Here is a 72,089-nt window from a genome sequence, read left to right on the forward strand (position 1 = left end):
CCCAGTGGCATAATACACTTATCCCCTATTCTCACCATATTAATACATGTTCATTTCAGCACCAACCAAATCTTTAAAATGAGTGATCCAACATCTGCCTCCTATTGGTACCACATAAGAATGCTAATTTCACCTCCCAGTATAATTTGTTTTGTATGTAAATCAACAGCAGAGGAGAGGAACCAAAAAAGTAGTTAATAATAATTTCAACTCATTAGGCCTCTCGATATGCTGAAACAAATTGAGAAGGAACATGCTTACTTGGATTATATTTCAGTAAATCCAGGAAGTGATTGCCCTGGGCATCTGACCCACCCTAGAACATTGACCAACATGGGGAGGAGGGAGGGTAAGGTAGGGAGAGGAGTTCAGGTTGATGAATATGCCTGTGAACTGTTTTTAAACCAGCCTAATTGATGTGTTTATCACTTTAGCATCTGCCTTGTATTAAGTGATTATTCATTAATAATTGCCATCCTTGCCTTGCTTTATACAACCACCTCTCCAATTTTTCAGAGGCTAATGGTAGTTTGTAACTTAACCCTGCCCACTGTGTTTTAAAGTCTATGCAATACCTTTCAGCCACGTCACAGCCCGTAGCACCTGCACCCAGAGGTGGCTGGCAAATGGAGACAGAACCTATGGCCACTAAACCTCATGGCTGGAAGGGAACTTCAAGGTCATGGACTACATGCCACCCTCTGTCTCCTCTTCCACCTCTCCCTGCCTCCTCTTCCCACCCTCTCAGCCTCCCTCCCTCACTCTTTCCCTCTATGCCTCAAAGCTTTTCAGTTTGTTTGGCTGGTCAAATAATATTTAGGACTAAAGAAATAAAACAAACGGCTATGTGAGGCATTGCATTAAAAGTGAATCTTGTTAACTGGTACTCACTAAGAAAGATGACTCTGCACTAATTAGTTGTTTCCAAATTTTTCTGATCATGCACTCTATGGGTAAAAAAATTTAGGGGTGCCTGGCTGGCCCAGTTGGTAGAACATATGATTCTTGAGCTCGAGGTTCTGAGTTTGAGACCAAGTTGGGTGTAGAGATTCCTTAAAATTCAAATCTTAAAAAAAAAAAAAATTAAAGCACAGACCATATGTATAAATTACTTCTATACATAAAGGACCGTTGATACACTGTATGTTTAAACTGATACCAAAGGGACATAAAAATAGGAATTGATATTGCTATTTTTTTCTTTTCACATGCACTCAGCTTGAAGACCTCAGACTCGAACCACTCCCTTTCCTGAGCATGTCCCAGACCCTGAATGGTTCACTTTGCTACTGCGGGTGTTGCTTTATGAACAGACCCTTGGATGCACTCCTTTCGGTCAGAATTCTGCAGACACAGCATAGATTTTGCTTAAGCCCTTGTTTGCCTGAGGTTTGCATTCCAAAGCAATGTTCTGTTTTCAGTAAGTTTGGGAGGAAACTTACTTGGAAAACAGGAGTCAAACCTTCCGAAACTATATACACACTAAAAATGAATGTTTTCTCAATCACCTCTCTATTTGAGACTAACAGGTGGCCCTGGGACAAGGCCAGGGCCAACTTGAGGCTTCAGTCAAAAGCCAACAAAAAGCAGGTGAAGCTTCTCAAAGGGGTGGTCTCTGGGGCTGCTGTCTGCACAACTCTCAGAGAAAAAAAAATGCCGAAGGAAACACTGAACTGACAAAGTCAGTGATTTATAATCTCTCATTCCCATAAAATGACTCTCGTTATTCTTGGGGGTTTAGACTCTGAAGCGAGCTGTAATGGGCCACTGGGCTAAAAATGAAGTGCAGATTTATTTCTATAATCAACACCAGCCAAACCCTTCCCTGGGAAATAACTAGCTTGGCTTTTAAAGTGCTAGGATACCTTTAGAATGCTTGAGATTTATCTTTGGGATTGAGTGCTTGTGTTGCTCTGGGAAATTCTAACTATCTGAGCTGTAGATGCCCCCATCAGTGTGCTGGGGAGTATTGGAAAGACAGCAGAGAAGCGAGATCTGTTTCCCTTTCACGCTCAGTTCTGAGAAAATTCTTGTGTCTTGGAGATGGGGGTAAGTAAACAGCAATTACAAGCACATCAAATACTGAACCAAGAGACTCCCTGATACAGCTGCTCTCCAGGAGACCAAATAAGTTTAGCCTCAATGTAAATTTAAATTTTGAAATTGAATTTGACTCATGGTAGCCGCAACACTCATGGATCTTGGTTGGAGGTGGAGTGCTTTCCTTGCTAGTCAACGAATCGTTGAATTTAGAAAATATTCAGATAAAATTATATAGCCATGAATCTCAAGAGTTAAGGTAAAGGATACATACAAAATAGTAAAACAAATAACTAAATAAATAAAAACCACAGGATTCTTAGCATAATTCTAGTTGCTAGTGTATTATATAATACTGCCCTTAATCTGGCACACAGGTGATCAAGCAGCCACCGCTGTTCTCATTAATGCTTCTTGGCAGATGTCTTAACTCATAACAAATTCATTTATTGCCTACATGCATGCAAGTGTCCTTTTCCTGACTTCCTTCTCCTTCATCTTTAATGCATCTTCCCAACTCTTGACTTTGTACAATGCAAAGGGTACTTCAGGCAGTCTCTGGAACTGAAAACTATAAATCTCCGTTCGTGGTATTACCATTATGCTCAGAGCATAACCCAAAAATTGGAGAATTTTAGAACTGGAAAGATTCTGGGGGAACATTTACACACCCCTTTTATGAACAAAAATGTTGAAATCCAATGGAAATAAGTGAGTTACCCAAGGTCACCCAAGCAGTCAGGAGCAATGTTGAGAGTAAAAGCCAGTTCTTCTAGTTCTGCCATGATGCCTCCTTAAAATACTTCAAAGGATTAAAGACCCTGAGGAATGACAGAAGAAGAAAGATACTTCTTTGCTTTGAACGGGTCAAAGGTCTGAGCAGGTCAGAAGCTATTTCCAGCACCTAGAGTTTCACCCCTTAACAAAATAGACTGCCAGTATTTGCTGGGAAATGGCCTTTCTCTCACTAGCCAATTCATTTTTTTAATGATTTATGATGATTCTCAAACAGAATGCTTTTCCTGCAAGAGGAATTAATATGCTGAACTTAAAATATTTGCACTAATTAAAACAAAGTGGGATTGCTCAGAGACATTAATCAGAGGTCCTAAGGGAATGGAAATATATTGGACAAATAATGGGAAAATCTAATCAAAATATTGGGGAAGGTGCACTTTGTTGCTTATGCGATTGCAAACTGGAGGAAGGACATTCCCCCTTAAATCTAGACTAGGGGTCAATGACGACTGGCAAATAATAACCATAATATCGAAACCCCTCACTGGCTCTGAAGGCCCTTCAGAGAAACTCCAAAGTCAGTTATTAATATGGTGGATAAGACTTTTCCCTATCTGATCCTACCTTTCTCATTTCTTCCCACCATTGTTCTCTTCTATCCATCCACTCTGGCCTTCTTTCAGTCCCTCAAACCTGCCATGCCTCTAGAACTACACACTGGCTGTTTCTCCTGCCCAGAACAACTCCTTTCTTTGTGCCTTTCTTTGGCCAATAGATTGAGGCAGAGGTAACATGTGCCAGTTCTGCTCATAGGCCTTAAGAGGTCTTGTGTATTTCCACTTGCCTTCATCACTGTTGCCATATGCTGATCCCAGGGTGAGGATAAGAGATACACAGAGCAGAGCTACCCAGAGAATCTTCATCAACCAAGCCCAGACTAGATCATCTGTTCCCCAGGTGACCCATGGACATGTTAGCAAGTCCAGAAAAGACCTGAAGAGCTGCTCAGCCTAGGCCAGCCAATCTGCAGATACTGAGAAAGGACAAATGATTACCGTTCTAAGCCACTGATTTTGGGGGTGGTTTGTTATACAGCATAAACATAGCAGTTATCAAGTCTTATTACAATCCTTGAATTAATTTTCTCTGTCTTGAGGATTGTATATTCCAATACAATTGAAATTATACTTATCTTCTTATATTATTTCAAGCTTTAATACAGGCTATTAGCTCACAGTACATACCCATTAAATAAATGGTTGTTGAATGAATTCTTTATCACTGCAAAACATTTTCCACTGCCATTCTCCAGTCTCTCTCTAGCCCTGACAGCAAACTGCCCATCTACACTTTTCAAAGCCCTCCCACAGCAAGTGCAGCACTTTAACCTGACAACCATTCTGCAAAGCAAATTATGCTTATTTGATCACATGCTAGACAGAATGATTGTGAACACAAGGCCCTATTTTGCTCATCTATTATTGTTTATCTCATTGTGGTTTTACAGTCAGTACTAAACAGATGGATGAACATTTACAAATAAAGCATATTCTTACATTTGGCATCTCATTCTCTGTTCCTCCAAATCTCTCCAACCTGTATAAATTAGATTCAGAGTCAGACTGAATACATGAAAACCTGTTAGGAATTAAGATCCTGTTCTTCTGTAAATGGCTATTGGAAACCTGAATACAGTAGTGAAAACTGCACTTAAATAGTCATCAAAGAGACCATCTCATGCACCTGTTTCCACATGGTGCTTTGGAAAAGAGGGAGATGCAGAGAATTTAACAGTCCTTTGTTAATCCCTTGTGCCTTTATATCACATCCCAACTCTTCACTTGCATTGAATGTTCATAATTGTAACAGTTTGAATTGTCAAGGGCTCAGCTACCATGAACTAAAAAAACTGGAGATTTGATTCATTTAGCCCATTTTTTTTTACTTTTTCTATTATTGTGGTAACAATACGAATGTACTTAATAACACTGAACTGTATACTCATTTAGCCCATCTTTGCTGTTGTATGATCCCAAAGTCCATAACCTCTACGTCCTTTAAAATAAGAGAACTGATTATGTTTGAGAGAAGAGACTACAGTCTCCACCACTGGAGAGCTGTACTTTCCTCTTATCAATAGTCTCTCCTTCATGATCTTCCTCCCATTAAGAGGGGAGAGACAGACAAGTACCCTCCGTGCTTGAACATTCCAATCAACCATGAAGACTAAAACCCTCTTGATATAACCACCAGCTCCTGATGTGAGCTAAAGAGAAAAATCATCTGATTTTTCAACATCACTGAATGAGCCAGTTCTCTTATGAAAAGAGCAATGTATCCTTAGCATCTGTTGAAACATATCTTCAGTTTCTGGAAATTATTGTTGCAATGCCAGGAATCATATCCAAAAAATTTCTAAAAATACATAATATCTTCTTTGGAATATATATGTAAGACTAAAGGGGATAGGGAAACTCCATCTCCTAGGGAAATACCAGCCCCTCTAGAACTCTCTGAGCCGGTTCTTTTAGTAAATGGCCAATGAGATCACAAAGAAGTTCACTAGGAAACAGATTTTCCCACATGCTCAGTGCTCACCACCTAGGGGCATAGTTCAGTGTTTGGTGTGCTCCCAAATCACCGGCAGAGCACAGAAGAGTGATTCTGATTCTGTTATTCTCAGTCCAGCATCTGCATTTTAAACAAGCCCCTAGTCCATCAAGTTTTGTTGGTCTGTGGACAATGCCTAAGAAATGTCTCCATCCCTTTCCTGGAACCAGAGCAGAATCAATGCAAAAGGAATCTTTTCCTTCCCCGGGACCCCGTGAGTCCTGTGTGGAACCTGGAAATAGTAATGGCATCTATGTCAAAGTGTGGCCGTGAGGATTGGACTAGATAATGCATGTAAAGACTCAAAACTTTGCCTGGCCTCTCGAAGGCTCTTAACAAGTGTTATCTATTATTATTATGCAGCCTTTTATACATATTGATTCCTGAGGTACCAACAAGCCACTAACATCTTCCAACCCTACAATGCAAGAAGGTAAGAAAACTCTGACTTAAATTAAGATCTGTTTCTCCGTCCCTCATTTGCCTCATCAACTCCTGCTTTTTAAAGATTCTTTTTAAATAATGCCTCTTGTGAAGGGTCACCTCACCTTGCCCAGAGTTAGGCCCTCCCTTCTCTGAGGTTACCTGAGCACTCACACTTTCCTCCATCACAGCGTTTGTTATACGGCACTGGAACGCTTTGCTGACTTGTCTGTCTCCCCACTGGATTGTGATTGGCTCCAGAAAAGGGTCCATCATTCCTCTAAATAAATATTTCTGGGTATTGATCTGCAGCTCCCAACTGCACAGTACAGTGCCTGGAACACATAGATGGGCAGTACCTGTTCGAGGAAAAGTGAAGAAACAGACACAGATACTTAGACTAGAAATTGTAGATGTGATGATGGGTCTAACATATCAAAGGAAGGAAACAAGTTGAAAAGTCCACGTAGGGGAACTAAAGTCTCTATTCAGAACTTAAAGAAGGGAATAGACCCATGTAGGGTCTGGGCACATAGGTAGGGGAACATAGTGGGTAAGGGTACTGGTTCTGGAGCCAGCCTACCTGAGCTTTGATCCAGGCTCCCTGCCTTACCAGCTGTGTGACTTTGGACAAGTTAGTCACAGATGAGCCTCATTTCCTCATTTGTAAGACAGAAATAATAAAAACACTGATACTCTCACAGGATTCATGTGAAGATTAAGCAAATTAAATCATAATAAGAACTATGTGCCTGGCACATAAAGTCCAAAAAGTGTTAAACTGTTATTGTTGTTACTAATGGTCAAAACTACAGGTTCTTGGGGCGCCTGGGTGGCGCAGTCGGTTAAGCGTCCGACTTCAGCTCAGGTCACGATCTCGCGGTCCGTGAGTTCGAGCCCCGCGTCGGGCTCTGGGCTGATGGCTCAGAGCCTGGAGCCTGCTTCCGATTCTGTGTCTCCCTCTCTCTCTGCCCCTCCCCCGTTCATGCTCTGTCTCTCTCTGTCTCAAAAATAAATAAACGTTAAAAAAAAAAATTAAAAAAAAAAACACTACAGGTTCTGGATCAGACAGACTTGAGTTTAAATCCATGTTGTAGGGGCACCTGGCTGGCTCAGTTGGTACAGCATGTGACTCTTGATCTTGGGGTCATGAGTTTAAGATCTCTGTTAGGTGTAGAGCTTACATTAAAAAATAATAATAATAAATTAATTAATCCATGTCCCAGCAACTACCAGTTGTGTGATCTTGAGCGATTTGGTTAAATTTTGTCAATTTCCATTTCCTCCTCTATAATATGGCAATAACACCTGTATCAGGAAAATAATATATTTGAAAGTGGCTAGCACCATGATGTCTGGCACTTTTAAGTTCTCCAGAAAGGATCATTATCATTAAGGCAGCAGGTACCACACAAAGTTCAAACTGGGGAAGGGACAGAGAATGAAATCCAGATAGAACTAGGAGCAGTGTCATGGGGACAGGCCAAAGAAACGGTGTCATCAGTCTACTGAAAGAGGCTCGGTTGCCTTATATCTGGCTTAATGCATGTGGACAAGGATGTAGGTGACTGCCACATTCCAAAGTGATACAAGACTCTGGGGGCCTGACATCCTCCTCCACACCCCAGGTTGGGCATCCTTTGCACTCCCATAGCTTACTCTGATTCTTCTACTTTGTTCTTAAAGGTATCTATGTGGGTATCGGCATCATGTCTCACCTCCCTTGGCACCCCTACTGCCTGGCATATTTAAGGAATCCAATAACGTCCATTGAGTTAGCACTGGAAGCTAAAGAGCACTGGGAGAAGGCTGGTAGCTCTGAAAGGGTCTTGATTCCAACAGTTAGAGTCTATAAGCCTCGATTTAAATCTTATATTTATACTTGCTTGCATTATTTCTTTTACTTTAAAATTTTTGAAATTATCTTGCCCCAACTACAAAGTAAACCAGTTTAAACACAACCTCAGACTTTACATAAAATTTCTGAGGTCCACAAACCTAAGAGAAAAGTGAAACTGCCTCTGTCCCCTTCCCACTCCACCTCCTGCTCCCCCAACAAAAGTTTCTACAAAATCTCACTGATAGTACATCAAGCATTAAAAACGGCTATTTTTTAACATAGTTTTCTAATCCACTGTTTTACAGAATAGGGGAAGAAAGCAGTGTTTCCTAATCGTATATACATACACCACAAGAAAACTTAGTTCCTCTTAGTGAAGTCGATCTCTGTGTTTGCAAAAACTCAATTTGCAGCCTGGGAAAGTGATATTTATTTGAAGGAGCTTATTGCCGAAAGTGAATCATAAATCTGCTGGCTGTTGAGACTTCAAGGCAGGAAGAACAAAGGCAATTATTAGTCTGAATGTTCCACTGACGATATGAAATCTTTGTCTTTCAAAGCATTTGTTTAAGTAAGAAAAAGTTTGTGCAGCCTGGAGAACGTTCTATTGTGGGATATGAAACTTCTGAAGCCTCCAAAGCTTATTTATATATTTGCCAGGCTTCTCTCTGCCAACTTTCTCCTCTCCCAGAGCGTCCGTTAATGCTAAGAAAAGCCTCCAAAAAGCACACATTATAAGCAAAGAAAAATCTTAATGAATGTAATATATTTGGCAAATCTGTTTTATCTACCAAGGAGATTTCCTTCCTCTCTTCATCACACATTTCTTTTCTTTGTTTTTTTTTTTTAATGTTCTTCTTCTTGATTCATCCTTGGGAGTTTATTCTTCTCTCCTCTCAAAAATAAAAAGTAAAAATAGAAACCCAAGCAGTCTTTTGACTTTCATTCTCTTCCTGTCATTTTCCATTTCTTCCTACCTATTTAATTTTTTTTTTCTTTTGGGAAACCAGGGAGAGCAAGGAGAACGTAAGAGCCCTGTGTTAATTTCCCTTCTCTCGCTCAACCAGAGAAGAATCCATTGCAAAACCCAGCTCCCAACTATGCACATGTGGGCAGTGCATGTTACGGACGGTCCTTGGCCAATGTGCCTGCCAAGCTCGCCTCCCCTGCCGCCCAGCATACTCCTTCCCTCAGCTGGTGTCTGCTGAGGAATTGCTAGGCCATCTTAATATAGACCTGAACAGCCCCACATCAGCTGTCAGCTATAGAAAGAGAATTTTTCATCAGACGAAGCATTTCAAATACAAAAGATTTAGGAGTTACCTGGACAATTTCCTCCAAATGTTAGTGAGGTTAAGTGTGACTTCACTGTATTTGCATATCTTTGTACAGAATTTGATTCTATTGAAGCTGTGCTACCTGAAGCACACCTGTGACCTGAAATTCTCTTCACACCTTGGGCACGGTGTCTGGGCCAGCAGCATCGGCATCATCCAGGAGTTTTGTAGAAATGTAGCGTGTTGGGTCCTATCCCTCAATCTACTGAATCAGAAATTTCACTTTAACAAGATCGCCAGGTGGTTCACGTGCACATCAGGGTTTAAGAAGCTCAGTTAACACCAAGTGCTTACCAGGCCCCTGGGATTTGGGTTGGCGAAGTGATGGGGGCTGCACCTGCTAAGCCTGCTGCTTCTGTTGCACGCTCCCTCTGCGGGGTGGTTTGTATCTCTGGGGTGTCACCAGGCCCCCCCATCCATTCCGCGTCCCTAACTGTCTTTGCCTCTCCATCTGTTGGCTACACTGGACTGCTGGGGCATTGGTCTCTACAAACGCAGGTGACACTGGTGCACGGGCTGGCCATGCTCTTCCCTCCCTGCCAGTCTGCACTGTACCTGTGTGAGTTGTTGTCACGGAGACTGACGACTTGACATTTACAGTTCCTTTCCCAGAGAGGAGCACAGACATTTCACAAAAGCTGCATGTAATCCTCCTCAATCCCCTGCAGAAGGGGAGGGAGAATGCATTTTAAAATAATCCCATTTGATTCATCCCATCTATCTGATATTCTCCTCCCTTTTGGAATGGATGGAAAACAAATAACTAAAGATGCACTGCCCCTGAGGGAAGTGTGTGTGTGCATGTGTGTGCGCATGTGTGCGTGTGCATGCCATATATTTTAATTTAGACAAGGCATCTAGGTTTAAGCAACTTCTGAGACAACTTCAGATTCTTCATAGAATTTCTTCCAAGTCTGTGATGAGAGGCATTTGTCTGGCCATTCCATGGCCCACACTGTAAACCCGGGCGACGTCCCCGAAGCCATTAACCCCAAGCACACATATTCCCACAGGTGCATGGGCGGGAGACCACGTGTAGTGAATGGGTCCCTTGAGCCTTGGGCCAGCTTCACACTGAAGATACAAACGCAGACCACATCGCTCGTCTGGCAGCAGGGACTCTCCACGCCGAGGCTGTATAACCACTTCTCCAAATACATACCTGTGCATCTTAGTGCCTCTTTTTATCTGCATTTCTCATACTCCCAAGCAGCTTCCAACACCAGGCCATTAGTTTGGAATCCTGAGTTCCTCCTTTCTTTTCTTTCAGGCCGACAAGAACGTGGTGGGACAGCCCCTGGCTGGCACAGGCAGTGAACTTCTTCCAGACATCAAGGGTTCCGGTCAGTTTGTTGTGGTTTTGTTCCTCTGAATGACCTGACAGGGTCCTGAATAACCTCAGGCTCATCTGCTCGACACTCAACACCTGAGCCCAATGAGGAGCACAGTGTCTGGAAGCTTCCAGAGGGATCACATCTCCTGTCGGGTCATTGTTGGGCATCATGCCTCCTCCCTGCAGCACTTGTGAGAGATGTCAGAGTGTGTGTTTCCTGACAGGTGGCATCGGGCCCAGGATTTTAAAAATACCTGCAAGAACAAAAAAGAAATGCACTATCCTTCTACCTTAACGTGGCCCACAGACAGTTTCTCATTAGCCTTCTAGAAGTGCCAAGTAAGAAAGATGGAAACAGGCAGCTAAGGAATAGGACTGGATCTCTCACAGGCCCCTGTCTGAGGTTGTTAAATGAAGCACCGGGCCCTCTGAAAGTCTCGGGAGTAGCCTCTGTAAGAACAGAGTCGCCCCTGCCCCGAATGCAGCACTGAGCTGTATAGGACATTTGCAAACTCTAGGAATCCTAGTTTCTCTCAAGAAGCTCCCACCTATCACCAGATTGAAATAACAGCCTTCTCTCCTAGCCACAGAATGCAATGTGGACTCTCAAAAATGAAATATTTTATTCCATTTAGTTTAAATCCAGTTAATCCAGCAGAAAGAGAGAGCATAGGCATGTATTCCCAACAAGGAGGAAGGCCACTGTTGTACTGAGTTCCAGCAGGGAGGCGGAACTGAGACTCTGGCCCAGTATGTGACTTTTCTGTGAGTTTCAGGGGGTTGAAAAAAAATCCAATTTGAATATTTTAAGATCCTCAGGAGGATCTGGCTGGTAACAGGGAGTGACTTGCTACCCACAGATTAACTCAAATGGAAAATAAGGTCAGTCTAAATGACCCTCATGCATATTTCTGGAATAGTCCCAAAATGGAATGTCCTTCTCTCACACTGTATTTTCTAACACTGTTCTTTAAATCTACTAAAGAACAAGATCTAAGAACATACCGCATTTTAGGCCTTGTCCTAATTCTGCCCATATTTAGCTACCAGATTGGACAGCATGCAATCTTAGATTAATCACTGCAATTTCAGTTCCGTGCAACAAATATTTGCTGTCCCTACTGAGTGCCTGGGAGCTCTGTGGAGGATACCAGAGTGTAAAACCCAGTTTCCTACATGAGGGTGTACGCCATGTAAAGCCAGGCTGGCCTTCCTTACCTAGAAGTCAGCCTTAGTCTGGAGTCTCATTCAAAGAAATGCAGCCGGGAGCATCTGGTTGGCGCCGTCGGTAGAGCATGTGACTCTTGATCTCAGGGTTGTGAGTTTGAGCCCCATGTTGGGTGTGGAGAGTGCTTAAAAATAAAATCTTTAAAAAAGAAAAGAAAAGAAATACAGCCAGAACTAACCAAGAAGCAATTTTTATCTTTACTGAAATCTATTAAAATTGTCCAGAGATCACACTGGTAACACAACACACACCAAAACTGACTGAAACCAGCTTTTCCTTCCAGTTTTATCCACAGAAGAATCATATTTGTGTGTGCATTCATATGCCTTGCACCTGCCTCCAAAGACCCCCTTTTCCCTCTCCAAGATCCCCAAACCTCTCAAACTCAACTCCCACAAAATGTCTTCTCTGTCTCCCCTCCCACTGTCTGTATCCACTACTTTTCTCTTGTCAGGAGTTCTTTGATATTTCCAGTGTAAACCTGGCTGGCTTCTCCCAACTTGTCTGGTCTCCCCCATCATCCACAAGCAATAAGTGCTGGTCCAGGAGCCTGCCTGGCAAAACACAGTTGTCCTCAGGGAAGTAGCACCACAAGCTGAGGGCAGAAGGAATGCTATGAGTATTTAAATGATGATAGTTTTTCCCTATTAGAAGGGAACTATTTAATAAATATTAATTGGATACTTATTTTAGGGGCCGAACCACTACCCAATATGAACTTTATTGATAAAAAAGACATGGTCCCTGCCCTCAAGGAGCTTACTCTCTACAGGGTAAGGCAATTCCCAGTAATTGAATAATTACTCGTGTGATGAATCCTGCAGCCACCAGCATATAAGACCCTAATGCAGATGTCCCAAATGATGTAAATTAAAGAGGTCACATCCTATTCCATACCCATTGTTAAGTGCAGAGACCTCTTCAAAATGTCTGCAAAATTCCCAGGAAGAGGAAAATGGAAGAAGGAGATATATGTTTCTGCGTCTGCTGATTTCGCTCCCATTTCCTGCCTCGGCTGAATCCCTGTTCTCTGCTCTATGCATTGAGGTCAACCCTTTATCTCCCTGATTCCCCACTGAAGCAACAAGGGAACAATGCCTGTGGATGTGTAGCAAAACTTTTGCTAAGGTTTTCTAGGTCACCGTCAAAGAGTTATATCCTTGCATGACACAGCGAGTAACTTAAAACTACATACTGGTCATCTCATCCTAAAAGTCCTTTTGGCCACCATGGCACAGGGAGTTTGTGACCTCTCTATTTCAGTTAGCACTTAGACACTGACCATCTTGGTGTTTCTCATGTGTGTGTGTCGATTGCATGCAAATGTAGATGCACACGTGCACACACACACACATACACACACACAGTCTAATTCTAAATTCCTCTTACTCTATTATGCACAGAAATTCAGCTCTCTTCTCTCTTTATACCCAGACTCAGTCCCAGCCAAACCCTAGATAACAAAAACCTTCAGGTAGTCAGATAAGCAAAACAGCTAGCTATATGTTCAAAAGCAAAAAGAACCACAAATGTGTATAGTCTTTCCTCTAATAGGATCTACCCTCTTTTGTTAAGTAACAAAAAAAAAAAATTTACACCAACACTGAATGATATAAAAGTTGTCCCTTTCTACGTAATAAGATTAGACCAAATACTCTCTAAGACCCACTAGAATATAATCTCCAAAAGTGCAGAGACAGTGTCTCTTATTCTCTGCTATACCCAGGATCTACAATTCTATATCAACAAGTGTTTTTTAAATAATTTGTTAAAATCTCTTTTGGTTCTGACATTGTGTTATTCTTTAATATTTGCAATTCTTCATTTTTATTTTTCACTTCATACCTTTCTCACATATGGAGAAAGAATAGAAGAAAAGTTTTAGTCCAAAGAGTTAAAGCATTAAATTTGTTTTATTAGTGTATCAGGATTATTTCAGCTATGAGTAACTGAAAAACCAGCTAAAAAAGGCTTAAGTGATAAGGAAATTTATGATTTCACTAAATGCAGAGTTTAAAGATGATATTGTCCCAGGATTAATCAAGGCAGCAGCTTGGCAGCATTATCAATATTCAGGTTCTTTTCATCTTTCTACTCTGCCATCCTCAGTGAGGTCCTTAAGAACATCTCATTGCTGCAAAATGGCTGCAGCTGCACCAAACATCATATTCACACATAAAGCCCTTTTCTGGGTCCATTGTGAGGAACAAAGATAAACTTCCCAAAAGCCAGTCTGTAGACTTACCTCATATTTTACTGGCCAAAATCACATTCCATGCTCAGTCCTAAGCCAATCAATGGCAAGGGAGATAAAAGAACAATAGATGCCTAAGACCAATCAGGATTCAGTTCTGGAGTTGGGACACCAGAGTCCTGGAAGATCCCAAAGTCCCTGAAGAGCATGGCCACTTTCTACCCGAACATAATTAGGGTGGTAGCAAGAATAAAGGAAGGCATGTTGCTGGAGAGTCAACCAACAGTATATGTCATAATTACTATAATAAAAAAGCCATTGAGAATGTGGTGAGAATTATGGGGGGGGGGTTCATCACTGATGAACCCAAAATTGTCAATATTGATACATTAATCTCTTTTTCTACAAACATTTAATCAGATTTTATGTCCAAAGTAATGGGGAGTATTAGAGAAAAAATTGTTAATGTCTCCCTCACTTTCATTATATTATCCTGTTTTAACTGAAAACTTTCTGAGGAATGTATCCCCATCCCCTATGCCATGGCACTTAAACAAACAAAAACCATATGCAATGGATTGCACCAAACTCTAGTAGGCTGTTATTTATTTCAAACACCATATAACCCCCCTCTCAAAAATATTATCTTGTGAAGTTTCTCTCCTGGATTCCAAAATAGAACACATAAGAGCTGGTCATTAATTCTAGTGACCACAGCAAACAGTGACAGACAGTGAGGCTGTAAGTACAAAGTGTCAGGCCATGTAGTGGAGATGCAGAGAGAAAGACAACATACCCTTCTCCATCTCCACTGTCCTTGATAAGTCAAAGACTCTCCTGGATGCAAGTGACAAAAATATGACCTGAATCATCTTAAATGCAAGACTTGCAACAATTTATCAAGACATTCTCTGTGATTCTCCATAAAAAGGAAACTTCTTCCTAATTCAAATGTTTGTATCATCTTCTTTTAGGATTTTTTCTGAAAGAGCAAAAAGTTTAAAAGCTTCCTACTTGCCAAATAGCACAGCATGATAAATATTATAGCACCCAAATTACCATCAGCAGAGTCCCAGTCGCTTGCATCTGCTTGTGGGGTTCCCTTTACAATCAATCAGGTGTATTGAAAAGGTCTTTGTGATGCAGACGGGAACAAAAGTCACCTGTGTTTTTCAGTTTACTCTAATTTGTACACAAGATATAATTTGCTACACCACAGGTCTCTTGCTCAAAGAGATTCAAAACAACAAAAGCAAAAATAATCACTACTATTCTGAGAGTGAGATAAGTGATAAAGAACCTAGCTGTGATCAGCTGGGAATTACATTAAATCTAAACCATACAAAGGAGCAAAGATTTTTAGTAGAGGAAAATGCCTAAAGGTTTATCCACTGTAACCCCTCATTTCATAGATGGTGAGGCCAGTGCCTTGTAGTTAACATGGCCAATTGAATACATAAGTTGATTTTCATTCCCTTTTCATACCCAATTAGACTATTAGTAAAGGAACACAAAAGGTGTATGCCCACTAGGAAAAGAGAACAGGAGAAGAGACATAGTACACAAGAAACCACAGTGGAATAGACGAGTGGTGGTAGGTTAGCAGACAGAGAAATCTGGAAATTAAGTGCATCTAGAGGGAAATCCAATGGTGAGAAAACCTGCTTGTGCCTCTAAACTCCCAGAAAGGCATGGGAATTGGTGATACCAGTTATCTCAGAAGGCATGGGAATGAAGATCCGGAAAAATGATTAAAAGTCAGGATAAGGAACTGGTGTATTTCCAAGGTCTCCTTCCCAACTCTTCTCATCCTCCCCTTTGTCACAATGTGGGAAGCTACCACTCTAGAAACACTGAACCAGAGGAGCTAGCTACATACTAGGGCAACGGAGGGAGGGGTGAGGCACAACAGGGAATTACACTGGATTAATAACAATGACAACAATGACAATAAAAATGGGTAACTTACTGAATACTCATTGTTTCAAATACTTCAGGCACTTTATAGATATTAATCACTTAACCCTAACAACTATCCCATAAAGTAGATACTGTTAGTGCCCTCATTTTACAAATGAGGGCACAGGTAAAAACAACTCAAAGTGACCGAGCAGAACTTTATTTCTTTTTAAATTTATTGATTTTTTTAAAATTTATATCCAAGTTAGTTAGCATATAGTGCAATAATGATTTCAGGAGTAGAATCCAGTGATTCATCCCCTACATATAACACCCAGTGCTCATCCCAACAAGTGTCCTCCTTAATGCCTCTACCCATTTAGCCCATCTCCCCACCCAAAACCCCACCAGCACCCCTCTGTTTGTTCTTTGTATTTAAGAGTATCTTATGTGTTGTCCCCCTCTTTGTTTTTATATTATTTTTGCTTCCCTTCCCTCATGTTCATCTGTTTCGTATCTTAAAATCCTCATATGAGTGAAGTCATATGATATTTGTCTTTCTCTGACTAATTTCGCTTAGCATAATACACTTTAGTTCCATCCACGTTGTTGCAAATGGCAAGATTTCATTCTTTTTGATTGCCAAGTAATACTCTTTCTCTCTCTCTATATATATATATATATATACCACATCTTCTTTATCCATTCATCTGTCGATGGACATTTGGTCTCTTTCCACACTTTGGCTATTGTCGTTAGTGCTAAGATAAACATTGGGGTGCATGTGCCCCTTCAAATCAGCATAACTCTGTCCTTTGGATAAATACCTAGTAGTGCCATTGCTGGATTGTAGGGTAGTTCTATTTTTAATTTTTTGAGGAACCTCCACACTGTTTTCCAGAGTGGCTGCAGCAGTTTGCATTCCCACCAGCAGTGACAGCAGAACTTTAAAATCAGTAAGTCTGACTTTAGCATCTGATTATTAACCACCATAAAGAGGATGATCATACCCCAGTCATGGTTTCCAGAAAGCCATGATTCAGATGTACAGGTCCAATCATAAATTCAAGTGTTCATCATTATAGAGGTTGAAGAACCACAGAGAAAAGACCTACAAGTCCTGCCTGATCAAAGTGACCAGTCAGCCCAACCCACCAAGACCCCAGAATTATTACTCAACTTTTTTAAACCTTACAACTTAATATGAACCGACAACCAAGGACACCATACATTTGAGGAAAGTCTGTAATGTGAAAAAGAGGAACCAAAACAAATTGAAGAGAGGCAGTTCAGAGAAAACAGAAACAATGTGCAGAAGAAAATTTTTAAAAACCTAGAATATTCTCAAAGAAATAAGAAAAACAATAACATCCCAGAAACAAATGAAGAATGATATTTTTAAAAAAAAAGAAATAGAGGTGCCTAGATGGCTCAGTTGGTTAAGCATCCAAATCTTGATTTGGGCTCATGGTTTGTGAGTTTGAGCCCCATATCAAGCTCCATACTGACAGCATGAAGCCTGCTTGGGATTCCCTCTCTCCCTCTCTTTCTGCCCCATCTCTCTCTTTATCTCTCAAAATAAATAAGTAAACTTAAAAAATAATAATAATAAAAGAAATATACATGTAAACAAGAAAAAATCTTTTAATTTAAAAAATGACACCAGAAATTTTTAAATTTAAATAGAAAAATTGGAAGTCAAAGTTGAAGAAATTAGAAAATAAATAGATACATAAACAAATAAAGGGAAAATAAGACAAGAAATCTGCACAATCAATCTAGTATTGTAATATTTTATCAGTAAGAGTTCCACAAAGAATCCTCCCCCTGAAACTGAAAAATTTTCAGTTTTTTCAGAACTGAAAAAAATTTTGAAAAGGGCCTATTGAGTATCCAGCATAATAAACAATAAGAAACAACTCCAAGGTACATCATTTTAAATTTCAGAATATCAGGGATGAAGAAAAGATCAAAAGAACCTTCACAGAGCAAAAAAGTAACATGTATAAAGAATTAAGAATCAGAACAACATTAGATTTCTTAAGAGGAATTCTAGAAGTTAACAGACAGGAAAGAAATATCATCATAATTCATAATTATGAGGGAAAAGGATTTCCAAACTAGCTTTTGCTATTTCTCCAACCTCTCTTGCTCTGCCTTGGCCAACCCAATCAAACTTGCAACCAGCTTCAAATCTGGAAGAAATTAAGTAAATCTCCAGGAGCACCTGGATTGGCCTGTACTGGACTTGGCAGGTGTGGCAACACAGGCCAATCCTGGAACCCACCTCTGCTGCTGTTGCCATTCCAAAGAATCAACTCCGGGCACCTTTTCTGTGGGGATGTACATCATCTCTTGCAGACCCAAACCATTCCACCTTTATGATAGATTTCCAAAATCTGACCTTTTGGCGCTAGTAAATTAATTTTTCTATTTTTAACTGCTACCCTAACCAACTACCACAAATATTGTGATTTTTAACAACACAAATTTATTATCTCACAGTTCTGTAGGTCAGAAGTCCAAGTAGATTAGACTGCTTTCTCAGCTGTGGGTCTCAAAAGGCTGAAGTCGGGTGTAGGCCAACCCGTTTATCTGGAGACTCTGGAAGAGAATCTGCTTCTGGATGCATTCACTTGGTTGGTAGAATTCAGTCCCTTGTGGATGTGGGGCTGAGGTCCCCACTTCCTTGCAGACTGTCAACCAGAAACCTTTCCCAGCCCCTATAGATCTCCCTTGGTTCTTTGCACAAAGCCCCCTTCATCTCAGGGTCAGCAACAGTGTAAGTCCTTCTCGCCCGTGGACTCTCACTGATTTCTCCTTCTGCTGCTTCTCTTCTACCTCCAGCCAAAGAAACTTCTCTGCTTTCAAGGATTCATAGGATTAGATTGGGGTCATGCAAATAATCCAGGATGATCCCCCTACCTTAAGGTATGTAACCTTAACACACCTGCAAAATCCCTTCCACCACGTTACATAATGTGCTCACAGGTTTCATGATTAGGATGTGGACATTCTCAGGGGAACCATTCTGCCCATCACAGTTTCTAAAGAAAATGAACTCAGTTTACTATGGCAATAGATAAATCTATTTGGTCCCTGGCTCATCACGTTGGAATAGGAGCATTTGTACTTTCACATGTATATGGTAAGACTAGCAATTACTAATACAACAAAATCTGAGTGCCTACTATGTGAAAACACTGGTAAGCATTGGGAACTCACATGATGAAAACACAGAGTTCACTCTCAAGATTCTCACAATCCAAGAGAAGAGACAGAAAAGTAATCATAAACATATGTGGAAAATACAGTGTAAGATAAACTAAAGGGTTTTTGAAAGCACAGTAGTGGGGCACCACCCCAGCCTTGGGATGGGGAAAGGTTTCTTTTTTTTTTTTAATGTTTATCTATTTTTGAGAGAGAGAAAGAGGGAGAGAGTGTGTGTGCCAGCACATGAGTCAGGGAAAGGTGGGGAGAGGAGGGGACAGAGGATCCAAAGTGGGCTCTGTGCTGACAGCAGGGGCTCAAATGCAGGGCTTAAACTCATGAACCCGTGAGATCATGACCTGCACCAAAGTCGGACAATTAACTGACTGAGCCACCCAGGTGCCCCCAGGGGAAGGTTTCTTGAAGGAAGTAACACTGAAATGAATTTTCAATGATAAGCAGGAGTAAGCCAGGAGGGCTATGGGGATTAGAAAGTTAGAAAGAGGGAAAAAGCAGAAAAATATAAACGTTCACATACATATACATGCAAGTATTTTAGAACACAAAATGAACATCTGGAAAGCAAGGACCCTTCTCTTACAAACACTGTAGGATGTTCTGGACAGAGTTCCTAGAGAATAGTATGAATATTAAAGAAAACTACATCTCCTCTAACAATTTAATAACACATTATATTAATACAGCATCCCAATATTTTCTGAACACTTGCATACATGTCATTTTATATTTCATCAGCCATGTGAGGTGAGACAAGCACATATTGTTATTCCCATTTCATGGATATGAAATATGGAGTTCAGAGGAATTAGGGACTTGATCAGAGGTGACCTGTCTCCTGACAGGACTCCAATCAGAAACCAGACCATCCAGACCCAGTTAGAAAATCCAGTATTTATTTTTCACTGTGCTGGGCCACATTCTATTTGACAAGTTCTGTTCAATTTGTTAGCTCTTTGCTTCATTTTTTAAATGCATGTGATATAATTATGGATTTATGAAATACCTGAAAAAACACCAATTGATTCTTACTTTTTGCCTTTGAGCTTATCACACAAAAAGGAAGCAAAATTATACCCTTACTTAGACATTATTGCTTTGTTGATTTTTATGTGTCCCCAAAATGAATAATTTTTGTTGTTCTACTACAGTTATTAAAAGAAATAGAAGATCTGATCCACAGAAACACTGTGATTGTCGCAGGGAAGCATATCCTAGAGGGCATGCAGGCTATTGATATTCTCTCCTCAAGCCGGCAACTCTCTGGAGATCCATGAGAAACACAGAATCACAACAAAGACTGGAAAACAAATGGATGGAATCAGAGACGGTTGCAGACACGTAAATAGCTTTTCACGCTGTTGCCATTTCAGTTTGAATTCTACTTTAGTTTTGCAAATTGATGGGGGGGAAAATCTAGTTTTTATTTCAGTGTGTTTAACTTTTCAGTTAAAGACCAAAGAGTAGGTTTCTACACTCGAAATGGTTCCTTTTGGTTGCTTTATTAAAAATCACAAAGCTCCTTCCCCCCCCAAAAAAAGAGGCCCATTCGTTATATTGCAACGTTAAGAGCAAAATCAAAGGAGAATGTGTGACTTTCTTTGCACAGAAGTTTTAATATTTTCATAAGGATCCTCTCTTCGGCTCCTCAAGCATTTGCCTTTCATTTTGTTTTATTGAATTAGGCTGCAAAGCACTCGAGCATGAAACTCTTTGTCATCTCTAACCAGGCTTCCATTGATTCCACGTATCCATATGCCTCGTCTTGGTATATTAATCTATACATCTATTGCACTGAAAGAGAGAATTCTCTAATTTATTATGTAAAAGGATAAGCCAACTCCAGAGCCCATTTGCATGCAGGTATGCTTAAAAGTAGATTTGTTTCCTCAGACTTAGAGCTGGCTTCTTTAGTGGCATTAAACCAAGGGAAAAATGAAATTACATTGTGATTTTTACGGTGGATTATACTACAACTATGACAAAAGCGGGCCAATATCTCGGCTTTTATTTCTTTAAATATAAGCAAATTTGAATACAAAGAATTCTAGATCAGTATAAGCAAAACTCTGCACATACACCCCCTCAGAAATGCAAATCACACAATTAATTCACCACCTGCTTCTCATTTGGGTCGGATTGCCCACAGCCCAAGCAAAGGATTTGCTAGGGTGGTGAAGATCTTTATGTGAGTGGCCAAAAAATTTTTCCTCCTAAATATTACTCTTCCAAATACTATACTGAAAGAAATATATAAAATAGGCAATAACGTAATCAAGAATTTCAGAGTCAGAAGACCTTAGCTATTGTTTACAACATATTGTCAGCTTAACCTTTCTTCAGTGTTCTTGCATCCCAAGCAACATAATTAATATGTCCTGAAGGCCCTCTCCTTGGTTACAGAAAGTTTTTAGGTATGCTTTTAAGCTTCTCTTTTACTTTATTCTGATTCAGAGTTATCTTCTCTACTAACAGTAAGTACCTGGTTTGTCCATCACACAAATATTTATTGAGTGCCACCTCTGCACTAGGCACTGTTCTATGTGCTGGGGGTATAGCGATGAGCAAGTCAAATGAGAACCCTGCTGTCATGGAAGATGGACTGCAAACACATGAATACATTAGAAAAGGATTCTGAAGAAAATTCAGTATGACAACGTGAAGACACTGTCTTCACTCTGCCTACCATAGTTTCTAAAGAAACCACCCCCCATTAGATGGGGGGTAGTCAGCAAAGACCTGAGCTGAGACCTGAATGACAAGAGCCAATCAAATGCAGTTGGGGATAGAGGATGTACTCTAGACAAGGCAACAGCCAAGTGCAAAGGCCTGAGGTATAAATGAGACCTGAGGCTGGTCCACTCCAGCTGGACAAGAAAGCAATACATCCACCACTGAGCCTCTGAATACAGAAGTGAAAACTTCCACTTCTATCCTCAAAGAGCTCAGTCTAGTGGCAAAGATAGGCAAACAATTTGAATATAATTCAATAAGTGCTCTGACAGCAGTGTGTACATGGTGTTATGGGACAGGAAAGGAGAGATCAGGTAGAGTCGTGGAAGCTGTCATAAGTTAGGTGCCAGCCAATGCGGGTTTTCATCCTGGATCAACCATTAATTAGCATGAACTTTGGCAGGTGAAATTTATTCATGTATTCATGCACTCAGTCAACAAATGTTGAGTAAGCATAATATTCTAGGACTATGCTTATGTAGGAGATCTACATTAATTATGCTTTTGGTTAAGAGGAATAGAAAGTCAACTGAAAAAGCTCAAAATGGCTTAAACAAAAGAGATTTCTTGATTTGTATAACTGAAAAGTCCAGGAGTTTGGCTTCAAGTATGGGCTAGTCTAAGTGCTCAAACAATAAATCTATCTCTCTTTCTTTCCACTTCTTTCTTTCCCTCTTTTTCTCTCTCCCCAGATCCCAACTCTACTTTTTGTATATTGTCTTCAGTCTGTGGAAGGAAGTTTGATGTGACTTATATCCTCCCAAATTCAAATCCAGAAGAAAAGAAAAAAAGCTTCTTCCTCCTCAGCAGTTCCAACAAATGTCCTAAAATTGACGGACAGGTTTAGTCATGCTTTTGTTCCTGGAACAATCACTCTGACCAGGGGAACTATTATTCTGACTGACCAGGTCTGGGTCACATCCTATCCTAGGAAGTCAAGGATTTAGTAAATCTACGTGAACCAAATGTATTGAGATGGAGGGAGGGATGATTCTCCAGGACATAGATTACAATACCAGAAAACAGGGCAAATGAAAGCTGGGCAAGCAAAACCCACAAATGTCTATTATAGGACTCAAGGTTAAATGGGCATTGTCCCTAGATCAAAGAACTCAGTCATGTGACAGAAATAAACTACTCCCCCCAAAATCATAATATAATGTGATACATACCTTACTAGCTGTCTACATTTAAGCTTCAATGGTGTCTTTAATTCTTGCCAGTGTTGGGTACATGAACTGTCTTTCTTTTGTGTCTCCCTCCCTGCAGGACCCCTTCCTCAGATTCTTCTCAACCTGTGTGTTGGGATTCTCAATACCTTCCCACCAATTCTGCTCCCCTTTCCTTATCTTTCCCTCAGTTTTTCTATAGGTCCTTCTAATCTAACATTGAGAATGATTAGTTAAAATCAATAATTTTACTTTCTTGAATTTTTCAAAAAGACAAGTTTAAAAAACAACCATGTCATCCTGTCCCATAACCAAAAACCGAATAATCCCTTTACCCACAAGCATGTGAAGATAAAGGATCTCTTCACCCACCATATCTAGCTACCATTTCTCAACCTAAGACGTACAAAACTGTGGGCCTCCAATTACAGATAACCTTGCTTACATTTTGCATATAATTAAAATTTGCCTGCCCTTTGCAATTGTATTCCATCTCTCAGCTTGATTTCTTTAATTTGTCCCGTATCTTCAAGGGGCTCTGTTCAACATTTGGTATTTGATAGATCCCATGGGTCTTTGTTGCTGACAACAATGCTGCCATCTCTATGCCTGTTTTATAGTCAGATACATATGTGTCCCTAATTGCTTTCATTTTTAATGGAAATCTGATGAGGAAAGTTCTCAGATTTTCTAAAACATTCATCATAAAGTAACTCCCTGTCCTAGAATTGTACTCAAAACCGTAAGTCATTTTAAGATAGGCTGGCTGAAGTATGAGTTTTGTCCATTCCCATATTTGTTGAATATAAAAATCAATAATGCCACCACTCTGCACATTTATCTAATGTAATAATCAATACTAATACCTTTCCTGATATTTACTTAATATAATAATCAATAACAATACTGTTTGTTTATTTGATGCCATTGATCAAGGAAGAAGACCAAATCTATGTGTTTTATTCACCCTATGTACATTCAGACTGGGCCATCCACTGCTAATACCTCCCTTCTTTTTCTTACTTCCCACTCTCTAGACCTGAGCAGAGAGAGCATCCTTCCTTGTGAAAGGTGACAGTCAGTAAATTATCATTTTTTTGTGAGGCAGCCAGAAATTGAGCCTCTCTCCACATTATTCTAGGTACTGTGAAGGAAACAAAGAAATATAGTGTAATTTACTCCACATCTGTTAGAGTAAATAGTAGCTGCTACAACACATAAGCTCCCAAAGCCAAGTGGCTGGAGAAACTTGATAAGTTGGTTGCTTACCATAAAACAGTATAATGTTTTATGGTTGATGGAACACTTCCATATAATACTTCAGAGACCTAGGCTTCTTCCATATTACAGATCCACCCTCCCCTAGAATCTCCCAATCCTCTGCATTCAGCCAGCACATAGGGAAAGAGCATGGAAAACCATGTGTAGGATGTTTTAATAAGTCAGACTAGGTGTAGCATTGATTCCTTCTGCCTACATTCCTTTGGCTAGAACTCAGTCCACATCTAAATGCAAGGCAAGGCAAGATAAGAATATGGTCTAGCTATATGCCCAAGAGGAAGGGAAAGGATTTGGTCAACAATTAGCCAGTCTCTGCCACCATCTCATCCTTGAGTTGTTTATAATTCAAAGAGAAAACAAATGAAGTATTATACACATGATTAAAAGGGAGAATCATTAGAGACTGGATTAGTCAGGGAAGGCTTTCTAAGGAAAGACTTTAAAAATAGGTAGAATTTGGAGATAAATAGGCAGCTCCATCCCAAGAAATAAAACAATACAGTATATGCAAAAGAAGAGGTAGAGAGATAGGTATGCATTAGGCAGAGGAATATGAGGGGGCCCATGCAGACAATTTTGCAAAGTCTATGTCGGGAAGGAAAAAACAACATACCTGGCTAAAAAGACTGGATAAAACTACCTCGATTAGGACCATGATTCTGCCACCTTGAACACATGTTTGCATTGCATTAGGATTCCTCTGGTCCAGCCAAAGGGCCCAGTGTACTTTACCACCTTTTTCTAAGTAATCTCTAAATCTCAGCTGACATTTCAAGTTTGAGTGGAAAATGTTGACATTACCTAGAGGGTGTCCCTCACTAATTTTGAGCTTCTCAAAGAACAAAGAAAAAACAAATAGCAAATTCTAAGAGACTATGATTAACCTAAGTAATCATCTCACTTGTGAATTAAACTACAAGTCCTTGTAATACTATGAAACTAAGAAGTCATTGAGAATGAGACATTTCAGTTGAGAACACATAGGAGTAGATAGTTAAATATCTTGACCATGGGCATGACATTACCGCAAAATCAAAGTAGAAATTAAAAGCCAGTAGTTCTCTCTTTGGTTTATCCACTAAAAATCCACAGAATTAGGGAGACCGCCACTCTAATCAAATCCTCCCTATAAATTAGGAAGTTCCTAAAGATTAATTCACACATGGTCCCAGTAGAAGTCCTTATGGCTGGCTGTGTGTTTTCCTAAACCTTTTGAGGAGTATTTTCTTGTTGCTGTGGGAACATACTTCTGCCCCCATCTGCTCTGACACTTGCTCTAATACTCCAATGTGTTCCAGAGCTCATCTTATTAAACTGAAAACCACATCTTCAACTCCATCATGTTTTGTACTCCATGATATAGTACACAAATCAGGACTGTCTTGCCTCCTTGTAGAAATTTTAGGACAGTGGTTATTTACCTTTAGAGGATTTTGAATAATTTTAAAAACCCAAAGGAAGCTATGCCTCCTGCCCCTTCCCAAGAAAAATTCACATATGCATAGAAGGGATTTCAGTTATATGTGAGAGAGGCACTCTTAAGAACCTCTTATAATTTAAAATCCCTATTTTCAGCAACAGTTTCCCATAGGAACACCTTAGACTCCTATGGGACAGCACAGCACACTAATAAAGACTATCTCTTCCTATAGCAACTCAAACTTCCCCATCTTACAGGTGAGGAAAATAATGCATAGAAACGTTAGGCAACTTGTTATCATCACTCACCTCTGAGAAGTGACAAATCAGGCCTGGAAGCCCATCTATCTCCCTCCAACGACCTTGCACATATACATAACCACAATGAGATACTGTCTCCATTCCCCATCCCTATTCTAATAATATATCACTTTTATTTAAAAATTTTAAAAAAGAAAGAAATTTTTATCCAGACTCCTGAGACTAGCTCTTGACAGTATGGAGTATGACACATCACTAGCACTCAATCTCCCCGCCCCCGCCCCCATGCACTTTGATCAAGTTAGCAGTGGGGTTTACTTTCACACAGCCTTAGGAAGAATTCCTTACTTTCCAAAACTTAGGCAGATGCAGAATCAAATGCTGTGCCTTCCCTTTCCTAAACTCAAGCCAGGCTGCTTGGTTTCTTCTAATCCTAATAATTAAACCATCAATAAGAGGTCCCATATTTCTTTATTTTAGTCTTACTCACTTTAAGGCCATACATCAATACAAGGTCCTCCTGGACCTACTATTGTTTTACACGCTCCAGACACTGTCACAAGAACAGCAGCATTCTCTTCATTTGTTACAGCTCCGGACTCCCTAAGGTTTATAGTTAGACATACCACTAGTCAGGGAAAGACTATAATCAAAGCTCTTTCAGTTCAAGTTAATAAAAACCTTCTTTAGTTTTTAATTTAAATGTCTTCCTCTTGGTTGTATATGAGGCTAAAAGTTCAGAGTCATATCAAACTAAATTAGGAGACAAATATTTTGATCGACTTGCTTATTTTCTGTAATCTTAAGCAAACTAACACTTCACACTTTATTAGGTCAACAGTGTTGTAATTCACAATAAATCTAAACATCATTTAACACTTTTAAAATTTAATCCAGATGCATAGGTTTTAAAAGATATGCTTACTAGGGCGCCTGGTGGCTCAGTCAGCTAAGCAACCGACTCTTGTTCTCAGCTCAGGTCTTGATCTCATGGTTGTGAGTTCAAGCCCCACAATGGGCTTGGCACGGGGCCTGAAGCCTACTTAAAAAGTAATAATTACAAAAATTTTAAAAATAAGTAAAAGTTATGTTTATCAAGAGTTCCCTCCCGTCACCTCTCCGAGGGCTGATGGGTTTCTTTATTTTATTCCAGACTGGGTATCTAGCTGCAACCACAAGGAGAGGCTTAAAATAATTCTCACCCCACCATTATCTGTGTTGGTACTTCTCAATCTACTCCAAATAAACACATATTATAAGTAAAACCACCATTCTTACTATTTAGTACAATGTAAATCAAATTTCCATCAGCCTACCCCCAAGCTATTCCAAATCAACATGTAAATCTAGCAAAAGCATTGTGTTTGCTATGTAAATTGCAGATACAACTTTAATATAGTTTCTTTTTTTATTTTTTTTAAGGTTTATTTATTGTTGAGAGAGAGACAGAGTGCAAGCTGGGGAGGGGCAGAGAGAGCGGGAGACACATAATCCAGAGCAGGCTCCAGGCTCTGAGCTCAGCACAGGGCCTGACGCAGGGCTCAAACCCACAAACTGTGAGATCATGACCTGAGCTGAAGTTGGGTGCTTAACTGACTGAGCCACCCAGGCACCCCAATATAGTTTCCTTAACAGGCTCTACTGCCCTCCAAATAGAATTTTTATTTTATTTTTATTTTATTTTATTTATTTGTTTTGAGAGAGAGAGAGAGAGAGAGAGAGCAAGTAGGGGAGGGGCATAAAGAGAGGGAGAGAGAAATTGTGAGTGGAGGAGGTGCAGAGAGAGAGACGGAGAGCAAGAATCCCAAGCAGGCTCCACACTGTCAGTGCTGAGCCTGACACAGGACTCAAACCCAAAACTGTGAGATCATGACCTGAGCTGAAACCAAGAGTCAGATGCTTAAATGACTGAGCCGCCCACGTGCCCCAAAGAAGAAATTTTAAAGTTCATGTTGGCACCGCTTTTTTTTATTGCTGACCTCAGCTTTTTTTTTTAAGTTTTTATTTAAATTCCAGTTAGCTGACATACAGTGTTATATTAGTTTCAGGTATACAATATAGTGATTCGACACTTCCATACAACACTTGGTGTTCATCACAACAAGTGCACTCCTTAATTTCCATCACCTATTTAACCCATCACACCACCCACCTCTATTCTGGTAACCATCACTTTGTTCTCTGCAGTTAAGAGTCTGTTTCTTGGTTTCCTCTCTCTCTCTCCTCTTTTTCCCCTTTGCTCGTTTGTTTTGTTTTAAATTCCACATGAATGAAGTCATACTTATCTTTCTCTGACTTATATTGCTTGCATAATACTTGCTAGCTCCATCCATGTCATTGCAAATGGCAAGATTTCATTCTTTATATGGCTGACTAATATTCCAATGAATATATATATATACCATAACTTCTTTATCCATTCATCAGTTGATGGACACTTGGGCTATTTCCATAATTTGGCTACTGTAGATAATGCTGCTATAAACATCACAGTGCATGTATCCCTTTGAGCTAGTATTTTTGTATTCTTTGGATAAATACAAAGTAGTGTAATTGCCGTATCATCGGTAGTTCTATTTTTAAATTTTTGAGGAACCTCCACACTGTTTTCCAAAGTGGCTGCACAAGTTTGCATTCCCACCAACAGTACAAGAGGGTTCCCTTTGTCCACATCCTCACCAGCATCTGTTATTTCTCGGACACCAAACACTCTTAATAGCAACTCTATGGCTTAATTCCACATTTTTCTGACCTAAAAGTACTGGGTGTCAGACCTGAATTTAGACATTATATAAGTGATGTATAAATTCGTAGCCAGAAAACACATATAAAATAGTCCAGAACTATTGAAAAAAACAGACCCTTAACATAGTCCAGAACTATTGAAAAAAACAGACCCTTAACAAAGACTTGGGTGAAAGTGCCCCAGAAAGGTGTCTCCTCAACTCAAAGTACAAACAAAGCTCCTTTAAAATATATGGAAACCCATAGCCCTGAGACAGAAAGCAAACACAACAAATGGGGAGATCTACAACTGGCAGGAATTGAGGTAATAGAACAATCTAATGTGAGATATTTAAAATAAGTATACTAGTGGGGCACCTGAGTGGCTCAGTCAGTTGAGAATCTGACTCTTGATTTCAGCTCAGGTCGTGATTCCAGGGTTGTGGGATGGAGCCTCATGTCAGGTTCTCACTGAGCATGGAATCTGCTTAAGATTCTCTCTCTCTCTCTCTCTCTCTCTTTCTCTCTCTCTCTGTCTCTCCCCCTCTGCCCCTCTCTCTCCTTGCACTCTCTCTCTCTCCATAAAAATAAAATAAATAAAATCGCAACACTTTTCTTAAAAAATAAAAAAATAATAAGTATAGGAAAAGTATTAACAAGATCAAGATGCTATGAAAAAAGAACAGATAGACTTAAGAAAGAAAAAAATATTCTAGAAATCAAAACCGTGGTCATTGAAATAATCAAGTGATGCCTTAAACAATAGACTAGTCATAACTGACAAATAAGTGAGTTGGAAGGTAAAGAAAACCAAAGCAATCACTGAGAATATGAAAAAAACTAGTTATAACATACAAAAAACAAAATAAGAAGCTTTATTCAGTACACATATAATAGGGGTTTCAGGAAGAGGAAAAGGTTAATTGTAAAGAAGTAATATTCAAACATAATGGGAAAGATGTTTCCATAAATGAATAAAAACATGAGTTATCAGATTTTACGGGAAATGGTGAGTTCTTAGCAGGATGTTTTTTTAATTATGCATCATTGTAAAGCTTCAAAAAATCAGAAATAGAGACAAATTTTTAAGCTATCTGGGGAAAATGACTATTTACCTGCAAATCAACCATCAGACTGGCAATAGCTGTTTCACTACTGAAACAGCAGAAACAGATTCCAGGAAACAAAGGAAAAACATATTCAGTGTTCAGAGTAAAATAACTGTCAACCTAGAATTCTCTACCCAATGAAGCTAACATACAAAACAATGAGAGTAAAATGAAGATATTTTTAGACATACAAAAAATAAAGGATTTTGCTACTCATAGACCCTCCCTCTCTACTAAAATAGCTACTAAAAACTAAACCTGAGGGGTGCCTGGGTGGCTAAGTCAGTTAAGCATCCAACTCTTGATTTCAGCCCAGGTCATGATCTCATGGTTCATAAGATCAAGCCCCACTTTGGACTCATGTTGATGGCATGGAGTTGACTTGAGATTCTATCTCCTGTCTCTCTGCTCCTCCCCCTGCACTCTCTCTCTTTTTCTCTCTCTCTTTCAAAATAAATAAACAAAACTTTATAAATACATACATACATACATACATACATAAATAAATAAATAACTTGAGCAAAACAGTAATAGGCAAAAAATAGAGTGGAATACAAGAAACAATGGTAAAAAAAGAATTCGGTTTTCATTTGCAAATCTGAATATAAAAGACTTTGTAAAATAATAATCATCATAGGGTTGTCTAAAAACACAATAGAGCTAAAATATGAGAACAATAACATGAATGATGGGGTGGGTTTAAATTAAAATTAAAACATTCTAAGATTCTTGCTTTCTTTTTTTTTTTTAGGAAAATGATAGAGGGAAAATAAACCAAATAGCATAAGGGAGAAAAGGCTATGCCATAGTTATGTGTGAGTTATGTGCAGAGGAAAGGTAGTTAAAAATTTTTACTAAAGCTTCTGACAATAAGATTATATCCTTCTCATGTGATTAATACAAACTGCTTTAAAGATATCTTTTCCTCCCATTAGAACATATTAGTATTTTTCTATAAATTGAAAGAGAATGGCTTTAGTCCACAACTGAAGAAAGACAGTCTGTTTCCTCTTTACCTATTTGTGAGCCAGTTCACACAGAATTAATTGTACTATTTAGTCTCCAAGATTAATATCTGTTTCTGTGACCTAAACTCTGAAATCCTCCATCAATCCTCCAATAATTCATATACTTTGCAAATCAAAAATAAAAATATACCTTTGCCTTAAAATTTAAAGTCGTAAACGTCCTCAAAAATAGCATCTCTTATAGTCACCTAAAAATTTTTCTCAAATACTCCTTTTACATTTCCTGGAAGGGAGGGTGAGGGTGAGGCCTTAATTAATTAATGTTAATTATAGTTTATGAATTAATAATTACCATGATCAGTGCTGCCCTCCCTCCAAGGAATTAACTTGGAAAGTCAATTACAGACTCTACTCTCACCTCAGGGGAAAAAAATGTGCATCTGGTATTCTGGGAATTTATTTCACTAACCAGTGTTGCCTCAAAGAATCATTCTTACTCAAACACAAGTTGCTAAAAACAATTTTGCTTTTTTTTATTTGGTTCTTTTGAGAGACTAAATTGCAACTCACAAAGACAGCTATTAAGGTCTGAATAGAAAATGTTTAGATTAAGTATTATACTCACGTTCAAGAATCATTGCAATTGGTCCATTAAACAGCAGCATTGCAGTGTGGTCTATATTTTTATTTGCTTCATTACTTAAAACTAAATAGCAGTTATTAGCTATATCACAGTGGTTAAAAATTCTACAGTTTACATTGTTGATGCTGAAATTGTTTTGTATCAACTCACTGACAATGTCTTCTATTTGTTTAATACTGATTAAGTGATAGATGACAGTTTAGTCGAATTCTCTGCTCTTCTATCAAGTTTTTTAAAAAAGAAATTTGGAAAGAATCCAATGAGAAGGGTGTTTGTATTAGTCAAAATATATGGGTTATGAGCAATAACAATTCCAAAATCTCAAGAAAAATGAAGGTTTATTTTTCCCGTGTGTTACATATCTATTGTTGGTTGGCCATGGATCTGCCCCCCATGTCAGCTTCCCTCTAGGACTGAGAATGACAGAAAAACCTTTATCTGGGACAGCACAGATCTCCATAGCAGGGAGAAAATAAAGACACAGCAAACCATGAGACGGCTCCATAAGCTTCTGTTGGAAGTGCCACACATGACCTCTTCTCTTACTTTATTGGCCAGAGCATACCATGTGACCAAACCAGCCTCAGCAAGAAAGAAAATGTATCATCCTCCTGCAGGAAGAGACACCACAAAGAGGGGCACCAAAATATATGATATACAGTCATATGATACACCACAGTGACCATACTAATATTTTTCATAAAAATCAGGGAAGAATCACTTCAGTATACTATTTGTTTTCCAAGGCAATATCGGTCATGTCTATTCATTGAAGAGAAAACGTGACTCTCATTTAAGAAAAAAAATTCCAGATAAGCTAAATTTATTGACTTGAACTACTAAATAGTATGACAAAGAATGAAAAAGTTATTTTCACCTGAAAAACAAATTTGGCTCAAGATTACAAAAACTAATTTTTGTATTTTCAACAAGGAATGAGAGGAATCAAATGTCCACTGTGACAGAGAACTTTATTTATTTATTGTAACAGAGAACTTTAAAGGATGTTATAATCATTTATGAAAAGAAATTTTCCAGAGAAGTCTCCTAAGAGCATTTCAGCGAAAGAAGCTTACATTTCAATTTCATTTTGCATTAGGGATGGAGAATATGCTTAAGAGGCAGAGTCTAAAAAAGTGAAGTTTAACTAATTTTGACAATTTAACACTGCCAAAATCAATTGCCTCCTCAGGTGCCCTTATGATTTGTACTTCAAAAATCTTGAGAGGTTTTAGAAAGCTAAGAGTATTCACTTAAAGTCTTAAAAATGTTTTAGTGTTGTGGACAATATTTTTTAAAAACCTAAATTGTTGAACAAATTGTCAGTGTTTAAGGCTATTTTTATTTTTTTTCAGGAAAGTAAATTTTACCACAGTAGTTTCATATGATTATTGGAGCAGGATCACAAATTAGAAGCTAGATGAAGCCATGTCCCTGGTTTGTTTAAATGTCAATAATGTTTTGCTATAAGTAGCTTTGTAAATTTGGTGACCACTGATACCCTGTCTCTTTTATGACTTTATGCCAAACCCAGAATTAAATTAACATGTGCCTAGGAGGACTTCTTAAGGTTCAGATTCAGAAGGATATAGAGAAGCTTTTAGCACTAAAATCACAATGAAGATCAGGAATTAAAAATAAGTTCAAATGTGTAGCTCACCCTGAAGCCCATTCATTCAATAAACATTGAATCCTGTTAGTAAGCAATTCTGTTCATCCTTGTAAGAACTTTAACATCAGCCACATCAGCTCTTCCCAGAGTACATCCTATAAATTGGTAGCTCTCTAGGATTCAGTTGATGGTTATGTGACAAATAGATTCCCTAATCAAATATGTTTGGGAAACACGGAGTTAAACAAAACAAAATAGGTTTATTTATTGAAAAATTCTCAAAACTATTAAAAGACCAATGTACATCAAAAATCTCCAAAAGAGGACTATAGCACGTAGCACCTCCCAAACTTATTTTCAATGAATACTCTTTTTTTTTCCCAAGGACAAGTGGGAATGGTGTTCTATGGAATGCACTTCAAAAAAGTTCTCAGTTAGACTCTTGCAGATGTTTACATTAGATTATTATTGTAAACAGTGTCTGCACTTAGTGCTTTAGTCACAGTATCTATTCAAAATTATGAAATTACTCCCTTTGGACCAAAAATGACTAATTAATCACTAGTGACCATTACACAGCTGATTCAATTATGACACTGCAAATTTCCTCTTTCTCTATCATCTTTTTTTTTTTTTTTGAGAGAGAGAGAGAGAGAGAGCGAGCACGAGTAGGGGAAGGAGAGAGAGAGAGAGAAAAAAAAAATCCTAAGCAGGCTCCATACCCAGTGGAGGCAGACACAGGGCTTGATCCCACAACCGTGAGACCATGGACTGAGCCAAAATCAAGAGTTGCATGTTTAACTGACTGAGCCACCCAGGCACCCCTGTCTATCATCTTAAGGCCAAATTTAAAGAACTATTTGACAGTGTGACAATTGTTTCACTTTCAACAATTTATAAACAGAGGGAAAAGAGAAAAGGACAGATTGGTCAGTAGATGTTTTCATTACCTGCATCATATTTTGCCATCCTATAGTACAGACCCAGCCAGTGTGGATCCAATCTCAGAAGTCCTTTCAATGACACTGAAAAAATACAGATAGATGACAAGAAGCAGAGGTCTTCCCAGAAAACCAATCTGGCTGGAATGAGATTGCTCACATTTTGTAAGAAGGATATCCCCCCGCCAAAGGTCAAAAGAGTCAATAGGATTGAGATGCTGATAGTAAAGAACATAAGAGCTGAGCATCAGCAGCTCTCTTAGCCCATTTGGAGAGAAGAAACTGATGTCAGCTGACTTATCTTCTTTGCCAGTGAGAGGTATGGCATACAAGACAAAGTGATGACACAACGTCTCTATAGTTAATGACATTCTGGAACTGTGAAGGGCTGTTGGCCACCAAACCAAAATATCTTCTCAGTGAGGCCTACCCTGACCACCCTATGAATACTGCAATCTGCCCACCACCCTGTCCCTGGAATTCCTACTCACCTTATCCTGCATTTTTCTATAACTCTGGTCACAACCTAACACATTATATAATTTGCATTTTGTCTGATTCCCCCACTAATTTAAGCCATTAAATTTAGCACCTGTGTAATCTTCAGTAAGTTGCAGAAGTTCTCTGAACCCTAATTCCCTCATCTGTGAAATCAGGTTAGCAATGCCTAGTTCACAGAGTGTGATGCCTCGTATATCCAATAAATGAAGGCCATTACTATGCATTGTGGAGGCTTCTGGGAGCAGAATATTTGTGCAAATACTTGTCAAATTAATGAAATTAATTAATAAAAATTTAAAGAAAAATAAATGGTCAGAACTTTGGTCCCAGGAAAGTTTCCCTTATAGGACTTCTGAAGTTGACCATCCCAGTGGTGCCTGTCTCTGCCTACATATTCTCCATGAGGAGAAAAAAAGAATGGGGAAGACAGCTGAGATTCCATCCCCAATCCACTTGCCAGTACTGAGGCCATTGTCTGCTACTACCTTCACCGTCCTGTTACTCACTCTTTTTAATCAAAAAGGATTAGAATGAGGAAAAGGGCAGAAGAAGTCTCTCTTCTGACAGTATTCTCTAATCACCTATAAAGCAGGAGAACATAGTGCAGAAGACTCCTAACTGGACTTCCTGCATCTGTACCTCTATCCAGTCTCTTCTCAACACGGCAGCCAGAGTGATCCTTTGAAACAGAAGTCAGTCACATCACTTGTCAACACAAATGGTCCCCTATTTCCCTCAAACTAAAATCCAGAGTCTTCACAATGGTCTGTAAGACTTTATATGACCTGGCCTTCCATTCCTTCTCAGACCTCATTTCTAATTACTATCCCCCCCCTTCCCTTCACTCCACTCCAACCTCCTCACTTTCTCAAACATGCCAATCATTGGGGCTCCTGGGTGGCTCAGCCAGTTAAGCGTCCAACTTCAGCTCAGGTCATGATCTCGAGGTTTGAGTTCGAGCCCCGCATCGGGCTCTGTGCTGACAGCTCAGAGCCTGGAGCCTGCTTTGGATTCTGTGTCTTCTTCTCTCTCTGCCCCTCCCCTGCTCCTGCTCTCTCTCTCTCTCTCTCTCTCTCTCTCTCTCTCTCTCTCTCAAAAATAAACATTTAAAAAAAAATGCCAATCATGCTCCACCCCAGAGCCTTTTCACCATGAATGCTCTCCTCTCAGCAGCTATCCACATGGCTCACATCATCACCTCCTTCAAGTTTTTGTTCAAGTGCCACCTTGTCAGGGAAGTCTTTCCTGACTACCATACTGAATACTGAAATCTTGTCCCCCACTTGCCCCTACCATGTGCCTGCTCTCTCTTACCTGCTACATAACCTTCTTACTTATCATACATAGCCCACTTAAATAATTTACTTACTTATCATGTTTATTGTTTTAATTCCCCCACTAGGTTTTTAAAAAGAGAGAGAGAGAGAACTCTTCAGAATGGCAGAAAATTTTTTGCGATTTTTCGTCACTTTTTTTGTCCCCAAAGCCTGGAACAATAGTAGTACATTGTGAGGGGCACCTGGGTGGCTCAGTCGGTTGAGCGTCTGACTTCGGCTCAGGTCATGATCTCATAGCTTGTGAGTTTGAGCCCCGCGTCAGGCTCTGTGCTGACAGCTCAGAGCCTGGAACCTGCTTCAGATTCTGTATCTCCCCCTCTCTCTGCCCCTAACCCACTCTCATTCTGTCTCTGTCTCTCTCAAAAATAAACAAACATTTTAAAAATATTTTTAAATAGTAGCACATAGTGAGTATGCAACAAATTATCTGTTGAGTGAATAAAAAGTGGTTAAAATAATGCATATTGGTTACACAGACTGGGTTTCAATCCTAGCTCTATCATTTATTAGCACCTGTGTAATCTTCAGTCAGTTGCAGAAGTTCTCTGAACCCTAATTCCCTCATCTGTGAAATGAGGTTAGCAATGCCTAGTTCACAGAGTGTGATGCCTCATATATCCAATAAATGAAGGCCATTACTATGCATTGTGGAGGCTTCTGGGAGCAGAATATGAGAGCAAATGACCAGGGGTACACTTTGAGGAAGGAGGCTGATATTATGCTGGAGGTAGGAAATGGAGAAACAATGTGCTTAGCTCTCACACATCTCTGAGTACATACATTGAAAACCAACATATACTAAGGACTAAAATGGACATAATTTGACCAAAGAAATCTACTATAAAGTGAATTTGATGAATAATGCAGATAACAATAACAAGGGTAGCTGACCAATATGATGGTTTTAAAAAGGTGAGGTGGTTGCTCTAAAGACTCCATAAAAATATTGTTGGTATGCACTATAAGGCATTTTTCTTTTTAATACGTCAGAATCAATACCTCTATAGTATCTCAAGGTTATTCAGGTTGTCTCCATTTCAGGCATTCTGGATGTCATTATTGACTTTACACTTGCCATTCTTTCCTGTTTCTGTTAGTTAGACTGGCCTTGGCAACAAGGGAAGACCATATGGTGCCCATCCATATGGATGGGCTGGCTGGGTTTTAGAATCTTATTCCCCATTGATGTTCCTGTTGTGTGAACAGAATAACTTCTATTTAAGAGTAGAAGATGTGGGATTCCAGCCTTGCATATTGTATCAGTTAGAAAATGTGTCCAACTGTGGGTAGCAGAGATCTGAAAAACAAGGCTTAAACAAATTAGGTGTGGTATGGTGGCTCCACGACCCCATCATGGACCTTCTCTATTCTGCCATCTTTGGCCTGTGGCTTCCTGCCTCAAGCCTGCCTCACCTTCACAAAGTGGCTCCTGGAACTCCAGCCAGCATTTTCTCATTCCAGATAGGAAGAAAGAAAGACACAAGAAACAAAGAGAGGATACCAGATGAGCCATTGCCCTTTTTTTTTTTCTTATTATTAATGTAACTTTACCAGAACACCCACCTAATAACCTCTCCTTATATCCACCGGCTAGAATTCAGTCATATATCCTTCCCACCTTCTGGGCAAGCTGGAAAATCTAGCATATTTTAGCTAAGCATGATGCATCTCTAATAAAATCAGGATTCCATATTTTTAAAAAGGAGATAGGGGATGCTGTCTTGCCCAATTTATCTAATACTAATATCAGATACTTAATTTCTACAATAAACAGAGGAGTCATCTTGAAAAAGATGACTGTCATAGCTTGCTAATTACCTTTGCGCCCACCTAGAAATTAAAATCTTTCCCTTAGTTCTCCAGAGTGGTTTATAGAGATTATCTTCTTAAAGAGGCAACCCTTCCATTGGTATCTATTCCACCCTGCCAGGACTCCAACTTGGCTTTTGCAGACCAGGTCTTCATTTAGCTGACTACACAGATGATTCCAATTATTCCTCACTGGCCTCTGTAGGAGGAAACACTTCTCAGAACCCCATCGTTAGGATCACCATTGCTGCTGGATGGCCCCAGGATCAGAACCCTGCCTGCCTATTGCCTCTACATAATACATACTGTAGAATTGATATTTGGGGAAGCTTTTTTGTTTTTCACTTAGAAAATTTTCTAAGAATCCTTTAAGCATTCATTAGCGCTTTCAGGCTCCCAGGGAGCAATTTTGGTACATTTCACCCTAGCCAACAACTTCTGTGAGTACCATTCCAAGGACTAATTTACTAAATGGTCCCTCAGTTGCCTGAAAGACTTACACAGCTTCAGAAAGTGCCTGACTTACTCCCATGGAGTGGCCCATCCACTGAGAAGATCTAACTGCAAAAAAAAAAAAAAAAAAAATCATAGAATTCCTGTTGTTGCTAATTATTTTCTAATACTACTTGAGGAATGGGTAAGTATGAAGGTCAGCAATTTGTCCTAAAAACCAAATGTGTAGCCACCTGGGACAGAGCCACAAAAAACAGATACATACACATACTCCACATCTTTCCCTCTCGTCCAAGTCAAATGCTTTCCTTTTGTTTTCTAAATAAAATAGAACTTGCATCCACTATGAGAAAGATAAGCCTTCAATTTTGGTTTGAATTTTTTTTCCTCCTTCATGGAAATGGCTCCATGAAGCTTTCAACTTGTCAGATATAATCTGTTTTGGCCACACAGTCTTGAGGGGGTGACAGCCACAGAATCTGTGGTGTCAGATGAAAGCTGCACAGAATGCAAAGGCAAAGGCATCACAGAGGTGATGAACATGAAGTTTCCCCTCTCTGAGAAGGAATGAACAAGACACTGGACCTGGAAGGAGCAGTTGCAACAAATGACATGGGCCTCTGTGGACAGAGTGTAGCCCAGAGCCTCAGCTGGCCATGTGGACAATTCCCTAAGGCTGCATGTCCTCACGTCTCTCTTGTCACTCCCACTGAGACATTTTGGAAAGAAGGCCAAATCATCCTTAATCAGGGTATGCTGATTCAGACAGACAGCTAAGCTGAGATGGCTTTGGTGAACACACTCTATGGGATGAAATGAGTTCCCCTGTGGTCTGCTGCCCTGTTGCTTTTAAACTGAAACCAGAGAAGCTCAGAGTTGCTAAGAGATTGTCATCTTGCTGGGGTAAGAATTTACACGATTGGTGCCCTCAGGCAAGTAGTGCTGAATCTGTCAGTATTCAAGATTGTGTAATTTTTTCAACTATTTCTTTATTTTAGCCTATGTAGAGTACAGCCTTCTCTTCGCACTCACGGAGTGGGCATTTACAGCACTGTCAGTTCTGAAGAAGAGCTCAGATTGCCTACCAGAGGTGTGGGTTCAAGGGGTGACCTAGGGGCAAAACTGGGGAAAGAAGGCTAACTGGCAGCTCTGAGAACATACAGGAAAAGCATCAGAAAAGAGATGAGCTAAGGCAATAGTAGAAATGAGGAAGTCTTCCTAGAAACTGGGAGTCATGACAGCTAGGGTCTGAAATTTGCAAAGCAGTCCAACAGTGAGTTTTGCACTAGGAATAAAGGTCAGATTAAATGGCAGGGCAGAAACAAGGTGTATGTAGGTTGTATGTTGCTCAATGTGCCCTTCTTCTTTTCTGCTAATCAGAAAATTAATGTCCACATCCCCAAATGATGGAGCAGGGGCTAATGTAGGCCTCACACACCTTTGCCGTAACTCGTGGGATCAGAGGAACATCTGATTCAAACACAGCAAAATCACCAGCAGCCATCTGATTCGCGCTCTCTCTCTCTCTCTCTCTCTCTTTCTCTCGAGAATTAAAATAAAAGATACTTACTGATTGCAGCTAGTCAAATAGTGTTGGGCACTAGATCTCTAAAGTCATAGAGAATTGGGACCAGAGTCAATGCCACAACAATCCAAAGTCACATGCAAGCCAGAGTCATGGGACAGCAGAAATGATGAGACTTTGAAGGAAGTGGGTATGGAAAGACAAACTAAGATATGCAGGGAGTAACAAAAGTGAGAGCCCGTGTGATCCCAGAAAAAAAAAAAAGGGAGAAGTGGGGAAGGTAGCTCTCTGACGGTTTTCCAGTTCCCAAGAGGTATGAATCTTATTCCCTCAGTTGAGTTCCCTGAGATCCCCTACATCCTTATAATATAACCAAAAGCCTTGATCCTGTGTAGCCCCTGACACTCAACATACATCTCATTGTTGTAACAAGCCAGTCATCGCAGACAGATTCTTTGGATTGCAAAGAACAAAGACTCACTCAGGCATCCCTAAGAGAGAGTGAATTATCATAAAGATATGCAGAGAAGCTTCTGAGAACCAAGACAGGTTAAGGACGAGCTTGTCTCTGTTTCTCTGCTTCTTGTAGAGCCTTCACAGTCTGTCTCTGATGGTGCCTCTGTCCCTCACAGGGCCTTGCTCCATTCTCCTGTCTATACCAACTGGTTTATTCTTTCCCTCCACTCTGCAAAGCTTTCCTCTACCTCAAAGATTCTGCATCCTCATAGCTTTTGCTTCTTCATAACCTCAGCCTGTTAGAACTCTTCATGACCCTACCTTGCCTCACAGCTTCTCCTTATAGATTCCTCCTTCTTCAGATCTCACTGCTAACAGTATTTTCTAGTTCAACTTCAAAAGAGAGAATATGATTAGCCATGCTTATCCTTTTGCACCAGGTCATGGGTTGGCCAGCCTCTGGTTTGACTATTCTTGGATCAAAGCCCAACCCTTTTATACCACCAGCTCCAGAATCCCACAATACAAAACATGACAGTCTAGGCCTGCCTATTTAGAATGGGCTCTAAGCAAGCAGATACCATGACAGACATTTTTAATATGCCAACCCCTCCTTGTCACAAATATCTTTGATACAGCCCACTGTCTTCCAAGAAGCAGTTAACTATGTGATAAAGCAAACTACCTTGTGATATTAACAATCATAATATTAACAACTAACAATCATGTTGTAGTTTTTTTCTTTCCATTTTTCAAATTTTCTAAGTAACATGTCTTACTTTTATAATCAGGACTATCACATTATGTATTAAGAAACAGATATAGCATCATTCATATAAAAAGTATACATTGAGCATCAACCATGTACCAGGCTCTATGCTAAACACTGCAAATATAGCAGTGAATGTGGGGGGGGGGGAAGGTGGGGGAAGCTTTCATCATGAAACATGGATGATCACATAATTTATCAGCAAATCAGGACACTTTTGAGAGTGAAAAGGGGGTGCTATTAATAATCAGACCAGGACAAACATGAGACCGTGCTGAATAAACCAGGACATATGGCAAATGTTGCCACTTATGTATGGCAGCTAACAGTTTAACATTCCTATGTATTTGAGCAAAAGACTACCATATACAAGGCCTTAACTCTCTCCTCAAAAATTAATTTCTAGGGGCGCCTGGGTGGCTGAGTCAGTTGAGCATCTGACTTTGGCTCAGGTCATGATCTCACAGTTCGTGGGTTCGAGCCCCACATCGGGCTCTGTGCTGACAGCTCAGAGCCTGGAGTCTGCTTCAGATTCTGTGTCTCCCTCTCTCTCTGTTCCTCCCCTGCTCGTGCTCTGTCTCTCTCTCTCTCTCTCAAAAGTAAAGATTAAAAAACATTTTTAATACAAATTAATTTCTAAAATCAAGAAATTCAGAGAATATGACAGGCAGGTATTTGAGGACCGGGAATACTTTAACCATCCACATCTCAGCACCCTCATCCTACACTTTAGAAAACATCCAGGGTTCCAGCTCAACCAGGAAGAGCAAGGAAAGGAATGGGTAGAGAAGGGATCTAGCATTGATTGATCACTTACTAGATGCCAGCTACAGGGTTGGATACTTTCCATATGTAATCAAAATTAATCTCATGACAACTCTGTGAGGTGGGTATTATTATACCCATTTTGGTGACGAAGAAACAAAGGCTCAGGGAGTTCAATTACATGGCCCAAACAAACACATCTAGTGTTGGGACTAAAACGTAAATCTAGACAACTCTACTACCTCTAGCCACCTCTCAAAATTAAATTTGAGATCTTAAAGTACGGAAACATTATAACCCCTAGTGTCTCCTAAAGTAAATGTGAATAGTGATGCGGCTGTCATAAAAAGTCAAGTTTTAGTGGTCATTTCTTCCATATTACCAGTTTCTCAGCTTATGCCAAGCAGAAACGGAGAAAATGAGCTTAACTGGATGCTGTTTCTTGGAGCATTTCTCATGGTCTCATGTAGGTGGTATCTGAATTTGCCATGTAATTTGAAAATGAAATTTTTGAAGGCAATTAAAAGAAAACTACTGAAGAGTGGGGTTAGCCCAGGAAAAAACACCCAACATGCTGAAAAGCATTTGGAACTAATTTCCTATCAGTTCAGTCAAAAGAGAATAATTCCAGTGATACCAGATTGGTTAATTAGAGAGAGATGTCAAATTCTGTTTTGACAAATATCATCACAGGTCAAATCTCTGTTCACTTTAATGGGATTTGACCTGTATCAACTTTCTCCAAATCATGAAAGAGTTTAAAAAGTAGATTTGCTAGGAGGATTTTGCTGTTTGTTTGGGCCTTTCCAATTGTTACAGTCTATACATATTGCCAAATTAAAGGCACTCTGAATCAAAAAGTCACAGAGGGGAGAAATATTCTCAAAAAAAAAAAAAAAATCACCTCTAAGATGTTTTTCACTGCCCCGTGCTAGCAAAAATCATTTACGGACTAACATTAAAAGAATGTCAAAAAAAAAACAAAACAAAAAAAAACAAAACAAAACATAAAAACAGCATAGAAAATGAAATTGCATCTGTGATTTGTTTCATCTCCGCTTCAGATCACAATCGTGCATTTTGGACTAAATGTCCTTAGAGGAGTCGCGCTGTAGATACTGCAATTGGAAGACCCCCCTTGTGACATAGAAAGTTTCTTTTTATCCTAACATCTCTCCTGAAACAAAAGGACCTTCACAATGATATGTTTTGAAAATGTTGCAATTAAAGTTCAGGCTTATTTCCTTATTGTACTTAAAATTTGGGAGATGAGGAGATGGAAGAAGTTTGATAAGGAAAAGAACTTTAAGATTTGAATGTTTAGGTTCAGAACAAATAAAATGGGTAATTTCATCTAAGGCAAAAGGAAAACAAGATCCTTTTGTTCCAAATAGGTAACTGATGTATCCATTCCATGACTTGCACTGTTCTTTACCTTTTGATCTCGGGGCTGCAATTCAAGCCAATGTTTTAAAATACTTAAGGTCTTTATACTCATTCAGTTTCTTACATTAGCTGGAAAATACAATCTTCTTTCGTGTTGTGTAGCTGATAACAAAAACTGGCTACTGCAAGAATGCCCCCACCGAATTCACAGTTGGCTTTGCAGAGCTGAATTGTATAGAAATAAATGTAACTACTTACTGTCTTGCTGAATTATGGATTTTAGAAAACTGTTTAATAATGAGGAAAACACTTCAGACAGCTTCTATTGAATTTTGCATGCACAGAAAACTAATGTGAAACAGGAACTGATAACAGATTTTGTTGGGAAAGTTAAATTGTAATTTTATGATCATTTAGAAGTGGGAGATAGCTTCGCAAGGACAAACCCCACAATTATCTATATGTTAGGTGTCTTAGACGTGTGTAATTATATTTTTAATCAGTCAAATTCTTCTTTACCTGCAACGTTATAACTTTTGATACTTCAGGGTCTTTTATTTAGTTTCTCAGTCTACAAAAAATAACAACCCTCCAAATGTTTGCTACTTCAATTGCTCAAATGTTCAGGAGACTGGATTATCACCAGAGTCACTGATTATAAATTCCTCAGATGTATTCATCTCTGTATCTTCCAGGAAACTTAGCAAAGTTACAGCCACAAAGCAGACCCTCATAAATGTTTTCTCACTTATATTTGAAGTCATATGGCAAACCTACAGACTCACAAGAATTCTGTTTATTTGTTACTTTTAAATTATTTATCCACTTAGATTTGCTGATAGTTCACTAAATGTCACTTTGCAAAGTGACTAGGATAAACCAAGTACAGTCTTTGTGCTGTGGCAGCTCCCAGTCTAATGTGAGGGAAACAAATAAGGAAACCAAGAAATCATAAGACTGTGTGTGCTAAATCCCAAGCATGATGGAAACATATGAGAGAAGCTCCTAACTTATTCAGAGGAGGACCCAGAGCTTTGGTGGAAGTGATGTCTAACCTGAAACTGTATGCACAAGCAGTGAAAAGAGAGGGGAAAGAGTGTCTTGGCAGAAGGAAAAACATATTGCAAAGGTCAAGACTTAACAGAAAAACCATGTTTTGGGGAACTGCAGACAGCTCCGAGTGGCTGGAGAACAGAGTGTGCAGTGAGTAGGGGCGAAGGCTGGTACTGAGGTGGAAAAAAGGGAGGAATTTTGGAGAGTGTTGGGAACCAGGCTAACTCATCCTTTACATACAACCCAGAATACAAATTTTGGATATCCCTGTGTTCTTTTCCATTGCAATGAGTTTGGATTTACCCTAGCCCCCAATCACTAGGAGACATTACTAGGGCCAAGAGAAACAAGAATATGCTTTAAAACTGAGTAATATAATTCAGAAACTATTCTTTGAGTCCAAATGGTTTCAGCATATGGACACAAACACATAATATACTTCTTTTCCTTCTTCCACTCTCCCTTCCTTCACCTCTCTTAATCCTCACTAAATTCTGATCCTAAGTATGTAAGTAACTGTATGAAAGGGGGAAATTGTGTAAGGCAAGATAGGTATAAGAGGATATTAATTTTGAAAAGGTAATTGTGGGTACACTCTACCCAGAAGTCTACCTCTATGATCCCCCAAACTATATTTTAATAATCAAATCTCTCTGTTCTATATGCTGAATCCACATGGAACTTTCAATAAACTTTTGCCAAATCATAAAACATAAACACTAATATTGCTTTTTCATCAAACTAGATATACCCACAATAAGTCTTTGCTGTTAAGCAAATAAAATGACCTGACCTCTCCAGTGAACAGATTAATAAAACATACCCAAACCTTTACATTTTTTCATACCATTTTTTCCTAATTTTTACTTCCAGGAAGTTAAGTTCAAGAAATAAATAAGGACATGCACAAGATATGGCTAAACATCATCACATTTTGAAGACCATCATGATGAACATTACAATGACGAAACATCATCAAAAAATATTCCCATCATGGCCAATTTCTAGCTACCAACATGAAGTCACTGAATACAGAATTAGGAAGAGACACACATATTGGCTCCAACAACACCACTACAAAGAAAACACATGGACACATCTTACACACATACACACACACACACACACACACACACACATTAGAATTAGTCTTGTGGTCTTCCAAACCACCACAGGATCCAGAAGGAAAAAACTGGATATTGTGAGCACATTGATGTTTTAGCGTGTTCTCTTTCAAACCTGGCAAATCCAACAGAGAATTTTCTTTTTTTTTTAATTTTTTTTTGTTTATTTATTTTTGAGACAGAGAGAGACAGAGCATGAGTGGAGGAGGGGCAGAAAAAGAGGGAGACACAGAATCCGAAGCAGGCTCCAGGCTCTGAGCTGTCAGCACAGAGCCTGACGCGGGGCTCCAACTTATGGAATGCAAGATCATGACCTGAGCCGAAGTCGGACGCTCAACCGACTGAGCCACCTAGGCGGCCTCCAACACAGAATTCTCTTAAACAAAGAGAATTATCTCCCTAAAAGAAACTCTACCGATAGCTTTAAAAAATTTATTTGTTCTCACTTACTCCATACATGATACACAGATATAAAGAAAAATAAAATTATTTCTGAGTCATTGGTTTGGGAATTTTTTACTTTCTTTTGGTTAATCTGTATTTTCTAATTTTTCCATAATAAATGCTGATTGCTTTTATAATAATAAAAATTATTTTTATGTTTGTGTGTGTGTGTGTCTTCCTTGAATAATTCTTACAAATTCTTCTTATATTAATCTAAGATGAACGGGAGAGGCAGAATACACAATCATTTGGTCACCAGGTTTCTGGTCATTCCCAGCACCTGTGACAATCTTCCTTTATCTTTATTAGTTTCTCTTCATTTTGTCTTAGAAACCTTACTTGGCATTGACTGGCAAAGTTCCTTGGAAATCTACATGTTCTTATAGGTTTCCCTTTACACCACTGCCTCCTCCAAATCTGTGCCTCAGGCAAATCTGATTAATGTCCTCTCAACTCCTCCCGTGGCCACTGGTTAATGTCAAAAAATGGAAATACAGTAATTCTTCAAGGAAAATATTTTTTCCTGATTTCCTCCATTAAGTTGTCTGAAGAAGAAAAATACTTTAATAAAAAAAATTGGTAGTCAGTTCTTTGATTTTCATCTTCCATCTCATTTCCATGATCTGAAATTTAATCCTCAGGGTACATAAGAAGGTTTTCTCCATCTATGAAAATGCAGAGGTTGAGCGGATCATTCAACTGGGAAAAATACCTTAAATGAGCAATGTGCATGAGTGTACTTCTAAAATGTAAGGCTAAATAAATATAAGGTATTATTACAACATTGTAGTATATCTAATATTCATTTGTACTTAGTATACATGAGTTTTCTAGGAGAGGTTGTTATTTGTGTACAAACTTCTATTTATTTTAATATCATCCTTCAGCATAATGCATTTGTAATTGATTGCCCTTAGTATTAGAATAATAAAAATTTTCATTTACATTTTTAACTGGAATAAATTAATTGCAATTCTTCCTAATTGTCTGCTTATAACCCAAGTTATTTTTCAAAGTGGATTCTAAAATAACAAACACATAAATCCAAATTATTCTAATGAAGGCAAAAATAAAGCATGAGAACAAAATTATAAGCATTTTAGAGGACGTTTGACACAACTTTATTAACAGTGTGATATTCCCCTACATATCAGGTAACCTCATGCCAGGCCTGAGTGTTTTGTCAGATAATGAAGGAATATTCACCGAATTGAAAAGAAATGGAGTACGACATTAGATTACAACTTTCGTATACAGGAGAAGTACATCATAGCAATGCCTTTTCTTCCTTTTATCTGCTTCCCCTTTCCCTTCAGGCAAAAATATAAATGAAAAATGCCTTCTACCTTCAATCAAATACCAAAGATAAAATGTCGATTGCCTGCCTGACTGCTTACAATGGAGGTGTAACAAATGTTAATCCATTTCTGTGGCCAACAGAGAGGGGGAGCTGGGAAGAAGAGAAGGGGATTTGAAGAGCTTTTCCTCGGTGGCATTTCTGAGACTTCAAAATGCTCTTAGAAGCTACTTAACAACAAAATCAGTTGATCCCATTGTTGTGGCTCAGAATCCTGTTTCAGTATATCAGCCGAGTGAGGAGGCTAAGGTGTTGGAGTGGCATTAATACATTGCCCATGGATATTTCCAAAACTTTTAATTACAGCACTTTAAAGAAGTGTTATGAACATCCTCCAGCCTGCCACAAGCCGGGCAAGGCTCACCACTGTGAAAATCAAAGCCCAGATCTTGACCTCAGAGGATCCCACCAAGTTTATTTCTGAAACTAACTCTGCTCAGCTTTAGTTTCAACCCCTCTTTATGGTGGGAGTAGGTATAGGAGACCCTCTCCCTTTCATCCTGGATTCCATACCATAGGGAAGGGGGCTCCCCATTGTGCTGTTTTAGTATCTAGTCGTACTCCTTTGCTGCAGCTGCTGGTGTCCAGTCCTGAACACTAACACCCACCAGGGCAGCCCTGATCCACAACCATCACCTCTGAGGGTTCAGATCCCACTTGGTTCTTGGTTGAAAAGAGAAAGAAAAGGAGGAATGTGACAGAGAGCATCCTTCCTCTTTTCCTGTGATGGTTAATTTTAAATGCCAAACTGACTAGGCCATGGTGCCCAATTTTTTGCTCAAACATCAGTCTAGATGTTGCTATGAAGGTATTATTTAGATTAACATTTAAGTCAGTAGACCTGGAGTAAAGCAAATGGACCTCTATAATGTCAGTTGTCCTTATCCAATCAGCTGAAGGCCTTCAGAGAAAAGATTGAGGTCCCACAAAGAGGAAGGACTTCTGCCCCCACACTACCTTCAGGCTCAAACTGCATCATCAACTCCTACCAGAATTTCCAGCCTGTCCGGCTGCCCTACAGATTTTAGACTTTCCAGCCCCCACAACTGCATGAGCCAATTCCTTAAATTCCTTAATTCCTGTTTGTTGTGCTTGTCCTATTGGTTCTGCTTCTCTGAAAATTTCTGACTCATACACTTCCCCAGAAGATTTCCCCTCTTATGGGACAGCATACAGGGCCTAAAAGGTGAACCTGTTCACTCAGGATCCCAATTGCCTCAACAAATGGATCATCCAAACCTGCAAGGTACAGGTTGTGAAACCCAATCGTGTGACTCCATTCTGACCAGCCTCTGGACCTTTGACACTGACCCTAAGGCTTGAAAGGAAATCAGTAGCAAGAGACCTTGCCATATTGCTGCTTCACACTCAGTGACCAGGGGACTTTGGGTCTTCTCCAAACCCAAGGAGATATTCTCCTTCTCTCTCCCGCCTTGGTCACTGCTCCTGAGGACAAATAGCTCCTCCATTTAGCGAGAACCTATCATCTGACAGACTATGGAACTAGTAAGTAGGCCACTTCTGGACACATGTCTGTATCTACCATACACTTCATAATGATTGATCCTCAATATAGACAATAAGACCAAACTGTAGCATGATTCCATTTCTCTGCTTGCCTTGGAATGAACAGGAGTTTGGACAGGAAAACACATCCAGTGTCTACCTTGAGGCTTTTCATTCTCTCTGGCTGTTTAGTCTGAACTCTGGGCTGTTCTCTACAGGCATAAATCAAACTCTGGAATCATCCTTCTAAATTCATTAATAATTCGGAGTCCTTACTCTCCAAACCAGGATATCTTCCTGATCTATATTCTTTCCATGTGGCCTTAATGTGTTTTACTATTCTTCCTCTTTTAAGAGAAAAACCAGTTTTTCATATGCTTTTTTGACAGCGAGGGGATAGTTCAAAGTTTTTTAATTGCTTATGTTCAATACAAACCAAAGCATCTAAATTCACAATACAACTTTCATTAGTCTTGAGTATTTTTATATTATTTATATGAGCACTATCAGTTTATTAACACCTACTATCTTTAGCATACAGATGCAAATTATTTTCTAGCTATTGCTAATAGTAAGTGAGGTAGGGTATTCTGTAAACACTAAATTATCAGGGCACCTGGGTGGCTCAGTCAGTTAAGCCTCCGACTTTGGCTCAGGTCATGATCTCATGGTTCATGAGTTCAAGCCCTGCATCAGGCTCTGTGCTGACAGCTCAGAGCCTGAAGCCTGCTTCGGATTCTGTGTCCCCTCTCCCTCTGCCCATCCCCTGCTCATGCTCTATGACTCTCTCTCTCTCTCTCAAAAATAAACATTGACAAAATTTAAAAATAAGTAAATAAACAAAATAAAAAAATAAATGCTAAATTATCATTCAATGAGTTATTTGCTGCTGTTCCTTTTCTGCCCTTTCTTGTTGGTGAATTGTATCTTGGGCCACTTGCTACATTTTCTTCAGTTTTTCCAGGCTGAGAAATTTTAAGGGTTAAAGTTTGGGTTTACACAGCACCATTGCAGTTATATCTTCCACAGACAACTTGATTTGGAAGAATTTTCTGGAACATTGACTTCACTTCGCCATATCTGAATTGCTGGATACAGCTAAGTTTTTTCCTGAAATTTCTCCTGGTCTTTTTCATGGGAACGTTAGGCATCCAACCTGGTGTTACCAAGATGACTGACAGTTCTTGACTCAAGCTTACAAGAGGAAAGATTCATCTCTTCTCAGGTGGCTCCAGTTTTGTTTTGTTTTTTAATTATTTTTTAATGTTTATTTATTTTTGAGACAGAGAGAGACAGAGCATGAACAGGGGAGGGTCAGAGAGAGGGACACACAGAATCTGAAGCAGGCTCCAGGCTCCAAGCTGTCAGCACAGAGCCCCACGCGGGGCTTGAACTCACGGACCATGAGATCATGACCTGAGCCGAAGTCAGATGCTCAGCCAACTGAGCCACCCAGGCACCCCGGCTCCAGTTTTTCATATGCTTTGTTTCCCTATTCTCTCTTTACCATTTTCCCTTTCTTTGTTTAGTCTCCCTCCAATATGGATTTGACCTGAATTATTCCAGTAACTACATTTTCCTTCTATTTCACATTTGCTCTATAGACCAAACTTCAATATATTTCTTTTCCATTCACTGTATTCTGGATTTTTTTTTCTCTTACACCATAAGTTAAGGGACAACCTGGGAAAGTTTGAATTACAAGTAGCCAATTGGCTTATCTACCTCATCTATACTTATTATTTTTATTCACACAAATAGGGCACCAAAATTCTCCGGGAAATCAGCTGTGTACTGTCCAGGTACAAGAAAGAAGTTGTGTAAGATTCCCTGAGAGATTTAAAGCTATCATCATGGTAACTTAGAAATAACCAACTGCAACTGTTCCATGGAGGCCCAAGACTCAGTTAATTACCACTGCTTAATTAATCCAAGAGACTCTAACCAAATGCCCAACTGAGTTGTAAAAATAATCACTAAATAACCAAAAGGTCTTCCAGAAGACAAGAGAGCATCACTTGGACCTGCCTACAATAGCAGAGGCTGAATTTCTCCTTTCTGGTTTCCTTCTAGTTCACCAGAAAGCTGGTTATCCCTAAGGAGAAATGGAAGGAAAAGGATTTCTGACCACAGGATCATCACCCAAAAATGAGGCTCTCCTTAGAGAGTGAGCCACACTTCCTAGAGAAAACACAGCAGCCCATGAATCATGAAATAGAAAAATCTGCAGGCTAACTGATGACTTGGCCTCAGAAAGAAAAGGAATCATGGGTAATCACCCTGGAAAAATGTATGAAGCTTTCCTGACAAAGTTAAAAGTAGAATTTACTGTCTAGCAATGCAAAACAATTCTTAAAAATGCAAAATATAGACATGATCTGAGTTCAAATTCTGACTTGCCATTTACTAGATGTGTCATCTTGCTGAGCTTATCTAAGCCTCAGTGTGCTTATCTGTAAATGGGAGTAATCATAGAATTGTAGTAAGGATTAAATAAAATCATCTAAATTAAGTACTTAATTAAATAAGTTGCACATGGTACATGCTCTTAAAATGTCATGACTGACTATTATGTATGAAAGATCCTTTTAACAGTGATCCCATGCACCAACCACTCCCAACTTGTGCTGAGAAATTTGGAAAAGAACTGTATCATCATAAAAAGCCTTGGGTTTTAAGACACTTCTCAAGGACTGGTCAAAAAACTGAAAGAACTGAGGGTAGCATCAGTGTAAGAAATTTGAAAGATGAAAGAGGAATCAAAATCCAGGAAGTGAGGAGCTGGTGTTATTAGATGGTGTCAGAGAATGGGTTTTGGCTTTTTGAGTGACTGTTTAAGATCTCAGAGCAGGGGCACCTGGGTGGCTCAATCTGTTAAGCATCTGACTCTTGATTTCGGCTCAGGTCATAATCTCACAGTTGGTGAGTTCAAGCCCCACACAGGGCTCTGTGCTGACAGCATGGATCTTCCTTGCTGACAGCACAGAAGGATTCTTCCTCTCTCTGCCCTTCCCCCGCTTGCACTCTCTCTGTCTCTCAAAATAAATAAATAAAAACTTAAAAAAAAAAAGATCTCAGAGCAATGGATACCTGGCCATAGATAAGGCTGGTGTATGGGAAAACCCACTGTGCATCAGTAGGAGAATGAAAAACATATGGTAGTCTATTCATATGATGGAATACTACTCAAAAATTTTTTTAAAAAGCACTAAATACACAACACTTGTATGAATTGCAAAAATATTGTGAATAAACGAAGCCAAGTACAAAAGTATATACTGCATGATTCCATTTCTGTGAAACTCTAAAAGAGTTAAAACTAATCTAATGACAACAGAAAACCAAACAGCAGTTGTTTCTAGAATGGAGACGGGGGATGAGATTGACAGGAATAGGGAATTTGGGGAGTAAAGGAAATGTCCTGTGTGCTGTTTTGGTGATAGTTTATCAAAATTCATTGAACTGAGCTATTTGTATTTTACTATATCCTATTATCACTCAATTAAATACAATATAATGAGAGCAAAATAAAGATGTTTCAGATTAACAAAGACTGAGACTGAAAGAATTTACCATTCACAGGCCCTCCTTGAAAAAGGTACTAAAGGATATTCTTCAGAAAGAAGAAAATTAAATGAAAAATGAAAGTAAATGAAGCAAATGAAATGAAATGAAATGAAAAAATGAAAGTAAAGAAACAAAAGGAACTAGGGAAGCATCAAGAATGCATAAAAGAATGCCAAAAATATTCACTCACCTTATGTGAGTATGGTTTTTTTTATGTTTGTTTATTTATTTACTTTGAGAGAGAGAGAAAAGGAAGGAGGAGCAGAGAGAGAGAGAAAGAGAGAATCCCAAGAAGGCTCCACACTGATATATTTAAGAGAGAAATATATATTTGACTAAATATATTTGACTAAATATGACTAAATATATATTTAACTAAAAATATTACTATGTAGTGATAAAATGAATAATGTTTTCAGAAATATATAATCATCTTATACCTGTATATACTGAATACCATAGCTTTGAAATATACAGAGGGGCACCTGGCTGCCTCAGTCATAAGAATATATGACTCTTGATCTTGTGGTAATGAGTTTGAGCCCCATGTTGGGTATAGAGATTACTAGATAGATAGATAAAATATATTTAGAAAAAACTCACAAGTAAAAATGAACAAATCCATAATCATTGGGGAAATATTTTAACATCTTACTATAACTGCTATATAAAAAGCAGTAAGAAAAGAAGCATAATTAGTACCAGAACAATTAGCAAACTTCACCAAATGAACTACAACTTATATCCTACACCAAAATTTAAAGAATACATTTTGTTTTCAAGAACATATGAATAATTTACCAAATATTGACAGGATACTTGCTCACAAAGCAGGATTTAATAAAGTCAAAACATTCTGTACCATACAGACCACATTTTGTGACCAAAGTACTATAATATTAGAAACTAATAGTTTAAAAATAAACCTCAAAACCATGAATGTCAGGAAATTTTAAAATATCTTGTACATAATTTATAGGACTGAAAATAAATCATAAAGGACAGTATCACTATTCAAAACTGAATGACAATAAAGGTACTACCTATCAAAATTGTTGTATGCAACTCAATACTCAGTACGAAGAGGTAATTGTTGCCTTAAATGCATATACTAGATAAGAAGAGAAATCAAAAGGCTATGGCTTCAGCATCTAACTCAAAAAATTAGAAATTGAAAACAGAAACCCAAGTTAAGGAGTAGAAAAAAAGAAATGAAAGTGAAAAGAGCAGAAATTCATCATATAGAAACAAAGAACAAAATAAAGAGGGTCAACAGGACCAATGCCTGAGTCTTTGCAAGGATCAAAATGAAGCCAATCCTCTAGCAAGACCAAATAAGAAAAAGAACCAAGGTACATTGATCATATTAGACTTTAAAAAAGATATAAAATTACAGATACATTAGAAATGTAAAGTGTCTTAAGAGAATGCTTGAACAACTTGATGCCAATAAATTTGAAACCTAAAAAAAGGCATACATACATTTTTCAAAAACAACATTTGAATTATCAAACTCTCATAAAAAATATAGAAATCCTAAACAGACTTATGATTACTAAAGCACTTGAATCAATAACTAAAAACCTATGATCTACCCTCCCTCCAAAAAAAGGGCAACAATGATTGCACAAGTAGATGCCAAACCTACAAGGAACAAGTATTTCCTAATTTATACAAATATTACCAAACATATAGAAAGAGAACTCCCCAACATGGAAGCCAATGAAAATGAAAACACAACAACCCAAAACCTCTGGGATGCAGCAAAGGCGGTCATAAAAAGGGAGTATATAGCAATCCAGGCCTTCCTAAAGAAGGAAGAAAGGTCTCAAATACAGAACCTAACATTACACCTAAAAGAGCTGGAAAAGGAACAGCAAATAAAGCCCAAAAACAGCAGAAGAAGGGAAATAATAAAGATTAGAGCAAAAATCAATGATATCAAAATCAAAAAAAAAAAAAAAAAAACAGAACAGATCAATGAAACCAGGAGCTGGTTCTTTGAAAGAATTAACAAAATTGATAAACTCCTAGCCAAATTGATCAAAAAGAAAAAGGAAAGGACCCAAATAAGTAAAATCATGAATGAAAGAGGAGAAATCACAACCAACACTGCAGAAATACAAACAATAATAAAAGAATATTGTGAGCAATTATATGCCAACAACTTGGCCAATCTGGAAGAAATGGACAAATTCCTAGAAACATATAAGCTACCAAAACTGAAACAAAAAGAAATAGAAAATTTGAACAGCCCTATAATCAGTAAAGAAATTGAATCAGTAATCAAAAATGTCCCAACAAACAGGAGTCCAGGGCCGGATGACTTTCCAGAGGAATTCTACCAAACATTTAAAGCAAAGTTAACACCTATTCTTTTGAAGCTATTCCAAAAAATAGAAATGGAAGGAAAACTTTCAAAGTCATTCTATGAGTCCAGCAATAATTTGATTCCAAAACCAAACAAACACGCCACTAAAAAGGAAAAACTACAGACCAATTTCCCTGATGAACATGGATGCAAAAATTCTCAATAAGATACCAGCAAACCAGATCCAACTATACGTTAAAAGAATTATTCACCACGATCAAGTGGGATTTATTTCTGGGATGCACAGCTGGTTCAATACCCACAAATCAATCAATATGATACATCACATTAATAAAGGAAAGGATAAAAACCACATGATCCTCTCAATAGATGCTGAAAAAGCATTTGACAAAATACAGCATCCTTTCTTGATAAAAACCCTCAAGAAAGTAGGGATGGAAGGATCATACCTCATCATCTTAAGGCCGTATATGAAAGACCCCCTGCTAATATCATCCTCAATGGGGTAAAACTGAGAGCTTTCACCCTAAGGTCAGGAACACAACAAAGATGTCCATTCTCACCACTGTTATTCAACATAGTGTTGGAGGTCCTAGCCTCAGCAATGAGACAAAACAAAGAAATAAAAGGCATCCAAATTGGCAAGGAGGAAGTCAAACTTTCACTCTTCTCAGATGACATGATACTCTATGTGGAAAACCCAAAAGGCTCCACCAAAAAACTGCTACAACTAATACATGAATTGAAGGATATAAAGTTGAAGGATATAAAATCAATGTACAGAAATCAGCTGCATTTCTATACATCAATAATGAAGTAGCAGAAAGAGAAATCAAGGAATTGATCCCATTTACAATTGTACCAGAAACCACAAAATCCCTAAAATAAATCTAACCAAAGAGGTGAAAAAATCTATACACTGAGAGGGCTGTTCCGGAAGATGGCGGCGTAGGAGGACGCGGGGCTCACAACGCGTCCTACCGATCACTTAGATTCCACCTACACCTGCCTAAAGAACCCAGAAAACCGCCAGAGGATTAGCAGAAGGGAGTCTCCGGAGTCAAGCGCAGACTAGAGGCCCACGGAAGAGGGTAGGAAGGGCGGCGAGGCGGTGCGCGCTCCACGGACTGGCGGGAGGGAGCCGGGGCGGAGGGGCGGCTCGCCGGCCAAGCAGAGCCCCCAGTCTGGCTGGCAAAAGCGGAGGGGCCGGACGGACTGTGTTCCGACAGCAAGCGCGACTTAGCGTCTGGGAGGTCATAAGTTAACAGCTCTGCTCGGAAAGCGGGAAGGCTGGAGGACAAAGGGAGGGAGAGCTACTGAGCCCCCGGACGGCAGAGCTCAGCTTGGCGGGGAACAAAGGCGCCAGCGCCATCTCCCCCGCCCATCCCCCAGCCAAAATCCCAAAGGGAACCAGTTCCTGCCAGGGAACTTGCTCGCTCCGCGCAAACACCCAACTCTGTGCTTCTGCGGAGCCAAACCTCCGGCAGCGGATCTGACTCCCTCCCGCTGCCACAGGGCTCCTCCTGGAGTGGATCACCTAAGGAGAAGCGAGCTAAGCCTGCCCCTCCACCCCCCGTGCACCTTGCCTACCCACCCCAGCTAATACGCCAGATCCCCAGCAATACAAGCCTGGCAGTGTGCAAGTAGCCCAGACGGGACACGCCACCCCACAGTGAATCCCGCCCCTAGGAGAGGGGAAGAGAAGGCACACACCAGTCTGACTGTGGCCCCAGCAGTGGGCTGGGGGCAGACATCGGGTCGGACTGCGGCCCCGCCCACTAACTCCAGTTATACACCACAGCACAGGGGAAGTGCACTGCAGGTCCTCACCACGCAAGGGACTCTCCAAAATGACCAAACGGAAGAATTCCCCTCAGAAGAATCTCCAGGAAATAACAACAGCTAATGAACTGATCAAAAAGGATTTAAATAATATAACAGAAAGTGAATTTAGAATAATAGTCATAAAATTAATCGCTGGGCTTGAAAACAGTATACAGGACAGCAGAGAATCTCTTGCCACTGAGATCAAGGGACTAAGGAACAGTCACGAGGAGCTGAAAAACGCTTTAAACGAAATGCAAAACAAAATGGAAACCACGACGGCTCGGCTTGAAGAGGCAGAGGAGAGAATAGGTGAACTAGAAGATAAAGTTATGGAGAAAGAGGAAGCTGAAAGAAAGAGAGATAAAAAAAATCCAGGAGTATGAGGGGAAAATTAGAGAACTAAGTGATACACTAAAAAAAAATAATATACGCATAATTGGTATCCCAGAGGAGGAAGAGAGAGGGAAAGGTGCTGAAGGGGTACTTGAACAAATTATAGCTGAGAACTTCCCTGAACTGGGGAAGGAAAAAGGCATTGAAATCCAAGAGGCACAGAGAACTCCCTTCAGACGTAACTTGAATCGATCTTCTGCACGACATATCATAGTGAAACTGGCAAAATACAAGGATAAAGAGAAAATTCTGAAAGCAGCAAGGGATAAACGTGCCCTCACTTATAAAGGGAGACCTATAAGACTCGTGACTGATCTCTCCTTTGAAACTTGGCAGGCCAGAAAGGCTTGGCACGATATCTACAGTGTGCTAAACAGAAAAAATATGCAGCCGAGAATCCTTTATCCAGCAAGTCTGTCATTTAGAATAGAAGGAGAGATAAAGGTCTTCCCAAACAAACAAAAACTGAAGGAATTTGTCACCACGAAACCAGCCCTACAAGAGATCCTAAGGGGGATCCTGTGAGACAAAGTACCAGAGACATCACTACAAGCATAAAACATACAGACATCACAATGACTCTAAACCCATATCTTTCTATAATAACACTGAATGTAAATGGATTAAATGCGCCAACTAAAAGACATAGGGTATCAGAATGGATAAAAAAACAAGACCCATCTATTTGCTGTCTACAAGAGACTCATTTTAGATCTGAGGACACCTTTAGATTGAGAGTGAGGGGATGGAGAACTATTTATCATGCTACTGGAAGCCAAAAGAAAGCTGGAGTAGCCATACTTATATCAGACAAACTAGACTTTAAATTAAAGGCTGTAACAAGAGATGAAGAAGGGCATTATATAAAAATCACAGGGTCTATCCACCAGGAAGAGCTAACTATTATAAATGTCTATGCGCCAAATACCCGAGCCCCCAGATATATAAAACAATTACTCATAAACATAAGCAACCTTATTGATAAGAATGTGGTCATTGCAGGGGACTTTAACACCCCACTTACAGAAATGGATAGATCATCTAGACACACAGTCAATAAAGAAACAAGGGCCCTGAATGATACATTGGATCAGATGGACTTGACAGATATATTTAGAACTCTGCATCCCAAAGCAACAGAATATACTTTCTTCTCGAGTGCACATGGAACATTCTCCAAGATAGATCATATACTGGGTCACAAAACAGCCCTTCATAAGTTTACAAGAATTGAAATTATACCATGCATACTTTCAGACCACAATGCTATGAAGCTTGAAATCAACCACAGGAAAAAGTCTGGAAAACCTCCAAAAGCATGGAGGTTAAAGAACACCCTACTAAAGAATGAGTGGGTCAACCAGGCAATTAGAGAAGAAATTAAAATATACATGGAAACAAACGAAAATGAAAATACAACAATCCAAACGCTTTGGGACACAGCGAAGGCAGTCCTGAGAGGAAAATACATTGCAATCCAGGCCTATCTCAAGAAACAAGAAAAATCCCAAATACAAAATCTAACAGCACACCTAAAGGAAATAGAAGCAGAACAGCAAAGGCAGCCTAAACCCAGCAGAAGAAGAGAAATAATAAAGATCAGAGCAGAAATAAACAATATAGAATCTAAAAAAACTGTAGAGCAGATCAACGAAGCCAAGAGTTGGTTTTTTGAAAAAATAAACAAAATTGACAAACCTCTAGCCAGGCTTCTCAAAAAGAAAAGGGAGATGACCCAAATAGATAAAATCATGAATGAAAATGGAATGATTACAACCAATCCCTCAGAGATACAAACAATTATCAGGGAATACTATGAAAAATTATATGCCAGCAAATTGGACAACCTGGAAGAAATGGACAAATTTCTAAACACCCACACTCTTCCAAAACTCAATCAGGAGGAAATAGAAAGCTTGAACAGACCCATAACCAGCGAAGAAATTGAATCGGTTATCAAAAATATCCCAACAAATAAGAGTCCAGGACCAGATGGCTTCCCAGGGGAGTTCTACCAGACATTTAAAGCAGAGATAATACCTATCCTTCTCAAGCTATTCCAAGAAATAGAAAGGGAAGGAAAACTTCCAGACTCATTCTATGAAGCCAGTATTACTTTGATTCCTAAACCAGACAGAGACCCAGTAAAAAAAAGAGAACTACAGGCCAATATCCCTGATGAATATGGATGCAAAAATTCTTAATAAGATACTAGCAAATCGAATTCAACAGCATATAAAAAGAATTATTCACCATGATCAAGTGGGATTCATTCCTGGGATGCAGGGCTGGTTCAACATTCGCAAATCGATCAACGTGATACATCACATTAACAAAAAAAAAGAGAAGAACCATATGATCCTGTCAATCGATGCAGAAAAGGCCTTTGACAAAATCCAGCACCCTTTCTTAATAAAAACCCTTGAGAAAGTCGGGATAGAAGGAACATACTTAAAGATCATAAAGGCCATTTATGAAAAGCCCACAGCTAACATCATCCTCAACGGGGAAAAACTGAGAGCTTTTTCCCTGAGATCAGGAACATGACAGGGATGCCCACTGTCACCGCTGTTGTTTAATATAGTGCTGGAAGTTCTAGCATCAGCAATCAGACAACAAAAGGAAATCAAAGGCATCAAAATTGGCAAAGACGAAGTCAAGCTTTCGCTTTTTGCAGATGACATGATATTATACATGGAAAATCCGATAGACTCCACCAAAAGTCTGCTAGAACTGATACATGAATTCAGCAAAGTTGCAGGATACAAAATCAATGTGCAGAAATCAGTTGCATTCTTATACACTAACAATGAAGCAACAGAAAGACAAATGAAGAAACTGATCCCATTCACAATTGCACCAAGAAGCATAAAATACCTAGGAATAAATCTAACCAAAGATGTAAAAGATCTGTATGCTGAAAACTATAGAAAGCTTATGCAGGTAATTGAAGAAGATATAAAGAAATGGAAAGACATTCCCTGCTCATGGATTGGAAGAATAAATATTGTCAAAATGTCAATACTACCCAAAGCTATCTACACATTCAATGCAATCCCAATCAAAATTGCACCAGCATTCTTCTCGAAACTAGAACAAGCAATCCTAAAATTCATATGGAACCACAAAAGGCCCCGAATAGCCAAAGTAATTTTGAAGAAGAAGACCAAAGCAGGAGGCATCACAATCCCAGACTTTAGCCTCTACTACAAAGCTGTCATCATCAAGTCAGCATGGTATTGGCATAAAAACAGACACATAGACCAATGGAATAGAATAGAAACCCCAGAACTAGACCCACAAACGTATGGCCAACTCATCTTTGACAAAGCAGGAAAGAACATCCAATGGAAAAAAGACAGTCTCTTTAACAAATGGTGCTGGGAGAACTGGACAGCAACATGCAGAAGGTTGAAACTAGACCACTTTCTCACACCATTCACAAAAATAAACTCAAAATGGATAAAGGACCTGAATGTGAGACAGGAAACCATCAAAACCTTAGAGGAGAAAGCAGGAAAAGACCTCTCTGACCTCAGCCGTAGCAATCTCTTACTCGGCACATCCCCAAAGGCAAGGGAATTAAAAGCAAAAGTGAATTACTGGGACCTTATGAAGATAAAAAGCTTCTGCACAGCAAAGGAAACAACCAACAAAACTAAAAGGCAACCAACGGAATGGGAAAAGATATTCGCAAATGACATATCGGACAAAGGGCTAGTATCCAAAATCTATAAAGAACTCACCAAAACCAAATAATCCAGTGAAGAAATGGGCAGAAAACATGAATAGACACTTCTCTAAAGAAGACATCCAGATGGCCAACAGGCACATGAAAAGATGCTCAACATCGCTCCTATCAGGGAAATACAAATCAAAACCACACTCAGATATCACCTCACGCCAGTCAGAGTGGCCAAAATGAACAAATCAGGAGACTATAGATGCTGGCGAGGATGTGGAGAAATGGGAACCCTCTTGCACTGTTGGTGGGAATGCAAACTGGTGCAGCCACTCTGGAAGACAGTGTGGAGGTTCCTCAAAAAATTAAAAATAGACCTACCCTATGACCCAGCAATAGCACTGCTAGGAATTTGCCCAAGGGATACAGGAGTGCTGATGCATAGGGGCACTTGTACCCCAATGTTTATAGCAGCACTCTCAACAATAGCCAAATTATGGAAAGTGCCTAAATGTCCATCAACTGATGAATGGATAAAGAAATTGTGGTTTATATACACAATGGAATACTACATGGCAATGAGAAAGAATGAAATATGGCCTTTTGTAGCAATGTGGATGAAACTGGAGAGTGTTACGCTAAGTCAAATAAGTCATACAGAGAAAGACAGATACCATATACTTTCACTCTTACGTGGATCCTGAGAAACTTAACAGAAGTCCATAGGGGAGGGGATGGGAAAAAAAAAGGTTAGAGAGGGAGGGAGCCAAAACATAAGAGACTCTTTTTTTTTTTTTTTAATTTTTTAATATATGAAATTTACTGTCAAATTGGTTTCCATACAACACCCAGTGCTCATCCCAAAAGGTGCCCTCCTCAATACCCATCACCCACCCTGCCCTCCCTCCCACCTTGCCCTCCCTCCCACCCCCCATCAACCCTCAGTTTGTTCTCAGTTTTTAACAGTCTTTTATGCTTTGGCTCAAGAGACTCTTAAAAACGGAGAACAAACTGAGGGTTGATGGGGAGTGGGAGGGAGGGGGGGGTGGGTGATGGGTATTGAGGAGGGCACCTTTTGGGATGAGCACTGGGTGTTGTATGGAAACCAATTTGACAATAAATTTCATATTAAAAAAAAGAAGAAAGTAAACAACATACTACTAGAAAGAAAGAAAGAAAGAAAGAAAGAAAGAAAGAAAGAAAAGAAAATCATGGCATAAAAAAAAAAAAAACAGAAAAAAAGAAAGAGAACTCCCTAACTCATTATATGAGGCTAATGCAACCTTATTGCCCAAAGTGGAGAAGGATAGTACAAAAAGAGAAAATTACAGGCCAAGCTCACTCATGAACATAAATGTAAAAGTGCTAAATAATTTATTAGCAACCAAATTCAGGGAAGTATTTAAAAATAAACACCCCATGACCAAGTAAAGCTTATTTCAGAAATGCAAGGATGATTTAATGTTAGAAAATCAATAAAAGTAATATGCAACCCTAACACATAAAAGGAGAAGACATAATCTCAAAAGATATAGAATAAGAACACATGAAATTTAACATCTACTCAAGTAAAAATTCTTAGCACCCAGGACTGAAGGGGAACTTTCTTTACTTGATAATCTATCAAAAAACTTCAACAAATATCATGATTAATAGTTAAATGTTTAGAACATTCCATTTTTAAAAATAAGGATGGCCTTTAGCATCGTATTCAGCCTTTTCTTGGATGTCCTGGCTAAAGCAAAAAGACCAGGGGGGAAAAAAGATGTAAAGATTAGACAAGAACAATCAAGATTGTCATTATTCACAGATGATACGATTGTCTGCATGGAAAAATCTATGAGATTATATAAAGAAACCATTAAAGGCAATAAGAGTTTGGTGGATACGAAATAATGTACAAAAATCAATAACATCTCTATATACCAGCAACACCCAATTAAAAATATAATTTAAAAATCATATCAGTCACAGTAGCAACAAAAAATATAAGGTACGTATATAAGAACATAGCTGACAAAAGACATTCATTAATATTATGGAAACAGTATAAAATTTTATTGAAGGGTGTAAATTTTTAAAACCTGAAAAAAATGGAAAAATGCAGCATGTTAATGGGTAAGAAAGACTCCCATTTTTTAAAGATAGCAATTCTCTCCAAATTAATCTGTAAAGTCCATGCATTCCAGTCCGATCTTCCTAGAAGGTGTTTTGTAGACCTCACCAAGCCAATGCTAAAACTCCCATGGAACAACAAAGAGCAAAGAATAACCATGACAATTTTGAGGAAAATAAATGAAAAGGAATGCACTTTAGAAGATATTATTTTTTTATAAAGTTGTTTCATACAGCACAGTGAGACAGTGGACAATTATCCACAAGATAGAAAGTCTGGACACAGACCTAGCTTTCTGCACTGGAACCTAGTGTGTAACAAAAGAAGCCTTAAAAATTAGTGGGAGGGGCACCTGGGTGCCTCAGTCCATTAAGTGTCCGACTTTGGCCCAGGTCATGATCTCACAGTTCATGGGTTCAAAGCCCTACATCTGGCTCTGTGCTGACAACTCAGAACATGGACTCTGCTTCAGACTCTTTGTCTCTCTTTCTCTCTCTCTCTCTCTCTCTCTCTCTCTCTCTCTCTGCCTCTGCCCCACTAGTGCGCTCTCTCTTTCAAAAGTAAATAAATGTTAAAAAAAAAAAATTTAAACTTAGTGGGAAAATAATATAATCTGTTTTTCTCACAATATAAATAAAATCATTTTAAATGGTATATCTATTAACACAAACTGTTGGCAAGTATGTGGGAAATGAAAATTCCTAGGTGCGCTCACAGGAAGGCAGAGTACCTAGTAAATTTGAAGTGCTGTTCACTCCGACTTGGCACGTCCACCCTCTGTTCTCTACCTGAGAGAAACCTTGGCACATGCACGCAATGAGAGTGCACACAAAGTCCACTCTACTCTTTGTGAAAAGAAACAACCAGAACAAAGTGCTCATCAGAACAGACTATAAAACGTGTGGTGTATTCATAAAATGAAACACTTCAGGGGCACCTGGGAGGCTCAGTCGGTTAAGTGTCCGACTTCAGCTCAGGTCATGATCTCACTGTTCGTGGGTTTAAGCCCTGTGCCGGGCTCTGTGCTGACAGCTCAGAGCCTGGAACCTGCTTCAGATTCTGTGTCTCCCTCTCTCTCAGGCCCTCCCGCACTCATGCTGTCTCTCCCCCCTCTCAAAAATAAACAAACATTAAAAAAAGGAACACTTCAAGCCATTACAATAAACTAAATCTTGATAGAATGCTAATGGAAAAAATAAAATTGCAAAATGATTTGCACAGAATATACAGGTTTGTGTATGTACACTTACGTAAATTTTTAAACACACAAAAAATACTGCCTGTTAGTAAAAATTAAAAAGCAAGCATGGGAATGATACCCAACTCATGTCAGGATGTGGAGTTTTCTTCTGCTATTTCCTTTCACAATATGAGGTAAAAATATAAAATGTGAACCTATGGTTCATAAATTTGGGCAATAGTACATGAGTGCCTTGATAAATTATTTACTGTACATATTTGTATGTTTGAAATAGGTGAGAATAAGCCTCTGAAGAAGTAAGTAAAGAATCATCTGTGGGGGGCCTGGATGGCTCAGTCGGTTAAGCATCAGACTTCTGCTCAGGTCATGATCTCATGGTTCATGAGTTCGAGTCCTGCATTGGGCTCTGTGCTGACAGCTCAGAGCCTGGAGCCTACTTCAGATTCTGTCCCCATCTCTCTGCCTTTCCCATGCTCACTCTCTCTCAAATATAAAATTTAAAAAAAACATTTAAAATTTTAAAAAAAGCAATCATCTGTACAGATGTGACTAAGACGATCTGAGAAGGGCTAAGGTCAATTAAGGTAAAATGAAGGTGAGTTCAGGAGGGCAAAATGGAAGGGTAACTATGTGAACTGAGACTTAGAAAGATGGGAACCAGACAGCTGGAACTTGCCAGAGGTTCTGTTCTCCTGTGCAGGAAAGAGAAGCTGAGAGCTCTGCCCCTTTTTTCTGGAAAAGGAATAGTTCATTGGACCTCACCTTAGGAATCTTTATAAGCTCATACTCCATCAAAATTCTTTCCCTCCCTTTTCTCAATTCCATGTTTAGTTAGCCACCTCTGGTATTAATTCAGCTTCCCAGGTACCCTAACACTCTACTAGGGGTAGTCGGGATGACATTCACAGGAAAGGAAAATTCCTGCCATTGAAAGTATGATGGAGGAATTATGGCTTGGCCTTTGGATTGGGATCCAGAAAATCCCAAACTCAACTCCTGTTCTACCAATAGCTGTCTGACATTGGGCAAGTTAGCTAAACTCTCTGGGCCTCAGATTCATCATCTTCAAAATGAATAGAACAAGAATACTTGCTTCACCGGGTTATTCTGAAGTTTAAATAATATGATATATACAAAGAGGTTAGTACATTGCCAGTCATATAGTAAATGCTGAATGGACCAGCAACATCAGCATCACTTGGGAACTTGCTAGAAATAAAAAATTCTCAGCTCCACCCCAGGCCCACTGAATCAGAAACTGTAGGGGTGGAGCCCAGCAATCTGTGTTTTTTTAACAAGCCCTCCAGGTCATTCTGATGACACAAAAGTTTGAGAATTACTGGGTTCAAATAATCAGGACCTCCCTTAAAGCTGAGGTAAATTAGCCTCCTCTCCATGGGTTGCATAGACACCCAAACGAAATTAATGTGCTTTTAGGAAAGGGGATGGGCAGTGCTAGGTAAGCCGCCAGATGTGCACTAACATTCCTTGAGTATTTACTATAAACCAACCTTAAGTTAACTACTTTGCAAACACTGCATAACCACCAACAAGACAGGCAGTATTTTTATATGCATAATAGATTGAAAAGGTGAAGCATAGAGGGTTTATGCAACTTGCCCAAGATCACACAACTAACCAATGACAGATTAGACTCTAGAGAGTGCCTTCTAAGCCACACTACTACAGGGGTTTTTCTTTTCAAAGTTTCCCTGCTTACAAAATGAAGGGCTATCTCCTATGATCCTCATCTGACCTGGAGGAAGCCAGCTGCCCTAGGTAACATCTGTAGCTTGCCTCACTTTACAGGTAAGGAAACTGAGGCTAAGAGAAACTATTATATGCCCCAAAGCCACTGAGTCACCAGAACTTGAAACCTAGTTTTCTTAGATAAGATTTGTCATATCTGTTAAAGGTTTATCTATCTTAGCATTGGGGGAGATCTACTTCCTTTTTATATTTATTTAATTTATTGTTAAATCTGGAGTTTTAAACAATTGAGATATTAGCAGCTTCTTGACTGGAGTAGAAACTGCTGAAGAGAAAAGATCCTAAATGAGCATTTGCACTTAGAAAGAAAGGTCCCCTTCTCCCTTCTACAAACCCTCTACAAAATTGCCATCTGTGCTGTGGTAGCAGCTGCTCCATTCTCATACTTGACTCCATTGGGACTAACTTTGGGCTCCTTTTTTAAAAATCGGAAATCAATGTCAAAGCAGGTGATGGAGAAAGCCAATGAAGTTCTTTTGTTCATATTCCCTTGCTAGGGGGTACAAACACTCTTCTCATCGGAGCATTGATCCGATAGCACACAACTGTCTGCATTTCTTACGTTGGCATACTGAGATCCTTATGGTACTCTTAGCCTGGCATGGGCTAGACTTGCTTTGGACTAGAAAAAAGAAATCAATAATTCTTTACAAAACCTTTACTTGGGACAGTATTCAGAAGCCTTCTATTCCTGCCACTTTGGTCAAAATGGAAGATTCAATATGAGACATCCACTCTATTTTCTGTAAGTTGTTGCCCTTAAATTCCTAAATTGATCAAGAAGTAGACAAAAACTTAAGGCAATCATTTAGCCAAAGAAAAGGTCATCAGAATAACTGCTTCTTCTCAAATTATCATTCTCTGCAATTTGGGTGCCTAATTTACCAGTGTGTCATTTTTCAACTTTATGACATGGTCTTTCATTTCTCACCCTCTAGAGGTGGATTGAATGATGAATTCCAGTCCTTCACCCCTCTTCTCCATGGCTTTGTTATGGCCAGAATGTATTTCCTGGCCTTAAACTTGGGCTCCACCACATGGCTTGCTGTCATCATTGGCAGGAGGAAAGAAAGGACAGTCCAGGGCCTCGACATGAATATTTCTGTTTGCCATCTTGCTCCTCTGCTATCACTATGGGAAAAACTTGCCCCTCTAGGTGGGGATAAGTGGCTGCTTCAGGGAGGAAGACAGACGTGGAATCCATCTAGCCTAGACCTACAGTGAGACGTGGAGCCACCCCCAGACACTGCAACTGGACAGTTGACACCCAGCTGAGCCCAGCCCAGTTGAGCCAACACTCACCTAACCTACATATCCATGAGTTATACATATCCATGAGTGCTTATTATGTATGCTACTATGATTTTATGCTGCATTGATGTAACAATAGTTAACTAGCACTCTTTTAAAAGAAAATGATATAATTCTATGCATAAGATGAGACTATAAAAAACATAATCACTTTTGAATCAACCCTGGCGATCAATGGGGTGACAGATGTCGCAGCCAGATCGCCCTCACATCCAACATAATTGCTTTTGAAACACACACACAGAACATGGTCAGATCCATGAATTTGTCCTATTTTTCAAAAGAGTTGGGGAAATGTTTTTAAAAATTGCTTTGGGGAGGTGCCTGGGTGGCTCAGTTGGGTTAGGATTCATCCAACTTCGGCTCAGGTCATGATTTCGCAGTTAGTGGGTTCAAGCCCTGCATCAGGCTCTGTGCTGACAGCTCAGAGTCTGGAGCCTGCCTCAGATTTTGTGTCTCCTTCTCTCTCTCTGCCCCTCCCCGCTCACATTGTCTCTCTCTCTCTCTCTTTAAAAAAATAAATGAACATTTTAAAAAAATCTTAGAAAATAAATGTTTGGTATAAGTCTGAATTATTTTTAAAACACCTCTGGCCATGTGTTTTTTATGTATATTTTACTTTATCTGGGCTAATTACAGCTTCCAGAGCATACACCAATAAAATTGTGATTCGGGTATCTCTGTTTCCTCTGACATAAAAGCTGGAGTAGGAAAATAGTGGCAGAAAAATGCAGTAATTCGAGGAATTGGAATTAGAAAGTATGATCAGAAATATAGAAGGCATGAGTCTCAATGGGTGGCTTAACTAATCTGTGGACACAAGGGGATGATGAGTGTTTGATGAGACTTTGAATGAAACAATGCTCTACTTTTTTTTTTTTACATTTATTTATTTATTTATTTTGAAAGACAGAGCAGAGAGAGCAGGGTAGGGGCAGAGAGAGAGGGAGAAAGAGAGAATCCCAAGCAGTTTCTGTGCTATCAACACAGAGCCTGATGCGGGGCTCAGTCTCATCAAATCAAGAGTCAGATGCTTAACCGACTGAGCCACCCATGTGTCCCAAGAATGCTCTATTTTAAACCATTTCCAGATGGTTATTCTGTGTTCATTACACTGAGCTTTGAAGAACTAGAATGTGTTTGTGAAGTTTTAACCCCTGCCACCTGACATTTGGGCTCAATGAAGAAATTCCACAGGTTAGTGAAAACTTTTGACATCCATAAAAATCTAGAATTTGAATGGGGTCCAAATTCTGCCATAGCCACATATTTAGTGCCACTAAATATGGTTTCTTCCAGACCATGGCCATATTTCTGTACAGATAGTCACGAATTCTTTGCCTCCAGTTCCAAGGAGTGGCCCTAATGCCCAAAGATGAGTCAGAATCAGCAAAAATGATGAGCTACATTTCACAAAATAACTTTATTTAGCACCCAGTGAAAATCTATTTGTGGAAATGAACTTGTGATAAGCCTTTATATAAAATGGAATATTTCTGTTTAAGTCAGTTTCTTTAAAAGTTTATCCTAACCTTTGCATGCAGTTGTAATTATGTTATGCCTACAAACTTCTTTCCTGTCTTTAATATAATATTTGCTCACAAGCATATGATTACATATGTTAACGATTGAATAGTATTCTCAAATCAAAGCTATCCCATTTGTTTAGTCATTCTCTTATAATTGTATATTTCAATTTTGGGGTTTTTTTTTTAATAAAGAAGAATGAAAGGAACATATCTGTGCACACTAATTTCCCTTGGTTGCACATGTCAGTTTCTTGTGAAAGATTCCTAAACATAATACCATTAGATCAACAGTTGTGAACATTTTTTAATGTTTTATTTATTTTTTGAGAGAGAAAGAATGTGAGTAGGGGAGGGGCAGAGAGGGGGGCATGAGTGGGGAGAGGCAGAGACAGAGAGAGGGGCATGAGTGCGGAGGGGCAGAGAGAGAGGGGGACAGAGGATCAGAATCGAGCTCTGTGCTGACAGCAGAGAACCTGATGCAGGACTCAAACTCACAAACCCTGAGATCATGACCTGAGCCATGAGCTGAAGTTGGACACTCAACCAGCTAAGCTACCCAGGTGCCCCAACAGTTGTAAACATTTTATGGCACTTTGTAGATAGTGAGATGCTGGTTTCTATATGGTTATGCCATTTTCACTAGAGTGAAGAATACCAATTTCACCAGTGTCACAAGTATTAGATATTATCATTTACAAATCATTTTTGCTGATATAAGAGGCAAACAAGTTACCTCTTTATATTTTCAAACCAGCATTGCCTGATTACAAGGCAAATTGAGTATTTTTCCATTTTTATTTGCAGTTGTATATCACATGTTCATTTGCTAGTTATCTTTTCATGGTTTTTGTTTGTTTGGGTTTGTTTTGTGAGGTTTTTTTTTTTTTTTTTTTTTGCTACTTTTATATTTAGTAAAGAAAAGACATCAGCTAAAGAATCAACGATTTGCTGGGTGTGGGGGTAAGGGGGAAAAAACAAAATAAAGAGGCGATTGTGCAGAATCATCTTTAATGATAAATTCACTGAAGATGACCCCACCTTCAAAATGTTCTTTGATAGGGGCGCCTGGGTGGCTCAGTTGGTTGGGCGTCCGACTTCAGCTCAGGTCACGATCTCGCGGTCCATGAGTTCGAGCCCTGCGTCAGGCTCTGGGCTGATGGCTCAGAGCCTGGAGCCTGCTTCCGATTCTGTGTCTCCCTCTCTCTCTGCCCCTCCCCCGTTCATGCTCTGTCTCTCTCTGTCTCAAAAATAAATAAACGTTAAAAGAAAAAAATTTTTTTAAAAATGTCCTTTGATAATTGGGGGTTGAGGGATAATAGAGGGAATTATGTTAAACACACAGAATATACTAGACCTAACTGACAAAATGGAAACAGACAATGTACATGCAGTAAATAACAGCCACTCAAAAGTGATACTGGAGCACAAATGGGCAAAGTAAAAGCTATGGCTGCACCTGGTATCTGTGGTAAGAACCTGCCCCCGAGGTTCAGTGCACCCGATGCTGAGGAGAGGCTGGGCCTTACAGGTTAAGCTCATGTGCACATTTGGGAACACAGATATTCAGTGGTGTCCTTGGACCTACAAACAGAGATGACCCCTATTGAGGACAGTGATAAGGATCCCTGCAAGTGGGGAGAGGGCGGGGAGGGCACAAAGTGGACTGGTTGAAGGATAAAGATTTGGTTTTAATCTCATGACCTTCTAGCTGTGTGACTTTGAAAATATGACTTCCTCTCTCTAACCCTCAGTTCCACATGCAGCGGGAAGGAACTAACTGCACTCATCCCATAAGACTGAGAGTTCAATGAGACAACGCGGAAACTGCCTAGCTCAATGCCCAGCCAGGATTTAGCTCTCCATAAATCTGATTTATTGGGTAATTATTATTAATTGTCTGTAAAAGAAATGTATACATGAATAACTCAGTTAAGAAATGGGCAGAAGATATGAATAAACAGATTTCCAAAGAAGACATCCAGATGGTTAACAGACACATGAAAAGATGCTCAACATCACTCATCATCTGGGAAATACAAATCAAAACCACAATGAGATACCACCTCACACCTGTCAGAATGACTAAAATTAACAACACAAGAAATAACAGGTGTTGGCTAGGATGAGGAGAAAGGGGAACACTATTGCACTGTTGGTGGAATGCAAACTGGTGCAGCCACTCTGGAAAACAGCACACAGGTTTCTCAAAACACTAAAAATAGAACCACCCTACAATCCAACAATTGCACTACTAGGTATTTACCCAAAGGATACAGAAATATAGATTCAAAGGGGTACATGCACCCCACTGTTTATAGCAGCATTATCAACAATAGCCAAACTATGGAGAAAGCCCAAATGTCCATTGACTGATGAATGGATAAGAAGATGAGATACACACACACACACACACACACACACACACAATGAAATATAACTCAGCCATCAAGAAAATGAAATCTTGCCATTTGCAATGACATGGGTGGAGCCAGAGTGTATTATGATAAGCGAAGTAATTCAATCAGAGAAAGATAAATACCATATGATTTCCACTCACATGTGGAATTTAAGAAACAAAACAGATGAACATATGGGAAAGGGGAAAAAGAGAGAAGTAAATCACAAGAGATTCTGGACAGAGAACAAACTAGGTTTGATGAAGGAAGGTGAGTGGGAGACAGGCTAGATGGGTGATGGATTTTAAAGAGGGCACTTGTGATGAGCACAGGGTGTTATATGTAAGTGATGAATCACTGAATTCTACCCCTGAAACCAATATTGCACTGTATGTTAACTAAAATTTAAATAAGATAAAAACCAAAAAAAAAAAGAAATTTATCCACGAATTATATCTTAGAGTTATTTAAAAGACTAAATGAGACAGAGAAAAAACAGCTATAATTGGCCAAGTCTGGCCTTGCACTTCTGATCTGGCTAAACTGCCTGGCCTCCATCATGCAGCCAATGTCCAAGAAGGCCACATCCACTGCAATGTGAGCTTATTCCCAGCCTGTTTTGAATTTCACAACGAGTTATAATTTAGCATTAATATATTAACATAAATTTAATAACAGAATTAATAAGCAGTTATTAATTAAAATCTTGATTATCTGCTGTTATCAGTTATTGTGCCAAGTATTATATGTTGCAATAATACTGCAAGGTAAATAGTAGCAGTAGCAGTAGTACTCCAATGTGGAAGAATGAATAAAGGATTCTTTTTAACAGCTGGCATCAGAGGGCCTCTTGTGGAGGGACTACCCTGGTTAATAGCCACTTCCATAAAAGATAGATAGCATACACCCTTCCCCCATTTTCTTATTGCTCCTTTTCTCCTTTCTGCTGCTTGGAGCTAGGAGAGACGGCTGGGACTCCATCTGGGGCCATGAGGACAGGAGCCACACCCTAGAGAAGGTGGAAGGAAAAGCTGGAAGCAGCCTGAATCCCCCATGGTTAGAGCCACCATGCCAGCCCAGAACTATCCATCACTGGACTTTACTAGGGAAGAGAAAAAACTCCTCTTTTTGAGCTAGTGTTTTCAAGTCTCTATTAATGACAACCAATCCTAACCCTGACTGATAAAAGAGGACATAAGACTTTACCCAGAAGCCAAATTTATTTTAGGGTCAAAGAACACAATCACTTCAGCTGACATCTGGGTTACAACTGTTGTAAAGATGGGGAAACAGAGGGTCAAAGAGATTAAGTGACCTGCCCAAAGCTAAATATATGGTAGAACCAAATTTGCATCAAGATCCACCTGGCTTAATGCTTGCATTTTAACTGACTATTTTCCTCCTGATTTCTGCCTTTTCTGTGAAGTTGATACTATACAGCTTTTTGGATACTAAACTTGTATCCCTTCTCAGTTACAGTCTGCACATTCACTATTCCCAGCGGTGGTCAGCCTTCAGAACCTTGACACTGATCCTTTCTCCATTCCAGTGGAGACTAGCTCCCTTGACTCTGTCCCAGGGTAAATGCACATAAACCAGTATCCCCACTAGAACTCCAATAAGAAGGAATTAGACATTAATTCAGCCATACTTTCTAGAAGACTTTCATTAAAGTTAGACACATGCATTTTCTCCTTCAAATTGAGTCACAGTGAGATTCAAGAAGAATTTCTAAAAGTATGAGGATAAT

General features: G+C 39.3%; 1 long non-coding RNA gene and 1 pseudogene across 1 annotated transcript; one reads left to right on the top strand and one right to left on the bottom strand.

The window, feature by feature from the left end:
- The first annotated feature begins 5,379 nt into the window (after positions 1–5,379).
- Positions 5,380–20,774, top strand: LOC125919447 (uncharacterized). Its single transcript, XR_007456789.1, has 4 exons — positions 5,380–5,821; positions 10,259–10,331; positions 18,490–18,573; positions 20,022–20,774. It is a non-coding gene; the product is annotated as an uncharacterized LOC125919447 (long non-coding RNA).
- A 28,312-nt stretch (positions 20,775–49,086) lies between these two features.
- LOC125919900 (BBSome-interacting protein 1-like) lies at positions 49,087–49,351 on the bottom strand (annotated as a pseudogene).
- Positions 49,352–72,089: the final 22,738 nt, after the last annotated feature.

This window comes from Panthera uncia, chromosome B4 (assembly GCF_023721935.1).
Source record: "Panthera uncia isolate 11264 chromosome B4, Puncia_PCG_1.0, whole genome shotgun sequence".
Lineage (NCBI taxonomy): Eukaryota > Metazoa > Chordata > Mammalia > Carnivora > Felidae > Panthera > Panthera uncia.